This window comes from Rutidosis leptorrhynchoides, chromosome 8, assembly GCF_046630445.1.
Source record: "Rutidosis leptorrhynchoides isolate AG116_Rl617_1_P2 chromosome 8, CSIRO_AGI_Rlap_v1, whole genome shotgun sequence".
Taxonomy (NCBI): Eukaryota; Viridiplantae; Streptophyta; class Magnoliopsida; order Asterales; family Asteraceae; genus Rutidosis; species Rutidosis leptorrhynchoides.
Window position 1 is genome coordinate 28,015,217 of NC_092340.1, and position 72,089 is coordinate 28,087,305.

General features: G+C 34.9%; 6 protein-coding genes and 1 pseudogene across 7 annotated transcripts; 4 read left to right on the plus strand and 3 right to left on the minus strand.

Moving 5' to 3' along the window:
• The first annotated feature begins 14,928 nt into the window (after window positions 1-14,928).
• On the plus strand, window positions 14,929-16,083 carry LOC139863259 (glucan endo-1,3-beta-glucosidase). Its single transcript, XM_071851897.1, has one exon. It carries the CDS (start codon window positions 14,929-14,931, stop codon window positions 16,081-16,083), a length of 1,155 nt encoding a protein of 384 aa, XP_071707998.1.
• A 4,057-nt stretch (window positions 16,084-20,140) lies between these two features.
• On the plus strand, window positions 20,141-22,306 carry LOC139863260 (LIM domain-containing protein WLIM2b). The gene is made up of 5 exons (XM_071851898.1): window positions 20,141-20,304; window positions 20,773-20,872; window positions 21,001-21,035; window positions 21,126-21,215; window positions 22,049-22,306. Exons 1-5 carry the CDS (start codon window positions 20,170-20,172, stop codon window positions 22,304-22,306), a joined length of 618 nt encoding a protein of 205 aa, XP_071707999.1. The 5' UTR covers window positions 20,141-20,169.
• Window positions 22,307-22,785: 479 nt separating this feature from the next.
• On the minus strand, window positions 22,786-24,335 carry LOC139863261 (probable sugar phosphate/phosphate translocator At3g11320; annotated as a pseudogene).
• Window positions 24,336-25,227: 892 nt separating this feature from the next.
• LOC139862914 (large ribosomal subunit protein eL33y-like) lies at window positions 25,228-25,845 on the minus strand. The gene is made up of 4 exons (XM_071851541.1): window positions 25,814-25,845; window positions 25,680-25,715; window positions 25,361-25,589; window positions 25,228-25,269 (listed from the first exon to the last, which is right to left on the minus strand). Exons 1-4 carry the CDS (start codon window positions 25,843-25,845, stop codon window positions 25,228-25,230), a joined length of 339 nt encoding a protein of 112 aa, XP_071707642.1.
• A 1,349-nt stretch (window positions 25,846-27,194) lies between these two features.
• LOC139863262 (O-fucosyltransferase 19-like) lies at window positions 27,195-29,452 on the plus strand. Its single transcript, XM_071851900.1, has 7 exons — window positions 27,195-27,339; window positions 27,431-27,504; window positions 27,590-27,678; window positions 27,782-27,914; window positions 27,994-28,226; window positions 28,674-29,150; window positions 29,257-29,452. The coding sequence occupies exons 1-7, from the start codon at window positions 27,195-27,197 to the stop codon at window positions 29,450-29,452; spliced, it is 1,347 nt and encodes a 448-aa protein (XP_071708001.1).
• Window positions 29,453-30,206: 754 nt separating this feature from the next.
• Window positions 30,207-31,824, plus strand: LOC139862915 (uncharacterized). Of its 2 annotated transcripts, none has more exons than XR_011764319.1 (3): window positions 30,207-30,292; window positions 31,091-31,469; window positions 31,577-31,824. XR_011764319.1 is itself a non-coding variant. In XM_071851542.1 (3 exons), exon 2 carries the CDS (start codon window positions 31,094-31,096, stop codon window positions 31,325-31,327), a length of 234 nt encoding a protein of 77 aa, XP_071707643.1. In that variant the 5' UTR covers window positions 30,207-30,292; window positions 31,091-31,093; the 3' UTR covers window positions 31,328-31,336; window positions 31,577-31,824. The 2 variants fall into 2 exon arrangements, 1 of the variants encoding a protein (XP_071707643.1); XM_071851542.1 differs by having other exon boundaries at window positions 31,091-31,336.
• An 829-nt stretch (window positions 31,825-32,653) lies between these two features.
• On the minus strand, window positions 32,654-33,589 carry LOC139863263 (probable L-type lectin-domain containing receptor kinase S.7). The gene has a single exon (XM_071851901.1). The coding sequence runs from the start codon at window positions 33,587-33,589 to the stop codon at window positions 32,654-32,656; it is 936 nt and encodes a 311-aa protein (XP_071708002.1).
• Window positions 33,590-72,089: the final 38,500 nt, after the last annotated feature.

Below are 72,089 nucleotides of genomic sequence, written 5' to 3' on the forward strand. Positions count from 1 at the left end.
CTGCATGTATTCTCATCCCAAAAATATTAGATTTTAAAAGTGGGACTATAACTCACTTTCACAGATTTTTACTTCGTCGGGAAGTAAAACTTGGCCACTGGTTGATTCACGAACCTATAACAATATATACATATATATCAAAGTATGTTCAAAATATATTTACAACACTTTTAATATATTTTGATGTTTTAAGTTTATTAAGTCAGCTGTCCTCGTTAGTACCCTACAACTAGTTGTCCACAGTTAGATGTACAGAAATAAATCGATAAATATTATCTTGAATCAATCCACGACCCAGTGTATACGTATCTCAGTGTTGATCACAACTCAAACTATATATATTTTGGAATCAACCTCAACCCTGTATAGCTAACTCCAACATTCACATATAGAGTGTCTATGGTTGTTCCGAAATATATATAGATGTGTCGACATGATAGGTCGAAACATTGTATACGTGTCTATGGTATCTCAAGATTACATAATATACAATACAAGTTGATTAAGTTATGGTTGGAATAGATTTGTTACAAATTTTCACGTAGCTAAAATGAGAAAAATTATCCAATCTTGTTTTACCCATAACTTCTTCATTTTAAATCCGTTTTGAGTGAATCAAATTGCTATGGTTTCATATTGAACTCTATTTTATGAATCTAAACAGAAAAAGTATAGGTTTATAGTCGGAAAAATAAGTTACAAGTCGTTTTTGTAAAGGTAGTCATTTCAGTCGAAAGAACGACGTCTAGATGACCATTTTAGAAAACATACTTCCACTTTGAGTTTAACCATAATTTTTGGATATAGTTTCATGTTCATAATAAAAATCATATTCTCAAAATAACAACTTTTAAATCAAAGTTTATCATAGTTTTTAATTAACTAACCCAAAACAGCCCGCGGTGTTACTACGACGGCGTAAATCCGGTTTTACGGTGTTTTTCGTGTTTCCAGGTTTTAAATCATTAAGTTAGCATATCATATAGATATAGAACATGTGTTTAGTTGATTTTAAAAGTCAAGTTAGAAGGGTTAACTTTTGTTTGCGAACAAGTTTAGAATTAACTAAACTATGTTCTAGTGATTACAAGTTTAAACCTTCGAATAAGATAGCTTTATATGTATGAATCGAATGATGTTATGAACATCATTACTACCTTAAGTTCCTTGGATGAACCTACTGGAAAAGAGAAAAATGGATCTAGCTTCAATGGATCCTTGGATGGCTCAAAGTTCTTGAAGCAAAATCATGACACGAAAACAAGTTCAAGTAAGATCATCACTTGAAATAAGATTGTTATAGTTATAGAAATTGAACCAAAGTTTGAATATGATTATTACCTTGTATTAGAATGATAACCTACTGTAAGAAACAAAGATTTCTTGAGGTTGGATGATCACCTTACAAGATTGGAAGTGAGCTAGCAATCTTGAAAGTATTCTTGATTTTATGAAACTAGAACTTTTGGAATTTATGAAGAACACTTAGAACTTGAAGATAGAACTTGAGAGAGATCAATTAGATGAAGAAAATTGAAGAATGAAAGTGTTTGTAGGTGTTTTTGGTCGTTGGTGTATGGATTAGATATAAAGGATATGTAATTTTGTTTTCATGTAAATAAGTCATGAATGATTACTCATATTTTTGTAATTTTATGAGATATTTCATGCTAGTTGCCAAATGATGGTTCCCACATGTGTTAGGTGACTCACATGGGCTGCTAAGAGCTGATCATTGGAGTGTATATACCAATAGTACATACATCTAAAAGCTGTGTATTGTACGAGTACGAATACGGGTGCATACGAGTAGAATTGTTGATGAAAATGAACGAGGATGTAATTGTAAGCATTTTTGTTAAGTAGAAGTATTTTGATAAGTGTCTTGAAGTCTTTAAAAAGTGTATGAATACATATTAAAACACTACATGTATATACATTTTAACTGAGTCGTTAAGTCATCGTTAGTCGTTACATGTAAATGTTGTTTTGAAACCTTTAGGTTAACGATCTTGTTAAATGTTGTTAACCCAATGTTTATAATATCAAAAGAGATTTTAAATTATTATATTATCATGATATTATGATGTACGAATATCTCTTAATATGATATATATACATTAAATGTCGTTACAACGATAATCGTTACATATATGTCTCGTTTCAAAATCATTAAGTTAGTAGTCTTGTTTTTACATATGTAGTTCATTATTAATATACTTAATGATATGTTTACATATCATAATATCATGTTAACTATATATATAACCATATATATGTCATCATATAGTTTTTACAAGTTTTAACGTTCGTGAATCACCGGTCAACTTGGGTGGTCAATTGTCTATATGAAACCTATTTCAATTAATCAAGTCTTAACAAGTTTGATTGCTTAACATGTTGGAAACATTTAATCATGTAAATATCAATCTCAATTAATATATATAAACATGGAAAAGTTCGGGTCACTACACCTTGCGTCTTCACGATGGACGCAAAGTCTAAATTGCGTCCCTGCGTCCACTCGCAAGGTATACCTTGTGTCCTTGCACCTGACGCAAGGTCTACCTTGCGTCCTTGCGTGTCTCGCAAGGTCAACTTTGCGTCCTTCCTTATTGACTACATGTTTCTTTTGTTGCAGATTTTGATTCCAGTACATTTTTCAGATCCTGAACATTTTATACTACTCACTTTGAACTTAGATGAACAGAGAGTATTAGTCTATGATAGTTTAAAGGGTTGTTTGAAAAAAGGTCAACTCGAGGCTGTCTTCAAAAACTTGTCAGACAACTTGCCGATATATTTGAAGGCTATTGATTACTTTAACAAGAAGCAAGACTCACAAATTGTTGACTATTATGAGAACAGAGAAGATGTAGAGTTGATGATTGAGGATGCACCGTATGTGCCAATGCAGAGTGGTGGCCATGGTGATTGTGGTGTTTGGGTCTGCCTTCATATGGAGAGGATAGTTTTTGGTTGGGATCAGATTGACAACATTGGAGACCCTAAAAAGGCTGCTAAGGACTATAGAATTCGAATGGCAAGAACATTCTTCCATGCACGCTTTGATACACAGGAACCACCACCACCAGAGGAGCCAAAGGACCCAAAGGTTGTTAATTAGTTAACTTTTAGATGTAATTATTATACAGTTTTTAGGTAAAACATCTATTTTTTGAATGTAAATAATCTGGGACAGACGCAAGGCTTTTTTTGCGTCCTTGCTTCTGGTTTTTTGTCAGACGCAAGGTGTTTTTTGCGTCCTTGCGTCTCTTTAAATATCATACGCAAGGTTCTGTTTGCGTGCTTGCGTATGTTTGAATACATACGCAAGGTTATGTTTGCGTCCTTGCGTCTTTTTAAAAGACATACGCAAGCTGATGTTTGCGTGCTTGCGTATGTTTCATGACATACGCAAGGTATTGTTCTTGTATGTAGTTGATGACATACGCTAGTTATGGTATGCGTGCTTGCGTGTGGTTGATGACATACGCAAGATTTTTATTGCGTTCTTGCGTCTGTATGTAGGTCTATCCATAACACAAATTTAAACAACAAACTGAGACTGATAAACATAAACAACAAACTGAGACTGATAAACAACAAACTGAGACTGATAAACAAGCAACTAATTCTGGTCCCCTAATTCTGGTCTAAATCGTACGTTTGATAAAATTGAGACTGATAAGCTTGCGAAGGTTCGACTTTCTCTTTCGACTTTGACTTTGATTTTGAGGCTGTTTTTTTAACCCTCTGAGAAGTAGATTCACCGGTTAGGTCATAAGAAGCGCTACATGTTGTTCGGTTATGACCTGCTTGCTTGCAACGAGTACATGTTCTTACTTTCTTTTCAGTTTCTTCACCTTGAGATGGAATCCGATCGGTACTTTTTGGGCGTCCAGGTGCTCTTTTCTTTTGAATTGGGGGCTTTACGATTTTCAAGATCTCGGGCCCTGGATCGGACCATTCGGATCGATGGGGCAAAGGAAGGATGTGTTCGGAATATGTATTTATATAAGTTTGAGACAAGAACCAATGTGATACATAACATGTAACATCTTCCACTCCGAAGAGTCGTGCTGTTGCCAATACATGTCCGCAAGGTATGCCTGATAATTGCCATTGCCCACATGTACATGTTCTATCTTCTAGATTAACGAGGCCATTTTTTCTTCCATCACGCACCTCTATTAGTTTGTTTGTCGATGGAAATGCTTGCCATCTTCTTGATTTGTTCGTTCTCTTACCTAATTTACGTTCAACATATGGAGTAACCGTTGAAGTGAGACTAACTGCTTTGTTGTGATGTTTGAATAACCAATCCTGTTTATTATTTCCCATAATTGGGTACGTGAGCATGTGTGTACATCATGCAATTTCTTTACGATGAAGTTGTCAGTGTGGCGTATTTTGGATGCACTACTGTAAGACCCTAATCAGTTTGTACAGCAGTGTAAATATGTTACATAGAGTGTGGGTGATGTTGTGCTGTTAAACAGAAGTCACTGAGTGAGCTGAGCCTAATGCGCGCCGCGCACACTAAAGGGAGCGCGCCGCGCACCCCTTACTGTAGCCGGGTTCCAGCTTTTTAAATCAGATATTTTGATGGGCATTTTGGTAAATTCACTTATGGACGGGTTAGAGACAGATAGGTCAGTTTGTGGAGCACCATTACTCCATAATCAACAACCTTATCACTTTAACTTTGATTCTAGAGAGAGATTGTGATTTTTGAGAGAGAAAGCTTAAATCCAAGAGGAAGGAGCTTGTTTTGGGTTAAAGTTCAAGCATTAAAGTCGTTCATCTTATCTCTAGCTTCGTTGTGGTGGTTGTGGTATGTTCTAATTTTATTTTCCTTACTTTGATTTAGTGTAAGGGTTAGGGTTTGAGTAAATGATGAACACAAAACCCATTATTGGTGATTTTGGGTGTTCTTGGGTAAAATTGAGTCTTGAATACTAATTGGTGACTAGTCTAGGGTTTCAAAGTATTAAATGATGTTTATGAACTCTAATTGGTGAGTTAATTGCTAACACACCTAGTTATTTAGTAAATGGGTGTTGGTTAGTTAGTGGATGACCCGAAATGGGTGTGTTGTCTTAAAATGGTTATTTGGGTAATAAATTGACCTAGTTTGGAAAGATGGGTATGAATTACCTTAATTATGTATTAGTTGGTGTTGTTGGACCTTAATCACTAGCTTTAAAGTGATTAGTGGTGGTCTTGACTTTAATTATAAATGGGCGATTTAATACATTAAGTCATTAAATGCTCATGTGTAAGTGTTAGTATTGAGTCCACTTAGCTTGTGTGTTGATCAAGTACTTATTATATTAGGTATTTTGCTTTGAAGCTTGTGGAGGTTGAAATCGTCATCTAATTGTTAAGGTGAGTGGAATAATTATATGCGTATGTATATAATGTATCTATTTGTTGTAGCGTGAAAGGTGTAGTGTCGAGGTGTTAAGACACCACGTTTCACGTGAAGAGTGTAGCATCGAGGTGTTAAGATGCCACTCGGGTGTAGCATCGAGGTGTTAAGATGCCACCTAGGAGTGTAGTGTCGAGGTGTTAAGACACCACTCCGTAAAATAACGAGTGAAGCATCGAGGTGTTAAGATGCCACTCGGGGTGAAGTGCCGAGGTGTTAAGGTGCCACCCTAGGGGTTAGTGGTGCGAGGTGTTAAGTGCCCTAACGGATGTTATGAACACCGATGACGTTTTCGCGAGCGCCGTTCCCTTGTACTATTGGTTAACCATGGTTACTTGTGTTGTAAGCATATTATATCATTTCGAGTTATATTATTATGCGGTTGTTGCTAGCTTGTGGTATTGGAGATTATAGCTTGTTAATGTGACGATAAGCTAATTGTGTTGCTAGCATGTTTGCGGTTTGTGTAAGTGCATGCAAGTAGGTATAATTATATATGTATTCGTATAATTATTGCATTCACTAAGCTTTGCTTACCCTCTCGTTGTTTACCATTTTTATAGGTTCGGTTTTGGACAAGGGTAAGGGCATCGTATTGGACTAGAGATCCCGCTTGATGCTAGGGGACGCTTTTGGCTTTAGTAGCTCTTGGAGTTTGACCGGTAGTTGGGTAGTTTAATCCCAAACGCCATGCTCATTGTGTAATTTGGAACTTAAACTTTTTGGTGGTCGAAACTCTAAACTTGTATTAAACTTGTATTTTGGGTCGTGTGGGCCCCGCTTGTAAAACATCATTTTTATGTTTGATTCGTGTGAGTTTTACATATATGAGTTTGTTGTGAAAAGCGTTCGGTCTAAAAGTGTCGGGAAGTCGAAGATCTTTTCTCGAAAAATGGACATTTTGGTCAGAACTGTCTCAGGCCTTGTGCGCGCCGCGCATAGGCAGTGGTGCGCGCCGCGCACCCTCCAGATCAGTTTTAAATTTTTTTTTATTCTGCGTTTTTGGTTGGTTAACGGGTTGGGTCGTTACAAGTGGTATCAGAGCATGGTCTAAGGGATTTAGGTGACTTGAGATAGGCGCCTAGACTTAGACTTTTTGTGTGCGCGTTTATGCGGGACTTGTAGGACTTTGGGTCGGATCGGGATTGGTTTGTGCATAGGTTTATGTAAACTAATCATGTGCTATTTGTTATGTATGTTTAGCGAGCATCGAGCGAGATGGACGTTGTACTAGCAAGTTAATGCGACGTGCTCGCGTAACAATGATTAGCTACCATTGTTACGGGCGCAAATCGTGTCGAACGAGCAATGTACGACGATTGTTGAGCAAGATGGGGTAGTGTGGTGTATATGTATATACTTATGTGTTAAATCCTTTTCGTCTCATTGTTTAATCTATTCCGTCTTATAGAATGAAGATGAGAAACGGGCATGATATCAACGGCGGAGGTACTAGTGAAGAAGTCGAGTTTACGGCCAAGGTTGAGGCCATTTTGAAAAGGCATCATGAAGCTTTTCTCGAGGACGTTAAGAAGATGTTCCTAGATACGATTGACGAGCAATTAGTCAATGTGGTAAAGGAGAAAGTTAAGGCCGTTCTTCGCGAAGATAATGTGGGAAGACGGGACTTTTTCTATAAGAATTTCAAGGACTCTCAACCTCCCTCTTTTGATGGTGAAAGAGATCCTCTTAAGAGCGCCCGTTGGATCTCCGATATGGAGGGGGCCTTCCGTACTTGTGAATGTCCTCTCGATAAGAGGACAAGGTACGGGTATAGTATGTTGAGGGGCGATGCCAAGTTGTGGTGGGACGCAAAGCTCCAAGTTTATGGTGAAGAGCAATGCATGGAATTCACTTGGGATGAATTCAATTCCGAATTTTTCAAGGAATACCGAACTTCGGCCGATCTTACTAGGCTTAAGGACGAGTTACGTTCCTTGAGGCAAGGGTCGATGGATTTGAACACTCTCAAATCCGTGTTTTTGTCCAAGACCCAATTTTGCCCGGAGTACGTCGGGAATGATAAAATGTTGAAGGAAGATTTCTATCGAACCTTGAACGACAACTATCAAGATAAGATTATTGTGAACGTAGTGAAAAGCTTTGATGAGTTGTTTGACATGGCCAAAGGTTTCGAGTCGCTCATCTTAAGAAAGAGTGGTTTTACTTTTGGCAAGAGAAAAAGTGAAGGTTCGAGCTATTCAAACTTTTCGAACAAAAAGAACAAGAAAAGTTCCGAAAGTGTCAATAGCGTGAAGAAGGGCGCTTCCGGTGGTTTTACTTTTACGTGCTATAATTGTGGGCAAGCGGGTCATATGGCTCGTGATTGTCCAAAACCATCTTCCGGAAACAAGCTCACTTGTTTTAATTGCGGTAAAGAAGGGCATAAGAAGCCGGAGTGTCCCGATTTGCCCAACAATAATGTTAAGCGTTTAGAGAAGGCGGCGGGTACGGCTAGGGGTCGCAACTATTTGATGACCAATGATGAGGCCAAGCAATCCAATGAAGTCGTCTCAGGTACTTTCATAGTTAACTCTAATCCGGCACGGATACTTTTTGATAGTGGGGCTAATTTGTCCTTTGTGTCGCCTCGATTTGTGCCTAAGTTAAATAAACCGCTAGTTAAGTTAAGTCATCCGGTAGAAGTTGAAATAGCGGATGGCAAGACGGCGCTAGTGGTTGAGGTGTGTAAGAATTGTAATGTTGTATTTGGTTCCGAAACGTTTAAGATCGATCTTATTCCGATGACTTTGGGTGATTTTGATATTGTTATTGGTATGGATTGGCTCGATCTTAATAGAGCCGATATTGGATGCCATGATAAATTCATTCGGGTGAAGACCCCAAGTGGGGGAGAGTTAATTATTCATGGTGATAAGCGAAGGAGACCGGTGCCGATATGCACTTTTGCACGGGCACGTCGTTTTGTTGTTACCGGTGGCATGGCTTTCCTTGCTCATGTTGTTGATACTCGCAATGAGCCACCACCTATTCGTGAAATTCCGGTTGTTAGTGAATTCGAAGATGTCTTTCCGGACGAATTACCGGGTGTTCCGGCGGAAAGACAAGTTGAGTTTCGTATTGAGTTGGTTCCGGGAGCTACTCCCATTGCTAAAACTCCTTATCGTTTAGCACCAACAGAAATGCAAGAGTTGTTAAATCAAACCCAAGATTTGCTCGAGAAGGGTTTTATTCGACCGAGTGCTTCGCCATGGGGCGCTCCGGTGTTATTTGTGAAGAAGAAAGATGGTAGTATGCGTATGTGCATTGATTACCGTGAGTTGAATAAAGTGACGATCAAGAATCGTTATCCGTTACCTAGGATTGACGATTTGTTTGATCAACTTCAAGGTGCAACGTATTTCTCTAAAATCGACCTACGGTCCGGCTATCACCAAATGCGGGTCCGTGAGGAAGACATCGAGAAAACAGCTTTTCGAACGCGTTATAGGCATTTTGAATTTGTGGTAATGCCTTTTGGTCTTACGAATGCACCGGCGGCATTCATGGATCTTATGAACCGAGTGTGCCAACCTATGTTGGACAAGTCGGTAATAGTGTTCATTGACGACATACTAGTCTACTCGAAAAGTATGAACGAACATGAACATCATTTGCGTGAAGTATTGAAGACGCTACGAAAGGAGAAGTTGTATGCAAAGTTCTCCAAATGTGAATTTTGGCTAAGGGAAGTTCAATTCCTTGGTCATATTGTGAACGAAAACGGTATTCAAGTAGATCCGGGGAAGATCGAAACGGTGAAGAGTTGGGGACGACCGACTACGCCTACGGAAATCCGAAGTTTTCTCGGATTGGCCGGTTATTATCGTCGGTTTATCCAAGATTTTTCTAAGATCGCTTCTTCGTTGACGAAATTGACAAGGAAGAATGCGAGGTTTGTTTGGGAGAACGAGCAAGAAATTGCTTTTCAATTGTTAAAAGAGAAGTTGTGTCAAGCTCCGGTGTTAGTGTTACCGGAAGGTGTTGAAGACATGGTGGTTTATTGTGATGCTTCCTTAAATGGTCTCGGGTGTGTTCTAATGCAAAGAGGTAAAGTCATCGCTTATGCCTCTCGACAATTAAAGGAACATGAAACGAGGTATCCGACTCATGATCTTGAGTTGGCGACGGTTGTGCATGCGTTGAAAATTTGGCGCCATTACTTGTATGGTGTCAAGTGTACGATTTATTCGGATCATAAGAGTTTGAAACATCTCTTTAATCAACGAGATTTGAATTATCGCCAACGTAGGTGGATGGATGTGGTGAAAGACTACGATTGTGAAATACTTTATCATCCGGGCAAGGCGAATGTGGTCGCGGATGCGTTGAGTCGAAAGAGTCAACATCCGGCGATACGAGTTGGATCGTTACGTTTGATTATTACCAACGATTTTCTTGAAAAGCTTGGTGAGATTCAAATAGAGGCTTATGTTCACAACAAGCATACGGAGCGAATCGTGGGCCAATCGGAGTTTATTACTATGGGTCTGCGTGGTTTGTTGTCTTTTCAAGGAAGGGTGTGGGTGCCTAAGATGGGTGATTACCGATGAGTGCTACTTGATGAAGCACATAAGTCAAAATATTCCATTCATCCGGGCGCGACGAAAATGTATCTTGACTTGAAGAAAGATTATTGGTGGCCGGGCATGAAGCGCGATGTTGTGAAGTATGTTGAGCAATGCGTCACGTGTTTGCAAGTAAAAGCCGAACATCAAAAGCCGTATGGTAAATTGCAACCGTTAGAAATCCCGAAATGGAAATGGGAGCACATTACCATGGATTTCATTACAAAGTTACCTAAAACGGCGAGAACCCAATTCGATTCGATTTGGGTTATAGTTGACCGATTGACAAAGAGCGCTTTGTTTCTTCCCATTAAAGAAGCGATATCGTCGGAGACCTTGGCTAAGCTGTTTATCAAGGAAGTGGTCTCGCGACATGGGGTTCCTATATCTATTATTTCGGATCGAGATACCCGTTTTACATCTCGGTTTTGGGAAAAGTTTCACGAAGATATGGGTACGCAATTGAAGTTGAGCACGGCGTATCATCCTCAAACGGACGGTCAAACCGAACGTACGAATCAAACTTTGGAAGATATGCTACGAGCGTGCATTATTGATTTTGGTGGTAGTTGGGACGAGCATTTGCCTTTGGTGGAATTCTCGTACAATAATAGTTATCATACTAGTATCGGGATGCCACCGTATGAGATGCTTTATGGGCGTAGGTGTCGAACTCCCGTTTGTTGGGGAGAAGTGGGTCAAAGAGAGATCGGGAGTACCGATTTGGTTTTAGAGACCAATAGCAAGATCGATTTGATTCGGGAACATTTGAAGAAGGCTCAAGATAGGCAAAAGTCGTATGCCGATAGACGTAGGCGATTGATTGAGTTCCAAGAAGGCGATATGGTGATGCTTAAGGTTTCGCCATGGAAGGGTATTATTCGATTTCGAAAACGGGGAAAGTTAGCTCCTCGGTTTATTGGTCCCTTTAAAGTTTTAGCTCGTGTTGGTGAAGTCGCGTATCGTTTGGAATTACCCGAAGAGCTTGCGGGGATTCATAATACATTTCATGTTTCCCATCTCCGTAAGTGTCTTGCGGATGATTCATCATGGGTGCCGTTAGACGAAATTGAGCTAAACAATAAGTTAGAGTATATTGAGGAGCCAATTGCCATACTCGATGAGAAGGTCAAAAGGTTGAGGCATAAAGAGGTTAGGACTTTTAAAGTTCAATGGCGTCGTAGTAAGGGTTCCGAGTTTACTTGGGAGCCCGAAGAATTCGTGTTGGTTTATCTTCCCTCTTGTCATGCGGCTTGGATTGCGAGGACGCAATCCGAATAAGTGGGGGAGAGTTGTAAGACCCTAATCAGTTTGTACAGCAGTGTAAATATGTTACATAGAGTGTGGGTGATGTTGTGCTGTTAAACAGAAGTCACTGAGTGAGCTGAGCCTAGTGCGCGCCGCGCACACTAAAGGGAGCGCGCCGCGCACCCCTTACTGTAGCCGGGTTCCAGCTTTTTAAAATCAGATATTTTGATGGGCATTTTGGTAAATTCACTTATGGACGGGTTAGAGACAGATAGGTCAGTTTGTGGAGCACCATTACTCCATAATCAACAACCTTATCACTTTAACTTTGATTCTAGAGAGAGATTGTGATTTTTGAGAGAGAAAGCTTAAATCCAAGAGGAAGGAGCTTGTTTTGGGTTAAAGTTCAAGCATTAAAGTCGTTCATCTTATCTCTAGCTTCGTTGTGGTGGTTGTGGTATGTTCTAATTTTATTTTCCTTACTTTGATTTAGTGTAAGGGTTAGGGTTTGAGTAAATGATGAACACAAAACCCATTATTGGTGATTTTGGGTGTTCTTGGGTAAAATTGAGTCTTGAATACTAATTGGTGACTAGTCTAGGGTTTCAAAGTATTAAATGATGTTTATGAACTCTAATTGGTGAGTTAATTGCTAACACACCTAGTTATTTAGTAAATGGGTGTTGGTTAGTTAGTGGATGACCCGAAATGGGTGTGTTGTCTTAAAATGGTTATTTGGGTAATAAATTGACCTAGTTTGGAAAGATGGGTATGAATTACCTTCATTATGTATTAGTTGGTGTTGTTGGACCTTAATCACTAGCTTTAAAGTGATTAGTGGTGGTCTTGACTTTAATTGGGCGGTTTTGGTATAAATGGGCGATTTAATACATTAAGTCATTAAATGCTCATGTGTAAGTGTTAGTATTGAGTCCACTTAGCTTGTGTGTTGATCAAGTACTTATTATATTAGGTATTTTGCTTTGAAGCTTGTGGAGGTTGAAATCGTCATCTAATTGTTAAGGTGAGTGGAATAATTATATGCGTATGTATATAATGTATCTATTTGTTGTAGCGTGAAAGGTGTAGTGTCGAGGTGTTAAGACACCACGTTTCACGTGAAGAGTGTAGCATCGAGGTGTTAAGATGCCACTTGGGTGTAGCATCGAGGTGTTAAGATGCCACCTAGGAGTGTAGTATCGAGGTGTTAAGACACCACTCCGTAAAATAACGAGTGAAGCATCGAGGTGTTAAGATGCCACTCGGGGTGAAGTGCCGAGGTGTTAAGGTGCCACCCTAGGGGTTAGTGGTGCGAGGTGTTAAGTGCCCTAACGGATGTTATGAACACCGATGACGTTTTCGCGAGCGCCGTTCCCTTGTACTATTGGTTAACCATGGTTACTTGTGTTGTAAGCATATTATATCATTTCGAGTTATATTATTATGCGGTTGTTGCTAGCTTGTGGTATTGGAGATTATAGCTTGTTAATGTGACGATAAGCTAATTGTGTTGCTAGCATGTTTGCGGTTTGTGTAAGTGCATGCAAATAGGTATAATTATATATGTATTCGTATAATTATTGCATTCACTAAGCTTTGCTTACCCTCTCGTTGTTTACCATTTTTATAGGTTCGGTTTTGGACAAGGGTAAGGGCATCGTATTGGACTAGAGATCCCGCTTGATGCTAGGGGACGCTTTTGGCTTTAGTAGCTCTTGGAGTTTGACCGGTAGTTGGGTAGTTTAATCCCAAACGCCATGCTCATTGTGTAATTTGGAACTTAAACTTTTTGGTGGTCGAAACTCTAAACTTGTATTAAACTTGTATTTTGGGTCGTGTGGGCCCCGCTTGTAAAACATCATTTTTATGTTTGATTCGTGTGAGTTTTACATATATGAGTTTGTTGTGAAAAGCGTTCGGTCTAAAAGTGTCGGGAAGTCGAAGATCTTTTCGCGAAAAATGGACATTTTGGTCAGAACTGTCTCAGGCCTTGTGCGCGCCGCGCATAGGCAGTGGTGCGCGCCGCGCACCCTCCAGATCAGTTTTAAATTTTTTTTTTATTCCGCGTTTTTGGTTGGTTAACGGGTTGGGTCGTTACAACTACATTTCCACTCACAATTTGGCAACATGCATTTAGCAGTGAATCGAGATTTGTCCGACTTTACAGGCTTAATTTGGAAGTTTTCTTCAAGACATTTTGTGTATAGATGGTTTACAAAATCATCCTTGTTTAAAAAAGTTTGTCGACAATATATCTCATTGAAACAGGAGCATTAGGTGGCAAATTAATTTTTCTAAGAACATTTTTTAACAATATTCTTCGAGTAATTGGTTTTTGGGGAGCAACTGGGAGTTTTAATCGTGTTCTAAAACAATCGAGAGGCAAATACATAGGTAAGTTATTAATAAATTGAAAAGAACCACCACAACATATATGAATAACAAAGGTTTCATTATCACTAAAACTCATTATTTAAAACAAAGAAAGTTACCTTAATGACGCTTGAAATTATATGATTTATGTGGAAATGGTGGAAATTTGGTGAAAATAGAGCTGGTAATGCCTTATATGAATTGAAAAAGTTATCCGTAATAGTACAAAAATCGTACAAAATCTTATCCACGAAATCAAGAAAATCTTATCGGGATAAGACCCAGAGGCGCAAGTCGCAAGACGCAATATGCAAGGACGCAAGTCTCTTTGTTGCGTTTGTCAATAACGCAAGGTCGCAACGTCGCAAGGTCGCAAGGACGCAAGGTGTCTTGCGCCTTGCGAGGGCAAATTGTCAAACTTTTTTTTTTTTGGCTGTCAGTCAACAAGCTTCAAAAAAATGGGTATTTTGGTGATAATCCGAATTGCAGGGACATAAGTCGAGTGACGACGTACGACTTATCGGAACAAAAGTTACAAGTTAACTATGCACGTAAATATGATATAATATATAAATAATTATATACCATATAGTTGTTTACACTTTTTCATCACTGTTATCGAGTGTATGATATCTGCCCAAACATTCCTGAAAAGTTACATGTTTAAAAAAGTTGAAGATATCATCGTATCTTCCATTATAAATATACTCCATATTTCTGAAGATATTTTCATAACTATTCTTATCTGAAATCATTTATCTCTTTTAGATGCCGGAAACAATTGTTTAAGAAATTTTTCAACTAAAACGTCCCATGTATCAATCGCCTCTTCAGGTAACGATTCCAACCAATCTTTGGCTTCTCCCTTTAAAGTCCAGGGAAATAACATGAGATATATCTGTTCATCCGCAGTATCACCAACACCAGTCACATCACCAACCTTAGCACCAACAGTACTAGTACCACCAACAACAACATCTGCATCACCATGTAATCGGGTTTGCATTGTATGTATGGGCTTGTAGAAAATTGCAGCCCAATATGTGTGGGCTTGTAAAAAGTTGCAGACCTACTGTAAATTTCGTGATTAATTTTTATAATTAGTATTCCTTGCTTTTCAAAAAAAATAACTAAACCGGACGAAATATACCCATTTATAAAACCCGGGTAACCCGTTTCTACGACACTATGTGACAATATTCTTTTTGCACATTTCTTAAGGAAGTTTCTAGAAAAACTCCACAAAAATTTGAAGAATTTCCTCCCAAATTCACACACACAACAACAAGCTCTGCAACTGTAACTATGTACCCACTCTCTCACGTCATCATATTTCTCTCTCTATTTTCCGTTACAGTAACCGCCACCACCGTCGGCGTCACATACGTCTCGTCTTCAGATCAACCACCGCCGGAAAAAGTCGTGTCACTTTTCTTATCACGTAAGATCACTGCCGTACGCCTCCTTTTTCCAAGCCCTAACATCATTCGAGCTTTCTCATACACAAACATCACTCTGTTCATCGCAATACCTAACTCACTGATTCCGTCAATCGCCGGAAACCGTTCCGCCGCCAGTTTGTGGTTGCACAATCACGTCATTCCGTACTATCCTCGTGCACATATCACTTCAATTTCAGTCGGTACTCACGTTCTCGCACAAGGTGATGTTACTTCCGCTGATCTAATCGTTCCGGCAATCCGTAACGTTCAACAGTCACTAAATGATATCGGAATCAAACAAATAACCGTTTCCACTACGTTTTCATTTGTTAACATCATGACGACGTCGTTTCCGCCGTCATCGGCTGAGTTTATCGAACCTGCGAGTCGATTCGTTATCAAACCGTTACTCGACTTATTAGCCGAAACGAATTCATCGTTTTTCGTTAGTTTATATCCGTACAATATCTATAAACTGCGACAGGAGATACCGATAGGATTTGCATTGTTTCAGGAAGTCTCTTATAATTTCAGAGAGGATACAGTCACCGGCGTTAAATATCGCAACCTGTTTGATCTAATGGTTGATGCTGTAATCGCAGCTATGGCGGTAGCTGGACACGAGAATATTCCGGTAGTGGTGACTGAAACAGGATGGCCTTGTTATGATGTAACAAATGAAGAAGAAGCGCGTGAGGTTTACGCAGAAATGTACTTGCAAGGTTTGATTAATCACATTCGGTCAGGGAGAGGAACGCCGTTGAGGAAAGAAGGTCCAACGGAGGTTTATATTTACGAGCTATTCGATACAAATGATACAATAACTAAGGGTTTGAGGAGTGATGGAACTGGTCAGAATTGGGGAATTTGCTATCGGAATATGAGTATGAAGTTTAAACTTGATTTCTGTAGTGGTGAATCCACCACCAGGGAAGAATACTTGCCTAACTTCATATTTTTTCTTCCATTGTTTTGTCTTTTTTGGTATCATTTGATTGATGATGATGATGAATGGTGATTTTGAGTAGTTGCATATATAAATTGATGGATAAGGCAGTAGGAGTAATGGTGTTAATTGGACTTTTCCTAAGTTCATATTTCATGCCTGATGCTAAATTAGTTCTTGATTCGCGATTACAGGGGTTTGAAAAAAAATATTTTGTGAGATTAATTGATAATATGTTTTATGATTATAGATTTTTCTATTAAGCATATTTTAGTATTCAGGTATTAAACTTTGTACCATTAGACCACAGATATGGCGCTCACCCAAAGTGAATTAAGAATTTCCTTTTTGTCAATCGTGAAGGTTGTTGAAGTTTTTAGGTAATGTGGTAAAATTTAATTGAAAGTTGGGGTAAAAAGTTATTAAAAGAGGTGAGAAAAAGGTTAAAAATAATTAAATAATAAAAAAACGCTTCAAAATGGGTCGACATTCTATGACAAACGCCCCACAATAACTTGGCCACAAGCGCCCCATTACACGCATTTGTTGGACATTTATGGCGCATGGCACAATGAGTGGGAGAAGCACGAGCGCATTATCCATGTATTGTAAGTTATCAACTATTCATAAATATATATTGTACCAAAAAATATTCATATTAATTGACAATAACAAAATTGGAAACCAATAGCATAAAGCCGTAACATGAACTCTATATATCATTACATTTCTATAATTTCAAACTAGTATACGCTTTAAAACTTGATGTTGACTATCCAAGACCAATATAACATCCATTTCTGCTGACGGGCCCTAACATCTTTATGTCTTTTCGTTGATATATCTTGCAATATCCTTCAGTAGTTTTCATTTATAGCTCGTAAACATATTCAAAGATGACTCGAACAATTTTACATGTACATTGACAAAAATAGTAAATTATAACCACACCTATATATCCACTAATGCCCAATATCAAATTCTTCAAGATCGATGGCGTAGATTATGTATGACGTTAGAAGAATTCAATGATGCCTTAGGCCTAGCAAACCTAGGCAAAAAGTTATACTCTAATGTGATTTATTTTTTCCCTAGTAGTGTGGCTTATGATTTCACTGGAATCAACATAGGGGATGTTGTTTGCACAAATATTAAGTTTTATCTCGAAATGGATTATCTTGATGATCACCGTATTTGCGTTGGTTACCTTCGAAAAAATGTCAAGAAAATATATTACATTATTCACAGCAATCTAATATGTCGTTAACCATCAACTGATGTTTTTAATGATTCTGTTATTGTAATGGAAGCCATACTAATCTTTTGGATAATTAATGGTATCTATGTTTTCGAGTCATTTGTTAGAACTTTCGGTACTTATTTAGATGGAAATTTTACTTGGGTGTATGTTAGAGGGAAAGTTTGGATTCTTGCTAATTTGTGAGGTTTTGTTGATGATTTGATGTTGATGATTTGAAGTTATAGTTGTCATCCGAGCTAATCCGTTGAGCCGAAAGAAAAAAAAAAAATCTAGAATAGTAGCAATCCCCATCTGGGATCTCCAGACATCCCCATCCATGATCACCAGACATCTCCATCAGGGATCTAAGTGATTTTCAGAAAATTTTATCAGAACACAATCCCCATCCAGGATCCCTTGAGATCCCCATCCAGGATAGCATGTTTTATGGAAAAAGGAACAGCAGCTCAGATTCTAATCCGGGACAAAACAGAAAAAATGGAGATCCCTTGATATCCGAGGTCATGTTTTAACCCTAAAATTAAGTTGCAGTTATCACTTTTTATCAATATCTCATTCCAGGCCTCTTCTTGGGGAATTTTTAGAGTTCTGAAGCGTTTCTTCATCAATTTCAAAGGATTTAAACATCGAGATTGACTATTGGATTAATCATTGTGAGTGGTACTCTTGTTTCATTGATTCTATTGATTTTTTTCATGAATTCTTGTGTATCCATTTGTTTTGTTGATTCTCTCATAAACATGTTAGGCTAAAACCCTTAGTGTTTGCTCAGATGTGATACTTTTAAGCGTTAGATTGTTCTATATTTTGGATTATAATGTTTGGTTGATTAAAATTGTTGAGTTTGATCATAAGAACCATTATTGTGTTTATCTAATGCTTGAATTTAATTAGATGACTTGTTGACTAGTTAATGTTAACTGATTAGTGATACACAGGTTGTGCTTCAACATTTTAAGTGGTCTAGATGATTGAGTTAAGTGTCTAATCGGTAATTGAATGGTAATGTGGTAACACAGTCGTGTGACTGCTTTGAATGATCATTATAATTAGTATTTTACATGATTTTAATCCAGATTAAATTTCAACAATTTAATCAAAACATAGTTTGATATTTTGAATGAGATTAATGTGAGTTAATCCAGTTTAATTGACTGAGTTAGACATCTATCGGACATTTAATATGTTGATTTGTTAACCAGTACAATAAGACCTGGACTAAGGCCAGGCCCATATGATCAGCCCATTTGTATCGACTTAAGCATTTATCTCATCTACGATTAATCTCTCGTTGGTTCTGACTTGTTTGTATTTTAAACAACCATTTACACCTGTGACGGAGCAATAATGTGCAATCAATCATCAATCTACTTATTTATGTCCTGGAAAAGCACGTTCTATCCTACGCTTTTTACATACATTGACCCATCTTTTTTTATCTATGTTCAAGATTGGAACAAATCTGCCGTCGTATTATAATAATTATATTTAAAAGTTTGAGTAGACAAAAATATATTATCAAACGTGTTTATATAACTTAGCCTTTAATCGAACATTCACATAAAATCTTTTCATGATTCTGTATACCTAGAGTCAAACCAAATTATTATCAAAAACCCATTACAAAAATATCAACTGAAAAATGTGAGTATCAAATCCAATTTGTGGCTATAAAAAAGGAAATATATATACATAGAGAGAGGTTATGACGTGCTGAGCATAAAGATCCTGTTGTGGGTTTAGTTGTTTTGTGCAATACGACCGATCAAAATCTCCTTGTAGTTATATGGCTTTCTGTTTTTTTATACATAATGTTGAATGTTGATGTGCTTCTAAAAAAAACATAATGTTAAAGTTTTAAATTCCTTTAAAATGCTCATCATAATTCATAAACTTGTAAACCTTCTAAACATGTAGATACAACGATTATTTGATCTAAGAATTATACAACTAAATCTTGAAACTTTTTCTGATAATGATAGTTTCAAATGTTGTCGTTTACGTTCATAAAAGTATTGTAACACGGTCACTTTTATGTTAATATGTAACTGCTAGTTACAATATCTTTTGTATGTTAAGGACACCTTGTAGTAAAAGATTTTTTTTTTTTTTTTTCAATTTCTTTTTTTATATTAGACTGAAAAAAAGTGTGGTTAGAGTAACGTTGGATAGTCAATGCATTTGTTAATTGACAGAGGACTAGTTATGTAAATAATAAAAGAATATTTCACTTATTCCATTATCATCCCCTTCGCCCCATCCACTACGCTGCAAAAAGCACATCTTTTCACCAGCATTGCTTCGTATATAAATATAAAAATATAAATATCTTTATCCATTTCCCCCTAAAACCCCACTTTTTTCCACAGCATTTAACCCCCTCAAACATTCCATTCAGTTTGACCATTGTGATTTCTGCAAATCAGAAAAACTTTGACTTTTCCATCAACAAATTTAACTCAAGTTCTATCAGAGGTATGTTAGCAGCTTGATCTAATAATTCTTTATATTACATGATTTTTAACCAATTAATGTTTATCTTGATATTGAAATTGATGATACCAAACAAACCCAACTCATGCCTGGAACAGAAATATTCTTTAATTAAGATGGGGTTTCAAAAAAATAAAATCTTTCTGTACAAATTGGAGATTTCAAGAAACCCTACTTTATTTTTGTAACAAAAGGCAAATATGATTGAGCAATCTATGTTCATTTCTGTGTCAGATCGGGTTGGTAAGTATGGAAACTTTTAGGATTTATATTTTCCAGGTGTTGTTTGAGTTTTAACTGAAAAGGGTGTAAAGATTTCACTTTTGATGTTTTTTTGTTGAAAACAGGGTGGTAGGGTTTTTTTAGATCAGATCAGATAAGATCCAAAGGGGAAAAGGGTAAATATGTCTTTTACTGGAACCCAACAGAAATGCAAGGCTTGTGGGAAGACGGTTTACCCTGTGGAGCTTTTGTCTGCTGATGGTATTGATTATCACAAATCTTGCTTCAAATGTAGCCATTGCAAAGGTACCCTTAAGGTATGATCATGTTGATTTTGTCTTTTATAATGTTTATTTCATTTGATTTGATCTACTATAATTAGTAGCTGAATTAAGGTGGATCCAAGATGTTTGTTGAGTGTTTGATATTGTAACCCAAATTTCTTGCTAAATTAACCCATATTTGTTCCATTAGTAATTTAGGATAATTAAATGGACACAACTATATTACATGTTACATTTACATAATGTTACATTTACATAATTTTATGACTAACATTAGTTATAGTTTGTAAGAATTGACACGTCTATACGAGTGTAGATGCAATAAGAAACAACTTTTTTGTCAATTTTTGCTCAAATGTTTCAATTCTTGCTTTCTTTTGGTATTTATGTAAATACCCAGTAGAAAACCAAGGACAATAGTTCTAATAGTCATTCGTTCTTATTTGTAAAAGTGCATTTCACATTATAACACCTTTTTACCATTATAAACTTACGTTTCAGCTGAGCAATTACTCATCAATGGAAGGTGTGCTTTACTGCAAGCCTCACTTCGAGCAGCTCTTCAAGGAGAGTGGCAATTTCAACAAAAACTTTCAATCACGTATGTTTTTTTTTCTCATTCGTTGTTTTTTTTAAACTATATTTATTATTATTACTTTTGTTTTCCTTGTGCTGAAACGATCACTTTGTATAAAAATCTGACGGGTCATTATTAATTATTATTGATAGCTGCAAAGTCGGCTGAGAAGCTATCTCCTATGCTGGTAAATTTGTAGCTTTTATAATACAAATTTTTTATTTTATTAGATTACATATGTTAAGTAGCATCTTAAATCTGTTTTTATGTATAATAGACAAAGTCACCTAGCAAAGCTGCTGGCATGTTTTCGGGAACACAAGAGAAATGTGCTACTTGTGGCAAAACTGCTTATCCTCTTGAAAAGGTACATATCAATTTTACAAAGCATATTCATAACATAAAACTGGAAGTAGCAAAACAGTGAGTTGGGTTACAGGTGAAATTCGGGCTGGGTCGGGTCAAAATGGGTAATTTGGTAATTCCCCACTTTTAGACCATACTTGTCCACATAATTAGTAACTATATTCTTGAAATATTCAACCTTTATACCATTTTGATTTTGAACAGGCAACTCATACCACAATCTCTTCAAATAAATAACCCATAAATTCCACCAAGAATCCTAGCTATCATTAATCTTTATATAGTCACTAATAACAATATTATTCTCTGTAAGTACCAATTATTTTGTAGAATCCAATGTTGATTACCAGCATTATTACCAATACTAACCAATTTTGAAGCCTTACAGTCCATTTACTATCTAAAATCATCCAGAAGAAATAATCACACATACCATATTTCTCACAAAAATTAAAACCAATGTTTGAATTTGCAGTTTGACACCAGAAAGTCAATCCTCTAGCCAACCACAAATCTGTAAAATAACCAGCAGGTCGAAAAACATTGTTTTCAAAAGACGGTGGTACATGCCGTGTTGGGTAAACCTAAACGAGTTGATTAAACCATTTAGCGTGTCTATGATGACTACCGAAGTTATAATACTATAAATATTTCAATAAAATGGGTTTTATGCTGTAAAATACACTTTGGGTGACTTTTGACCCTTTCAACCCATTTCATGTCAAGCTGTTTCTTTTTTTCCTTTTTCTTGTCTCCCACCCTTTGGGAAGAAAAGATGACCAAAATCAACCATTTCAAACCTGTATCTAATTATCTAAATTGAACCGAATTCAGGTAACAGTTGAGAATCAAGCATACCATAAGTCGTGTTTCAAATGCTCCCATGGAGGTTGTTCTTTATCTCCATCAAATTATGCAGCTTTGGAAGGAATCTTGTACTGCAAGCATCATTTCTCACAGCTATTCAAAGAAAAGGGCAGCTACAATCATTTGATCAAGTCTGCATCCATTAAACGCACCGCAGAAGCAACGGCGGCAGCCGCCGCTGCCGCAGTGGCGGCGACAGAAACTGTCGCTTCTATTCCAGAATGAACAAGAAAACACTTGATCATATCGTCTTTATGAAGGAACGAAATTTTTTGGTTTGTATTGGTTGTGTTTGTTTTCATTGGTTTTATTGTTGATGTTTGTTCCCATGCAAGAGAATGGATTGAGATTTGAGACGGCCTACTTTTGTTTGATTAATGAATTCCCTGGGTGCCTACCATGGCACCCATATTATTTATTAAAATACAATTATTTAAGTAAACAGTTTATTTTGCTATGTTTTGCAACTAAAGAATCAGTATAAGACATAATGTGTTTTTGTGGGATTAATGTTTTTTTTTACTTTTTAGTTGCCTTTCATGCCCCCATTGACTCAACTCGCAATGCATGCTGACTAATCTTAGACTCGACAACTAGCTCAAATAATCAATACAACTACTGAAATAATCAATGTCAAACCAACCAAGATGAAAAAGTTTCTCCATATGAACTTTCTAAATTCTAAACAGGGGAGTAATCTCATCTCATTTAGAACTGCGATTCTTAACTTCGCCATAAAAGATAACTCCAATGACCGTAAGCGTGTAGCCTACCATACAAGTACCAGAAACTGGATTCCTATATATTAGTATCGAGACAACAACTGCACCTTTTGCGTTACCAAGAATCTAAAGCATGCGGTATCATTAGGTACTTGCTAACATGTATTAGGTACTTGTACTGTACCAACATGTTAAGAATGATTTACCTGAAGCGTAAGAGCACTTGTGTGCTTTGTGAGCAAAAAGTTGGTCAGATTCACAAAATAAGCAAGGGAATAGTTGAAAATCAACAACCAAACAATTCCAAAATTTTGTCTTGCGAGTGCTACGGTTATACTGACGACATTCTCTTCCATGTGGTAAAAGAAGTATAACGATGAAGAAGATTCATTGAGTTCAGCTTCTCACTTGAACAAATTAATGGAGAGTTAATTGTCACTAACACGCTTAACAAATTAATCAACAGTTATTTATGTCGACTGTTTCATGAAAAAATGTAATTAAAAGTTGTTTATTTACCCTTCAGACGAAAGTAATAAAAGTAAAAAAAAAAAAAAAAAAAAGAGTTAAAAAAAAGCATCATACCCCACTGGATATAACAACAGGAATGAGAGCGATATAGCCAAGCCTCCTTATAAACACTGCTTTGAAAAAAAGGCGTTGTAGGACCAATCGCTTGATTAAACGAAACAGGCAAATACGAAAGGGATATATTACCACATACATCCGAGGCACAAAAGATTAGACTCAAAGCGGATATATTAATAAAGTGAATATGAGAGAGGATGGTTGGTAAAGGGACAATTTTGAACCATGCAATGGCGACGTAACTGAGCAATGCACATGAAGACTTGCGACACATTGTAAGAAAAATGGGGTATTTGAATCCGTAATTGGTTTATAAGTATTTGTTGACCAATAACACACAATGTTTGATGAGTACCATGATGATACAAGCTATATTGTGAACAACGTGCTTGACGTTGAGCCCTTTATCGCTGACAAAAAAATTTGTAAACACTTGATTACCAACTTCTGTTAAGAAATAATGAAGAAAAAATTGTTTATGATAACTAATTAAAAAGTGCTAGCAAATTGCAGTGTTTAGCTGATAAAACCTTTGTAATCTTTCAATAGCAATTGTACTTGCTAAAACATCAATAAACGCTAGTATAAACTTAATAAAGAGAGCATAATTTCATCATTGTTTCTCATATATTGCAGCGAAGGACTTGTAAATGACAGTAAAAATATTTCTTTTTATATTACAGCTGGAGTTTTTCAAAAACAAAGAAAAAAAACTTAACAAAATGATGATTATAAATGTAAAGATCAGATTTACCAAGGTTGTAACATAACAGATAGAAAAAAAATTCATCCAAAAAAGTGATTTTGCATTCATAAAGGTAGACGATAGTTTAATGCACTACTGATGTTCCATATAAGAAATAAACATCTTCCATTACAAAAATGTCATAAAGAACTACTACAAGAACACATAAATAACTAGCAGCAGCAGCAGCAATCTCCATACTTAGCGCCGATAAAACTGCACTTAAAAACAATTAAAACAGATTACAATCAGTAAAACAATAAAAGTAAACATAGCATCAGAAAGAATTTAACAGCTTTTCACGAAAAAAAATTGTAGAAAATTTAAATTCCATGGCATAATGACAAGTTGCAACCCCCAGGTCTAAAGCAGTAAAGACTAGTTATCGAATGTAAAATGATAATGTGAATTATTACTATAGCCTAAAGCAGAGATATATAATTTAATATATCAGTCTCTATAAGCAAAAAAGGCACAAACTCTGAAACTCTTGTTATTATCATTGGGAGTTTATATTTTGAGTAGTTATTTCCTAATCATTTAAATGCAGTACGAATTTGTTCACGTACATACAGGCAAAAAATGGGACATACTGAACAAGCTGATTTGGCTACAAATTGGGTCCAATTTATAATGTGTTTAACACTGATCAATAATCAAAACATCTCCACAATATAAGCAAACTGATCATTATTCAACCTACTTTTAAACCTTGTTCAATAACAAAAGAATCAACTACAGATTTATGATGAGCACAAATAATTCATATATACAATTTCTTAAAAGTCAATAGATTATTGTTCCTCTGAATCATAATAAGATTTAAAGACAAAATAAATATCACTTTCATGATACGCTTTGACACTTCAAGAAGGTGTTTGGGCATGCATCATCAAAAAAGGTGTCATTTTACTTTAAAAAACGAAAAAACAAGCATTACATAACCATTTCAAAAAGGCTTATTCCGTTTATAAAAAACCCTAAAAACATACATCCCTTAAAATATCTTAATCAATAACAATACATATTGCAGCATATTCAACTTCAAATTCAAAAAACAACAATAAAAAAATATATATATAAGTATCACCTTAAATGTTGCTTGGGTACATGAACACTCTGACCCTAGACCCCTGCAAAATAAAATATAAGCAAACTCATTTACTGACATCGCACAAAAGAAACCTGATTCACAATCTGTAAATATATACAAATGAAAAATACCATGGATTTAGGAGGAAGATTGGTCTTGAACTTAGCACGAACAATACCAGTGTTACCATGAGGCCTAGTTACTTTCCCCCAAATACACCGATAATGTGATCCATTTTTCTTCACTTTTGCCTTGTAAATATACGCCAAACGATTCCCTTCATACCATCCCACTTCTTCTTTTGTTCCCACACCTTCAATTTGAACCAGCGACGTATTCGGATACTGGTTCGATTTTGACCTAATCATTTCAAGAATAAAATAAAAAATCAACAAATTTTAACCTTTATTAACGGAAGCTGATTGCATCATAATATCTGATTTAATTTACCTCTTGTATCCGAGTATCGTTCCTCTGGTGTAGAGTCTGAAATTGAAGATATCAAGTGATAACAGATTAGATATTGCACTTTTAATAAATGTGTGAAATTAGGGTTTATGTATACATGAAAGATTGAATAATACCTGACGCGTTCTCCTTGACGTCCCTTAACCATTTTGCTTTGAGAAGAAACTTACAGACTGCAACCGCCGATGAAGAAACAATAAACCCTAGATCCGATACATAATGATTTATAGTGGTGGTTTATATTGGGTCACATGGGTGGGCTTGGGATATGCCTTTATGGGCTTCCAGTTGGTCGATCTATAACAAAGCCCAATTGACCAATCCTTATAGAACTAGGGACTAGTAAAATTTAATGTGGTAACCCTCGACTTATTAAAAATAACGGTTCAGCTCGAGCTTAACGAGATCGACTCATTAAAGGATCGAATTTGGGTCAATCTTAAATGAGCTGGAACTCGTGATTGAACATATATTGAAGCTCGAAACGAGCTCAAGCTTCTTACATCGAGCTAAAACAAGCTCGTGAGTCTACGAATCTATTATATTTATTAATTCTATGGCAAATATTTGGACTTTAGATGTTTCATTATGGACTTCAAGTTGTTTGCGTAATAACTAAGCCCAAATGACTAATGCTTTTTAAATAAAACAATACCTAAATTTACGTAAGTGAGAAGATATGATGGAGGTAAAATGTGACAGTAGTTCATTTACCATATAATAAAAAGAGGCTGGCTGTTTTAGGAGTTCTTTGTGTTTTGGGCCTTGGGTACTGGTATTGTAATATGGTTGAGTTATAATAAAATTTACTTTTTGCCAAAAAAAAAAAAGAGGCTGGCATCACATATTGTCATAAGAGGTCTCTGGTTCGACAATTACTAGTACCACATTATGAGGTGGTTAAACCCGTAAATAGTCACGAAATAATCCTACTAAGTCACGTACATCTGAATAATACTGACCCGTCTCGAGTAACCTAAATAAAGAAAGGTTATCCGTTCTGTATACTAGTAAATTTTTTGTTTCAATATTAGATAATGTTGTGTGAATTTATGTGCATGAAGTGTGTGTTTGAGCTTATAACTCGCACCAATTTTTCTTTTCCTTAAGAAACATTAAGAAAAATTAGATTAGCCAATTATTCAAAGGTAAAAAAAAGTTGTCAATTGTGTCCATCTTCTTTATCACATTTTCATCTTCATGAAAACAAAACTTTTGGGTTTCAAGATTTAATTTTGATATCATGTAATGATGTCATCTAGCAGGGTGATGGCCAAGGGTAATAATACCTTGCCCATATCAACAAGAATTAACAAGACAACTGATTCAGCAAGATTATCACAACAAATTGGTTGGCCTACATCAAAGTTACAACATTTATTGACATTTTTGAAACCGCGAACTAATAAGATTAATTGCATTCTCACCGTTTTCATGTTAATAATGGTTACCATCATGTTGATGAAGTATTTACATGTAATTAGGTTTAATGCCAAAATGATCAATGAAGAAGAACCTCTAGTCATTAAGCCTCAAATTTCGGATGAAACGATACTTGGCAATATACAAACTTCAAACATTCAGAAACAACCTACAATTGATAACTACCATGGTTGTATTGCTCGCCTCGCAGGAGAAACAAGTATGGAAACTAATCTCGTATCGCATGTTTTTTCAAAGTATATAAATCTATTAACTCACTAGCAAATTTTCAAGTTTTGCGTTCTCATCAGGAAATCGAAATGCTCCAACGAATGGTTACATCCTGTTTCAAGCAAATGGTGGGTTGAACCAAATGACCATGGGGGTTAGCATTGTTCCAAACACACAATACTAATGGTAAATTTTTAGGATGTCAAATGGATTTGATTAATCATATTGTTATGTTATAGATAAGTGACATGGTTGCTATAGCAAAACTCATGGATGCTACATTGGTCCTTCCATCTTTAGATCACAAGTCATTTTGGACAGATCCAAGGTAGGATAATAAACAAAATTTATATCACAATTCAAACACAATAAACATCATCACAAAAATTTGGTACTTTTTTTTTTCTTTTCTGAAACTGATATGTGTTCAGTGATTTTAAAGATATATTTGACGTAAAGCAATTCAAGATGACTCTCCAAGATGATATCGATATAGTTGACTCGCTTCCATCGCATATGTCTGTAGTGATACAGCACGAAAAGGATCCAATTTCTTGGTCAAAGGCATGTATGTAAATAAATTGTTGAAATCTTGAAAACTTATTTGTTTTTCAGGATCAATATATTTACTGTTATCATGCAGCCAAGTTATTACCAAGGTGAGATCCTTTCATTGCTGAAGAAACATAAAGTTGTTAAGTTCCTTCACACTGATTCGAGGCTGGCTAACAATGGCATCCCAGATGCCATCCAAAAGCTCAGATGTCGAACCATGTATGAGGCCCTACGTTACACAAAGGCGATCAATGATCTAGCAAATGTACTTATTTACAAACTAAAACACAACAATGAACATTATCTTGCTCTCCATCTGAGGTATCTAAATATGTAATTAAGTGTGCGTTTGATTAGTTCTTAACTGAATGATTCAGCGTTGAATGTTGACTCATTTAACATTTAGCGCATTTGTTTCTGACTTTTAAATGACATATGGTGTTGAACCATATAGAGTTGAAATACTCTCTTAATCATTAAACACGTAAATTTTATCTAATATCCTCTTTAAATTATATCAATAACACTTACTAAACAACTATATTATTTTTTATTAATATGAAATGTTAATAAGTTAATTTTACATCATTCACATTGTTTATTAAAAATGATTATCAAACAGGTTATTATTGTCATTCAGAAGCAACTTCATTTAGAACCAACTTCATTCATTCATTCAACGCTTAATCATTCAGTTTTACCAAACGCACCCTAAATCAATTATTGTCTCATACATATTTTGATCTTTACTATTTCAAAATACCGTAGATTCGAAAAGGATATGCTAGCTTTTACTGGCTGCACTCATGGACTATCACAAAAGGAGGCGAATGAGATTGAAGCGTTCAGGTACAGTGTAAAGCGTTGGAAAGTTAAAAGAATCAAAAGCAAGAAAACTCGGCAAAAGGGGAACTGCCCTTTAACGCCTCGTGAAGCAGCTATATTTCTCCAAGCAATGGGCTTTCCATCAAGTACGACGGTTTATATAGTTGCAGGTGAGATATACGGACAAAATGGACTCGATGAATTTAAAGAAAAGTATCCGAATGTATTCACTCACACGAGTTTGGCAAATGAGGATGAACTTAAATCTTTTAAAAACTTGCATAATCAACTTGCTGCATTGGATTACACAATAGCACTTGCGAGCGATGTTTTTGTGTACACGTACGATGGGAACATGGCTAAAGCTATTCGTGGTCATCGCATGTTTACAGGGTTTCAGAAAACAATTTATCCTGATAAGTAAGTTTCAACCAATTTATGTGTAAAAAACAAAATTTAATGTTGTTGTTACGATTACTTTATCAAGAAAGTGATTCTTGACATATAAATCTTGTACTCGGCGCAGGAAAAAGTTTGTGAAGTTAATTGATGAACTAGATAAGGGTCATTTGAGTTTGGATAAGTTCTCGTCACACATTAAGAAACTACATGCGAATAGAACAAGTAGACCGAAGCGAAGAGTTGCTGGAGTGAATCCGAAACATGAGGAAAGTTTCTATGCGAACCCGTTTCCTGGTTGCATATGTGAGAGTAAATCATAGATTAATTAACAGAAACAAACAGAAACTGCAAAGCAGAACATATACTCATATACTATTAAAAGGTTTATTTGTAATGTCTAGGAGCCAAGTGTAGTATAGATGCCAAGTTTCATTAGGATATTAAAATAGAGAAAATGAAACATATTTTTCTAGGTTTTAGCATCAAAAATATGTTTGATTCGGAGGCTTAAAAGTGTTATTGTATTGCATGTGACCCAAAACTCAACTTGTGAAAAAATAGTTGTATAAGAATATACTTGCAACAATATTTGATCATTTCGACACAAGTAAATTTCAGAAACGTTTAATGTACTGAATATGAATGGATTTACACTTCTCTAAAGGCTAAAAGATGATATACTTAGCATTTGTAAAGGAACGTACGGATGACTTTTTTATTATCATCTTACATGGAGAGAGTAAAACAACTAAACATTTATACTCAGATGTACGTGACCTAATTAAGTTATTTCGTGACTGTTTTTTTTTTACCACCAAAGATGTTCGGTTAGTGAAATTTAAGCTTGAGACATATTTTGAAGATATTAAGACACCAACCAAAGTGTTCCCTCAAAGTGTTATTGATTTATTTAGCATTTGTTTCAGAATAAAATTGTGAAAGTTTATTCAAACCGAAAATGAAAAATGTTACAAAATATTAGGAGGCAGAGTACAAAATTTTAAATATAGAGGACTAAAAATGAAAATAATCATAAATAAACTAAGCACACGGCATCTTTTTAACAATTGCAACAATCTTTTTAACGATTCGTTTTTAGAAATCGATCTCCGTTCAACTCTCCGATCCAACTCTTCTGATCTTCCGATTCACTAAATCAGGTAACTTTTTGTCATTATAGATTTCCAATACACTTATATTTTTGGTTTTAGGGTTTATATATTTCCTCATGCCATAGCTCACATTTTTATTGAAATTTGAATTAGGGTTTATAATTATGACAGCAATAAATCAATATTTGTATGAAATATTCTGGTATAAATTCATATTTTTCATGTACTATTGGACACTAATCATCAATTGGTCATAGGATAATTTTGGCTACTCAATTAACCTATTACTTTATATTGTTTAAGACATTTAGCAACGAAATTGTGGCTTGATAATTTGCTGTATGCAGTACGGAGTATAAATTTATTTTAAATTAATATTATTTCCAAATGTTTAGAGATCTAAGTGAAATAAGTAATACTCATTTTTTAAGGTGTGATATTAAATTTTATGTTTTTATGTTTATATCATATACCATATTACAGAATGCCACAAAAGGATAAATCTTTAGCCTCAAAATTCTCATTTTTCCTGCTTAGCAGGGCGTAAATGTACGTTAGACTCTCGAAACTTGGGTCAAGTAAAAATAATAATATAGATGTTCTGACTTTACTAGTTGAAGTTTGTACATTTTCTGTAATGGGGTTGAATCGTTGTATGGTTGGTAAAGAATATAGTCATTCACACACTCATGTAAAATGCCATGATGTGTCGTAAAATTAGTTTGAAGGTGTTAGTATTATGATTCATGTTTGGAAACATGAAATTATAATCACTTAGAGATATGATTTGGGTCATCAAAGAATATAAAGCCAACTTACGTATGATGATGATATACAATATCACAGGATATGGGTCTTTGGACACTACTGGAGGGGTGTTTACTTATTGCGAATGCACTAGCAATATTGAATGAGGACCGTTTTCTTGCACCTAGAGGATGGAGCTTTCAAGAGTATTCAGGGGTTAAGAGAAATTCCCTCAAAGGACAGATAATTGGTCTTATTTATGCAACACAATACTTGAGAGTTCTGTTGATAATGTTGAACTCCCTTTCAATCGTTATAAAGCTGGTTTCTGGATAACTATTCGATGTAAGTTGTTTTGCAACGCATTGTGTAACTTATCACAGTTTCTATAATCATATATCATTCAACTTGCTTGACCTTTCATAGTCTTTTCTTCTTGATTAATTTGCATTGTGGACCCCTCGAATCGTTTGAAGAGGTGCAGTTTGATTGAAAAATCTTACCCTTTGAAATGAACAAATATTGGTGCTATATTTTTGACATATTTTCTTTCTCATGTCATTTTGAATAATGTTTTGTTATCAGATTAAGAAATCATGGCTCATGGATGAAGATTCCGCAGTAAAATAAACTTGTGATATTTAGTGGTTCTGAATTTGTTTAATATAAGAATGTTGGCTTCGTGTTACACTTTTAGGTAGTCGTTTGAGTTTCTTTGTGTAGATCTGTCTAGTTTTGTAATGTTATTTCATCATATTGTTGGCACACAGTTCAAAGATGTTGTATTATTCATTGTTTGTTTCAGTTGAAATTATAAACAAATCTGGATTGAATTGAAATTATAAACAAATATAGATAGTTAACTAATGAATCCACTTAAACCTGCAAAGGATATTATAGCTACATATCTGCAAAATGTGATATGTTTTGGAGTGTATAGTAATAGTAATATGCCTCAAAGCATCAATTGCTGCTGCAACAGACATAAGACTATGCCATGAATTCTGGAATATACGTAGGTTGCGTTTGATAAAATAGAGGTTGTATCTATACTTACTTTCTTTGTGATAAAGGTTCAACCAAATGGTTCTTCTGCATCAATCATTAGTCACAAACAAATGAAACAATATATTGTATTCATCCAATAACTGAGAGTATATATTCAAACATTTGTTAACATATATAAAACGTTTTCGCCATAACGGTTGATACTAAACTGATGTCATATCATCCGTGCCATACAAATCCTTACAAGCTCAAAAATTACTAGAAACATGTTCCTAGATTCCAGATGAGAAAAACACGATACATAGCACATGATAGCTAATTTAAAGTTTGAATCACAGATTCAAGAATTACATTGACAAAACGTTAAACGTGGGTTAACTTACCATACAGTCTCTAATAACTGTGAGATGATACATTCAAAGTTTTGTTTACATTAAAAAGACGTGTTCACCATAACACTTGATACTAAACTGATGCACATATCACAGTGCCATACAAATCCGTACAAACTCAAAAACAACTAGAAACATGTTTGTGGATTCCCAGATGAGAAAAACACGATACACAGCACATGAAAACTAAAACTTTGAATCACAGATTCAAGATTTACATTGACAAAACGTTAAACGTGGGTTAACTTACCATACAGTCTCTCTACTTCATACCAGTTTTCGAATTCTTCACATAAGGAACACCAATCTTTTCGTATTGGAAATCAACCGGGCTCACATAATTCTTCCCTTGAACTTTCATCCTATCTGCAACATAAAACGACACAAACAACACAACCAAACCTGCTAATGCTCCACAACACATAACAATCACGAACCACGAAAGAAAACAGCTTTCTTTCTTGTTACTTTTCACGTAATCTTCTGGAATAATCGGAATCGAATGCAACCATTTTGGAACTCCTTTAATCTCAGTATTCCATGAATACACAGTGGTAATTTTACCCCGCTGATTTTTATCATCATTACTTGATAACAAACCAAATAAAACCTCTTCTGATTTCAACATTTTCCCTAAATTAATTTGATACGAAATCAACGGCTTAGCTCGTTTTGGATCACCTAATTTACTTAACCTAACCTCTAACCGTTGTGAAGACGCACGGTAATCAATCCACGATGTTAACTTCACTCCTTCACTGATCACATTACTAATTTTCGAAACATTGCTAACCCTAACCCTAGAAAATGAATTTTTATACACATTGGCATCAAACTCCACAGATAATAATCGATTTTTATCCAATATCTCAAATGAAGTATTTCTAACGAAATTAGAAGGAAAATCAGAAGCAACAATTACCAGAGCAACGCCATTACCGATCTCGAATGTGAAGTTTGATGAAAACGACGTCGCAGAAGTGAAATTGACAGGCGTATTGCGTAAGATGATGCCGAAGCTTGAAGGCGTGTCCCGGCGAAGGAGAACGGAATGACCGCCTCCGGCGAGGTGAGCGTCGGCTAAGAGTGAAGTTCCGGCGAAGTTGTGATCAGGAAATTGGATTGAAATTGAGGATGTGAGTTTTGTAGACAGAGATAGAATTACAAGAGTGACAATTGAAGCTGAAAACAGATTCATCATCAATTTAATGGCGATTTAGGGAAGAAATGGTTGTTTTGTTTTCCTCTTGAAAGAGTAAAGTGCAAGAACAAATTACTTTAAGTTATTTATCATATCATGGAGAAAAAGTTGTCTTGAGCTGTCGTACTCTTTGCATCAATAAGTGTACCGCCTGTAGTGTTCGTTATCTGTGCTTTTTGGAAACTTAATTCAATTGATTTTTCATTTTAGTTTGGTTAAAATTTTCACAAAACTACACTTTTGGTCCCTGTAGTTTGTACCAAATTGCAAAGGTGTTCTTTTTGGTTAATTTTTTTTTTTTATGAAATTTCGCCTCCAATTGAATAATGAATAATCTCACTTTCCCTGTTCATATTGATCCTCCATTTATCATGGGTTGCATACTTGAATATGTGATATTTATAATGTTTAAAACAAGCGAAGGATGAATCCAAAGAGATAACATGATCCTAACTTCATACATACTATACATATACATGTATACTACACACATGTGAGATATTGGGATCAATGCGATCCCTTTGGATGCTTTCTTCGGCCGTTGTCTTGATCTTCATGCACATAAGCACGTATAAAAAGAGTTAGGGAGAAAACAGGAAGAATAAGGAGGAGGAGGAGGAGGAGGAGGAGGAGGAGGAGGAAGAGGAAGGATTGAGTAATTGAAATAATGAAGAAGAAAGAAAGATTTGAGAAAATGGAAGAAGAGAGGCTCAATATAAGAGTTTGGCAATGGGCTATATATAAAAGACAACTTTTTATTTATTTATTTACATTTTGGTGCTACTTGTGTATCTTAAAAACTTGCAATCAAGACAATAACTGACTTGTCTAACACATTGAAATTTCGATATAGGCCTTTTTTTATCCACGGGCAATTGTAAAAGGTAATATAATTTGTTTTGTTAATCCAAATGATTGTGAATGTTAGTATTATATGTGGAAAAAAGGACATTTCATAATTGAGTAGGCCCCATTTTCATTATACAACCGAGTAAAGTAAATGTTACGGAGTAGATCATTTGCAATGGTATGGGAGAGTTGTGGTTACATGTTAAATATCCTGCAAAGTTGTAGAATGATTGTGGAGTTCGGTTCATTAAAATGTATACATTTATTGTGTTCTATGAATTAGTAAACTCGTTAAAGAAAAAACAATATTACAATTCCTTTTTTTGTTCTCATTCCCATCATTACAACAGGGATAGAACATTAGAACCACCATATGGGCTGATGCCGCTTCTGATAATCGATTAGTTATATAGCTATATTTGTTTTTTAGTGTGATTAAATGTCAAGTTGCTAACTAATCTTCTATGTTATTGCAGAATTTACTCTGTCCAAAAATATTTCTCAATACGTCTATATGTTTAGAATTGCGTATAAAACTTTCCCCACAATTTAAGTTCTCACCATATTAGTGGGACACACTTTTCATCAATAATAAGCATCCATCATTTTGGGGTGGAATATTAAGGTAAATTATAATTATAATTACAAATTATTACTAGTATTAGAATTTACCTAACGACAACCTCTAAAGTTGTCGTTAACATGATTTATAAATATGTAAATTTTGATACATGATTTATAAATATGTAAATTTTGATAACTGCCATAATAAAATTGACTAATAACCGCTATATATAATGACTTAATGCATATTAACGATAACTCTTAATGTTATTGTTAGCAAAATGTATAGTATATATTCAATGGATGTGGCTCATCCATGTTCATGTTTTTAGGGATGATGAATTTATATATTGAATTTAAATTGTACATGTGAACTAAATTATAAGTTAATTAAAGTTATTGAATTATGCTTGTGATGAATGATGCGCCGATGCGGTATAAAGTTAATATGTGAATTATAACTTTAGCTAAAAAATGAACATGAAATATGCTTATTTTGGAAGCAAACGTGAACCTTTTATTTGTTCACCATGAGTGTGTAGCATGTGGGTGTTTTTAATTAGTAAAAATGATTAATCATTTGATATTAATTATTATAATTATGTAATCCAACAAAATCAGTCCAGAAATATATTCAGATCTTCATGGTCAAAGATACGTGATTTAAGGTGCTCTTCTTGGGCACATGTCTTCACTAGGCCAGCACAAATAACCATTACTGTATTAGTTGTAAAATTTGTTTGTTTATATGTTTTTTTCATCATATCATCATATTGGCTATAAGTTAAAAATCTTATCATTGTGTACTTAGAACATTTGTAATGGTGACGGGGTGATTGGGCGTGATAGAGTGTTTTTGTGGAGTATAGTGCTGATTTGGCAAAGGTGATGTCGTGATGGCATGATGGAGTTTGTAATGGTATGGGGTGATGGTTGTGTGATGGAGTTATTTTATTATTTTTATTGATTTAATTAAATTTTTTTTTTTTTGAAAGGCAAGGTAATTTCATTAATAACACAAAGATGGGCCGAAATTGCCCATCAAACACTAAAACAAATACATGATAGGAGGATGCAGAGATTGCACCTCAAACGACTATACAAATATTACAAGTAGACATCCGGATTGGATAGCCAAATATTCCAATCTAGCTTTTTGGCTTTGATTTTACACAAAAACCAGTCAAACGATACCGCTTGGATTTCGCAAAGAGCCGCCGGGGCACTCCATCCCTTATCTTGGAAAACCTTAATATTACGGTATTTCTAAATAAAGTAAGAGGCAACCCAAACAACCCCTTGCCAAACCAAACTCGAGGAGGCGCTATCACGAAGGAGTTCATTTAAGGAAAAACTTGAGAAGAGACCACGATTCCACCATTTGAAGACTCGGGACCATAGATCTTGAGCACACGAACAAAAGATGAGAATATGATCAATTGACTCGAGGCCATCATCGCAAAGAGGGCATCTAACACTATGCAAATCAATGCCTCTCCTATCGAGTTCGAGCCTAACCGGGAGACGCTTTTTCAGAGCACGCCAAACGAATAGCTCCACTTTTTTAGGAACCAAATAAGTGTGACAAGTTTCTGTGACGACCCGGAAATTTCCGACCAAATTTAAACTTAATTTCATATGATCTCGACACGATAAGCAAAGTCTGTAATATTGAAGTCTCAAAAACTTTGAACTGTGTTCATGTAATCATTTGACCTTTGACTATGCCCGATGATTCACGAACAATTGTTTGTAAATAAATATGTATATAAATATAAATGTAAATGTATATAATAATTTGAAATAATAAACTACACTTTAACCAATTAAGAATTTAAAAATGCAAATTAATATTTAGAATTATTATATATATATATATATATATATATATATATATATATATATATATATATATATGTATGTATGTATGTATGTATGTAAAATTCATGTTTGTGTATTAAATATTTAGTGTAAATATATATATACTACATAATCAATAATATGTAATAATAATATTTAATATAATAAGTTTAATTATAATTAAATTATAGTTATTATAGTAATATTAATATTACTTTCATTTTTACTATTAATATTAATATCAATATTCAATATCAGTATTAAAAAGTTATGATTATTAAGTTAAAGATATTAAAAAGAAAAATTATTATAAGAATGATTAACGATAAAACTTTAATTATTGTTATGATTATTCATTATTATTATTACGAAAACTCATCATTTTTATTAGTATTAATATTAATATATTAATAATTATCATTTATTATTACTAATTCCTTTATCAATAATATTATTATTAATAATATTATTATTAGTATTATTATTATCATTATTATTATTATTATTATTATTAGTAGTATTATTATTATATTTATCAAATTATAAATCATATGGAAACAAATTAGGTAGAATTCGTTGTCATATAGGTAGTACGAATCTGTTAAAATTTCAACATCTGCTTTATTTTTTTGTTCCTTTCTGTTTACTTGATTGTGAATATGTCGACCTATTTCTACTCTTCAATAAACAATCCATGAATCAATTCCTGGTTTCTACTTCCATTATTTAAATAATACAAGCATCATCACCTGCACTCTGTAAATCGTTGCCATTACCCGAAAATCCAACCAGAGAAAGAAAAGAAACAGACCCAGTTATTTTCGCGATACCTTTCAAACCTTAACTCAATTCAGAAACAATTAACGAAATCTAAAAATACAGAGGAGTTAGGAATCATCCAATTGTTCTATCTGCAAATTTCCAGCCTCTAATTTCATCAATCTATTATGAAATTCGGAGTCAAAGATTCAAATTTAAAAAGTCAACAAATCTTCTGTGATCGAATTCGAGTTCGTGTTTGTGGTTTAAGTTCAATTGACAGTTCAAATAGTTTCTAGATGTGATTTGCAAACTATTTCATGAAGGAATCGGGGCTTGAAACAAACTTAAAATCAAAAGTGGGTTTTATTTTTTTCTTCTTTTTGCGACAGCAGCGAGGCTGCTCCATTTTTTTTTTTTCGGTTGCTATTAATCAAGAACACCACTTCATTAAAAAAAAAAAATTGTTTGATTCAAGTAAACACAAAAATCATGGCTTTGATTAATGGAGTCCCCTGGTTGATTTTAAAATCATGAAGAAGATGGAAAAGGAAACTGAGATAATCACGGGTTAAATTTAATTAAGTTTCATAGGATATCAGAAAAACATGGACGGTAGAATGGTTAAGAGTGTTGACGGGTGTTTGAGAGGTCGGGGGTTCGAACCTTGGCATGCTCACTATATTTCTTTTTGGCCGATTTTTGAGGTAGTTCCTTAGTATTATTTATTATTTATTATTATTATTATTATTACTTTTAACTTTATTATTGTTATTATTATTGTTAATACAAATTGTTATTATTATTATTGTTATTGTTAATTTTGGTATTGTTATTATCATTATTGTTATTATTAGTGATAAGAATTTTTAATATTATTATTATATGTATAAGTAGTATAATTATTATTATTATTATTATTATTATTATTATTATTATTATTATTATTATTATCATTATTAGTGTTATTATTATTATTAACATAAATATCATTCTTAACAATGTCATTATTATTATTATTAGTATTATTATGATGAATATGTTTAATATTATTATTATTATGAAAATAATATAGATTATTATTATTTTCATAGATATTAGTATTAATATCTTTTTATGAAAAAAATTAACATAAGTAATATTAGATATATTATCACAAGTATTATTATTATGTAATTACTAAAATCAGTATCATGACTTTCATTAACAAGTAAAATTAATATTTTTACAAGTATTATTATTAATATCATATTATTATCATTAATAGAGTTATTATTAACATTATTACCTTTATTAGTAATATAAAGTATTAATACTATTATTATTGTAGCCATTACTAATATTATGGAAGTATTATTATAATTACTATTTTTAACAAATACATAATATATATATATATATATATATATATATATATATATATATATATATATATATATATATATATATATATATATATATATATATATATATAAGAATATAGTTATTACATATAACATAGCAAAACTTAATATTTTTATATATAATGAATATAGGTTATTACCATAAAAGTTATATTACTAATAATAATATATATAATTGTTTGACTACAAGTACATGATTTAATATATATATATATATATATATATATATATATATATATATATATATATATATATATATATATATATATATATATATATATATATATATAATATAGGTTCGTGAATCCGAGGCCAACCCTACACTTGTTCAATATTGTCATATGTATTTTTACTACAAAATACATTAGGTGAGTTCATTTGATTCCCTTTTACTCTTTACATTTTTGGGACTAAGAATACATGCGCTGTTTTTACAACTGCTTTATTAAATGCTTTTGAAATATGTTTTGAACTGCGAATACTTGAAATGCTTTATTAAATGTTTGACGAGATAGACACAAGCAAAACATTCCTCGAATGAATTATTATGCAGACAGAAGTTCTGTGGATTATTATTGAATTATGTGGACTTGATAATTGTCACTAATTATTATGAATATTTTTCCCCTGATTATTATTGCTTAGTAACCTAAGAATTAGGAAACATCACTAATTTTGAGAATTAGTGCACGCCTAATTCACGCGAATCCTAAAGGTAGCTACCGGGTTTAACACCCCCACCTAGAATGTTCACTAGATGGAAGAGCTAGTAGGCGTGGTGTTTAGTACTTCGAAGTTTATATGATTATTATACAGACGAGATGTTCTGTTTTGGGGATAATATTATGCGCATTATATGTTAAGGTCGGTTACCAAGCCAAGCTATGAAAGCAATGAAAAGTGAATGTTATGTATCGAGAGAATGATTTTATACGCATGTTATGTGTATGTTATTTTTGTGCACAAGATATGTGTACGGTTACTAAGATTTATGAAAGATGATTTCGTACACGAGAAAGGTGTACTGTATTTAAAAGATATCGCATGTACATTACAGGTGGGTATAGGATTCGGGCCCATTTGTACCATGCAGGATTTAAATCTTGTGGTCTATCAAAATGATGAATTTTATTGTTTTATGATAAACCTATGAACTCACCAACCTTTTGGTTGACACTTGAAAGCATGTTTATTCTCAGGTATGAAAGAAATCTTCTGCTGTGCATTTGATCATATTACATGGAGTCGTTCATGGCATATAGAGGTCAGAACCTCGCAATGGGACCAACTGTTGAAGACTTCGTCCAGATGGATTAGGACGGGGCATTAAAGTTTCATCTCCGATTTGAGAGTTATGACCAAATAAATGTTCATCAATAATTGAAGATAGATTCTTTACTGTAAACAAACCGCTTGAATCAAGACTCCATTTCCACCTATCTTTTTTCCCCCGAATCAGAACCACCTCGCGAATTAATTCTTCCAGCCTATTCAGTTCACTAAGGGTGCGGCCAGCAGGTGGTCTGACCCAGACCCAACATACGGCTGTAGCAAAAGAAGACGAATTAACAGCAGCAGCCGGCGCTTCATCAGCATCTCCCGCAGCAGCATCCGAAATTACCAGCGGGTTGGAGACATTCGTGATTAAACGATCCTTTACCGATACATTTTGGTGAGCCTCCAACCTAAACAACCTAGGAAAAATATCACAAAAACGGATTGGACCGAACCAGCAGTCATTCCAAAAAGATATGGATTCGCCTTCACCGATAACCTTCAGGAAAGAGTCTTTGAAGCTAACTTGCAAATCTTCTATACAATTACCTGCACGCACAATATTTGCCCAAACACCTAGCTTCGGGGAATGAGAAAACTCACCCACCGACGCTAGATTACCATCAGAACCATGTATACTACGAATGACAGAGACCCACAAAGAATCGGTTTTGGTTTTGAACCTCCACCACCATTTCCCCAATAATGACAAGTTTTTACTTTTGAGACTCCCGATATTGAGACCCCCCGCCCCATAAGGAGAAATCACCTTATCCCATTTTACCCAAGATAGTTTTTTACCCGAAAGTTCCCCGCCCCAAAAAACGCAAGTCTCACACTCTCAAGTAATTTGATGACACAAGGTGGGGCACAGAAGAGCGAGAAGAAATACAATGGAAGACTGCTCAAAACTGATTTAATGAGGACCAAACGACCACCAAAAGACAGTGCACGCATTTTCCAATCTGAAATACGGTTTTTAAATTTATCGATCACCGGTTTCCATACCACAATACTATTCATTCTCGTACCGATTGGAAGACCCAGATATACAAAGGGGAGTTTCCCTGCCTTGCATCCCATTATCCGCTCCATAAGATCTACTTCAGAAGGTGAAACGCCTACGCCATACAAGCAACTCTTATGGAAATTTACTTTGAGGCCTGATGAAAGCTCAAAACATTTTAGGATGTTTACAAGGTTGAGAGCGTTTGGTCTACACCAATTCCCGAAGATGTGATGACCCGGAAATTTCTGACCAAATTTAAACTTAATCTTTAACGTTTCCGACACGATAAGCAAAGTCTATGAAGTTGAATCCTAAAATTCTTGAACTATTCAAATACCCTTCGATTGTTCTCAACGATTCGCGAACAAATATATGTAAATAGATACATATATATACTATAACTTGAAAACATAACAAAGTGTTATGAAAACGATAATGTGCATTAACCTTATTGGTTTGATTATCTGATTGATATATTTAACTACGAAGTCAAAAGATTATGCCAAACGATTGAATTAAAAGATATTTATTGAGTCCCTTAAAGATTATGATATTATTACGAGTCTCTGTTGTGAGGTCCAAGTTGATTTGGGAAATCGTTCATTTTTAACGATATTCGAAATAAATGGTAAAGTGTTTGTTTAAATAACGTAATTTTGAGACATACAATAATAAGGAATATTAACTGTTGGAATTAGATATATGAATAACTTGTGATATGTATTTTAAAACGTATATATTAATATTGAAAATATATAAAATATAATATTAAACTGGTCATAAAACGAATTGTTATTATATATATATTAACAAATAGCGAGACAATGATTTATAGAAGTAAATGACCAAAACACTCGAAAGTTTAATATATACTTTGAGTAGTATAGTTTAGGGATAATTTAAGGCTATATTTTGACAAAGGTACGTGACACGAAATGTAAAATGCAAGTTTTCTAAGCGTACGAAAATGCGTTCGAGAAACCGGAACCGAGACATGAGTCGAGTGATGACGTACGACTTATCGGAACAAAAGTTACAAGTCAACTATGCACGTGAATTTAATATAATATATAATTAATTATTTAAATTAAATATATTATATATATTATATAAAAATATGTCGACAAGCTAAAAGTTAAAAAAATTGTGAGCTGGATTTTGGGACCATGCGATCGCATGAGAAATAGGCATAAAACCCATGCGATCGTATAGGGTTCAGTTTCAGCAAATGTACTATAAATTCTCCAGTTTTCTGCGAATGTTTTACACACTTATCTATATCCATCTCTACTCTCTCTATATTTATATATATTATAATTATATTATTATTTATTATTATTATTATTATTATTATTATTATTATTATTAAGATTAATATTATTATTATTAATCTTATTATTATTAGTAGTATATATACATAAAATACTACGACGAGGTCATGAGCGTATCACTTTCAAAACGAGTTTTGAACGGGTTAAAGCTAAGGAAATTATGGGTTATAGCTATGGAGGTTATGGGTATTGTTCGAGAGTATTGCTTCTAAGTCAAACCTAGTGTTTATCTTCTCCGTTGCGTCTACGTACTTCCCTGCAATATTGAATCACAATATTGATACGTGAGCATTCATATCATATCTTTTATATATTAATTTTGTATCCATGTCTAGTGCTCGAGTATATATATTTATGCATGCTTGTATGCTAATTTTCGTCGTTAAACAGTTTATAATGAATCACGAATTAAATACATATATTACTGGTAAAAGGTATATGATATACATGTTTTTGAAAAGCTGGCGAAAAATCAATAACTTTTCATTTAGATATCAAATAGTTTCGATGAACGGATTAAAAGATATGATCAACTGAATTATGATTGACGTTAATTGAAATTGCTTTTGAATTTGCAATTAAGATTTAAACAACTTGTTTACAAGATTGATAAAATGGATTTTTAAATATTACCAGCCGAGTAAATGAATTCTTATATAAAGCACGTCTCATTTTGTTGAACTATTGTCAAAATTGACTTTTTGAAACAACTTTGGATAACTTTTGTATGTCGATCTCGAGCATTAGGATTATGATACACTATGACCAGACCTAGCTTGGTAGATATTTATTGACCAACATATGCTCTCTAGGTTGAGATCTACGGTTATTTTGTATTCCGAGTTTCGATCACATTTCGGTGAACAACTTTATGTACTGCTAAGGTGAGTTTCATTTGCTCCCTTTTTAATTGCTTTTGCAATCTATATTTTTGGGCTGAGAATACATGCACTTTATTTTAAACGCAATGGACACAAATACATACTAAATTCTACACCGAGTTTGAACCTAAAATCCCTTAGCTTTGGTAACTAGTAACTGCCAGTTAAAAGAACTGGTGGGCGCGAGTAGTTGTATATGGATCCATAGGGCTTGACATCCCCGTCTGTTCCAGGTATAGAAACCTGTAACGACCCGGAAATTTCCGACCAAATTTAAACCCTAATCTTTATATGTTTCCGACACGATAAGCAAAAATCTGAAATGTTAGGTCTAGAAAGTTTGAAATCTATATTCGGCTAAGCAGTTACCCTTTGACCAAACCTGACGGTTCACGAACCGTTGCTTGTAAATATATGTGGATACATATATATATATGCTGTTATATACAAATATATTTATTAGGAAATTAGTATTATTATTTATTATTATTATTATTATTATTATTATTATTATTATTATTATTATTATTATTATTATTATTATATTTATTTAACATTAAAAATATAAGTAAATACAGATATATATAGATATAGATATATGATTATAGGAATAAGACATTTATATTAATATACTCAGCTAAATTGTTTACTAATGGAGTTTGTATCAATCGCCATCTTTCTGTTTAATTTTTGTCTATTTGATTGAAAGATATCTAAATCAAATCACAAGAGTATCTAAGAATTTCCTAGACTTTATTTATTTTGTCTCTATTGTCTGTTTTATTTCCCCTTCGTGATTCCCTCTGTCGACTACCCTGGTTATAAAGCAATCATATATTATGTGTATATATTATACATACACAATATACATTCACATACATCTCTATTTTGATAAACTTCAAGGCACCACCACTTGCCACCCCACGGCAACCATACATCACTACCGAGACTTTATCCTCGCCATCTCTACTCTACACAACCGCCGCCTACTACCACTCTATAACCACCACAATCGAACATACGAGAACCACTTCTAACAATCACTCGCTCGAACTCTGTTGTTGTTATGCTTTTATTTCAATCGTAAACCACACCATCAAAACCATCTTCAAACACCCATTTAACCACCACCCAACCATAGATCATTTTTCGTTTCATTTAACCGAGAACCACGATTACAAACCCACCACCTTCATTATTCAAACCACCACTTACAATCACCCATGTAAACCATCAACCATGAACATCTTCCATCCACCACCTGGTGCTTCCATCACCGGAACCCGTCTTGCTACTGCGTTACTTTCTTTTTCGTGAACCCATCACAACATCCTACCTTCGCTACTTAAAACCATCATCAAGTCGTCGTTTCTGCTGCTATCTTTATGCTTCTGTTACAATCGGCTACAACTCATGACAGCCCACAAGAAAACTCTGTACAACTATCACCTTTCATCACCTAAATCGCTAAACTACCTTCTTTCTTTTCTTTTTTTGTTCGATCTCAGCCAACCGGCTGCTATGTTTGTACCTTCTGTTTCGCTGCAGCTAGCCACCAGGAGCAGGCATATTCGTTTTGTTTACTAAAGGGATAACCGATTGATAATGATGCGTTTAAAATAAACAATGTTTATGGTTGTGGTGTGTGAAGTCGATGAATTGAGTATTACATGTACACAGTTTAAAAGTTCCAAATTGAATGTGATAAGGTTCTTTATAAAATACTTTATAAAAGTCAAGACATGTGGTGATTGTAGGACAATATTGGCCGACATATTGGAACATGCAATTTTTTTTTATGAGATCAATAATAGTGGTGACTTTTATAAACAAAAATGGTAATGGTGTGACCCTACAATTAAGATAGAGATAGTGATGAATGTGTTGATGGCCATGATATAAAAATAAAAACGAATGGTGATGATATGATCATAATGAATCATGTATAATGACCAATATAAGGTTCATGATGAGCCTTTGGTCGATTAAGTTTGTGGAAGAATAAGAATACTGCATAAATGGGTTATATAGATTAATTCGTGAATAAAATCAAACAGCATCAGATAGAGGAATGGTTTAGTGGTTAGGCGTGTTGGGTTAGCAAGAGGTCTTGGGTTCGAGCTCCATCTTGGGCATATTCTTTTTAGAAAACTTATAAGGTAGTTTCCATTTATTTTTATTATTATTATTACTATTATTATTATTATTATCATTATTATTATTATTAGTATTATTATTATTATTATTATTATCATTATTAACATTATTAACAATGTTAGTATTATTTTTATCATTATATTATTAAGAGTAAGTTATTACTTCTATTAAAAACTACTATTTTTATTAAAATTAACATTAGTGTTAAAGTTGTATCTTTATTAAAAGTATCATTATTAAAAATTAACATTATTATTATTATCAACATTATTACTATCATTATTATTATTGTCAATATCCGTATTATTACAAATAGATATGTTAATAAAAATACATTACAATAATATTTATATATTACTATATTTTAAAATAATATTACTTAAACTATATATAGAATATATATCAATTAAATATATTAAAATAACGTATAATATAACAAGTATATTGTTAATAAAAATATATATAACTTATTCGATTATTATTATATGTTATAATATTATTTGATATATATACTTGATATAGGTTCGTGAATCCGAGGCCAACCATGTACTTGTTCAATGATGTTATATGTATTTTTACTACAAAATACATTAGGTGAGTATATAGATCCCTTTTAAACTCTAAATATTTTTGGGCTGAGAATACATGTGCTGTTTTTATAAATGATTTACGTTATGGACACAAGTGATCAAAAATAAATCTTACGTTGAGTTGTACCATGGCATATCTCTTTATACTTGGTAGCTAATATTTACGTGAGGAGCGTAAACGCGAATCCTGTTGATAGATCTATCGGGCCTGACAACCCCAACCGGACTGGACGACCAGTTTTTAACGGTTGCACAGTACTTCGTTTCGTTACTACACTTGGTACGGTGTAGGGTTTATTTAAGAATATGCTGCTGTGATTTAAATGTTAAGTATGGTTACCAAGTGCTCAACGACTTTTCCATACACGAGGAGTGTATTATGTATAAACATGAAATCTTGTGGTCCATAGTTATTACGCTGCTAACATCAAACCTATATATCTCACCAACTTTATGTTGACTTTTTAAAGCATGTTTATTCTCAGGTACGAATTAAGTCTTCCGCTGTGCATTAGTTCATACTAAGGACCTTACTTGGAGTCGATCATCGCAATGGAACCAAATGTTGAAGACTTCGTCCGGGAGGATAAGGTCGAGGTCCTCACAGGTGGTATCAGAGCATTGGTCTTAGCGAACCAGGTCTCCCATTAGTGTGTCTAACTGGTAGTTGTTAGGATACATTAGTGAGTCTGGACTTTGACCGTGCCTACATGTCAAAAAGTTTTGCTTATCACTTCTAGTCGGAAACCATCTGCTTATCATCCTTAGGGAATTGCCTGCTAATCATTCATAAGTCTAGACACGTCTTACTGCATTTACTGCATTGATAGTGTATAGACAAAATTCATATCTTAGCGTAACTGTTACTATAGAATTGCCTGACACATGTCGTAAATTCCTCCATAGTCTACGGAATCTTTAGTACTATATATATACCTAGATATTCTATGAAGTTAGAATATCATCCTATATTCGAAAATCGTTTCACCTCAAAGATCCTTTTCATTCACCAAATTGCCCTCTTGGCGATGAACTTGAAGCACTTACCGGCGAACCTGTTAGAGAAACCATTTTCTCTCTCATTTCCAGAGTGTCTCGTCATGATTATATACTATCCCATATTTCGAATTTTATTTATCCGCTCGCTCCAACCGCCAATCATCTCGGTGTACTAGCAAAAGTTAACGAACTTCGTGCTCACGTGACGGCTTTGGAGAACATGGTGAGAAGGTTGCAAACACCAACAGCAGCACCAGCAGCATAATTCGTATCACCATCATTAACGCCGACCGTACCCTTATCACTCCCAATCACAATCACGTTGTAAACCTCAACATCACAACCGGTACCTCGGATATCAACATCACACGCCTCCATATCACCATCTGTAATTCGAATATGATCTTCGTTCTACATATCGTTCTACATCGATTATCTTCGCGTTACGAATCATTCTACCCCATTTATCTTCACTCGACATGGCAATTATGTAATTTCTAAAGTTTTAGAGATTATATAATTTAGCATTAACGATAAATTAAATGAGTTTAATATCTTATTGACTCATTAAATTCATAATTACATCCGAAGAAAATATATATGCAAGTATATTTTCATAAAGATTGTAATTAAAAATCCTTTCGTACAAACTATTAATGATGAAAATATTTTAACGGGTAGGTAGTACCCGAGAAATATTTAGATTTCACATTAATAAGTTACACTGTACATTCTTCGAATCTGATTCAACAGTCAATTACTATCCCATCTGCAACCACCGATATACGAATCCGTTCACCACAGAATAACCATTTTCATTCAATTTCATATTTGCATTTTTATCTATCAAAATCTAACAAGTGGCATAATGAAGAAAACATTGGATATAATAAAATTTGTTAGAAACAAACAAATTAACTAATTGAAATTCTGTTAAGATTCCACGCTAACTGTGACGCCCCGTACAAAACCATCGTGTACGGACCATCAACAACAGGATCATTACAAGGTTAAGTACTATATGCGTTATCAAAACAGAGTTTACATTCATAAATAAAAGTGACGTCATAACATACGTCAATTGTTTTACAAATCAAAAGTATGCTTCGCTAAGTAGAAGCATTTAATAAGTGTGCGTGACCATAATGGTCGTTACATAACATAAGTTCATAAGTAAAAAGTTTGAATGCAACAAAAGTAGTCATGCGATAACAACTCTAGGCAGCGGGTTCTACAGCACGACTAGTAAGATAGCGGAAGCGACTTCAAACACCTGAGAAAATACATGCTTAAAAAGGTCAACACAAAGGTTGGTGAGCTATAGTTTAAGTATAACAGTAATGTAAGTAGGCCACGAGATTTCAGTGCTACAACGAGCGTTTCAAAAGTATGTAAAAGTATATGCTTAACCGTGGGCACCCGGTAACTAACTTAACGTTTAATGTACCCCCTTAAAGTGCACTTGGCAAGTGCGTATAACCTCGAAGTATTAAACACTCGTTAAATGCTAGCGCTACTAGCCCGAGTGGGGATGTCAAACCCTATGGATCCATATCTAAGATTCGCGTTCACGGTTCAAAAACCAATGATTAAACGTTACCGAGCTAAAGGGAATGTTTCTGCCGTTATATAACCCACACATATATAAAGTTTAAGTACTCGTGCCTAGTATGTAAAACATAAAATCCGCATGCATTCTCAGTTCCCAAAATAAGTTAAAGTAAAAAGGGAATGCTATAACTCACAATGATTAGTAGTAATGGTAAGGTAGTAGTCGGAAAGTGGTGTGCAAGTAACGGTCCAAACGTCCTCAACCTAAGTCAAATAGCACTAAGTCAATAAGTCGTCTCAAAAGGTTTACAAGTACGTAATTAAGGTCATAAGGGTCATCATCAATCATTATTAAACAAAAGGTAACAAGTAAGACTCGTTTATGAAAGTCGTTTAAAACAAAGGCTGACTTCGGTCAGTCACCACGGTCTCTACCCTTACTGAATTAAGGTGAGACCAGTGGTCATGGCTCCGTCTATGAGTCCCTTAAGTGTGGTAAAATTTACAGAAGCAAACTCGTCTTGGTTTGACCGTGGCGACGGTCTAAGTGCGAGTAGGTCAGAAATTTCTGCACAACGTTAAAGGACATGGTAACGATCGGAGGGCCATAAATCCTAAACCGTAACTCGGATTAAGACGAGTCCTATATGAAAAGTTATCTACTCGAAAAGTTCTATCTAAAAATCAAGGTTAGAACAGCCCAGGTCTACTGGTCTGTTCCAGAAGCATCAGGTCAGTAGGTTTTGGACAGAACAGTGGGTTTTGGAGAGTTCCGGTTGTCTCGGTGCTTGATGTTCATCACGGTTCTCATCCTTGATGCGTATAGCTTCAAGTGTACAACTCGTTGATGTGTTAACATCATTTTGACCAAGGTTTGTCCATCATAACTCAAGTGCAAGTGTTGTAAGTGTTTGATGAACCAAGGTTACATGTAAGTTTATGAACAAGTTCATGAGCACTAAGAAAGATCACAACCAAGTGTTGGATCCATGATACTTGCACCAAAGTGTAAGCTCTTGTTGGTTTCATGTCCTTGTTCAAATGTGTAGTAAGCAACTAACAATAAGAAATAAAGAAAATGAATGATAAACCTAAACCAACCATGAAGGTGGTATTCTAGTAACATACAACAAACAAGAACACAAGTAACAATTATAAAGATTATAAACTTTAATTCTTTTGAAACAAAATAAAGTAGAAAACTAACTAAATAAGAAAGTGGTTCATAGTTGCTCATACTTTTAAAGATTCAACCCAAGTTGATCTTTAAGTGAAGTAACTTTAAAGTTACTTCAAGAACTACAAGTAATGAGTTTATACAACTATGAACTTTAATCTTTTGAAACAAAATATGTAGAACATAACTAGATAGATTATGTTCTTGATGTTCTTGTTATACAAGATAAAGATGAAGAATCAAAACTAGAAAGTTTGATCTTGTAACTTAGTAAATAAAGACAAGTAAGTAAGTAAATAATAACTAGTAACTTACAAGTAATCAACCTTAAACAAGAACAAGTAACAATTTAACAACAAAGAATGATGATGAAGATGGATTGGAAATCGGTTTTGGTTGAAGAAAAAGAAGAGAAATAAAGTTCATACACTTACAAGAACTAGAGAAAGTTTGAGAGAAAAATGAAGCAAGTTTGTGTGTGTGAATTTGAGAGGGAAATGCAAGTAAATTGTGAATGAAAAATGGAAACCAAAGCACCCCATATGGGCACACTAGGCCACGGCCAGCAGGTGGTCAAGAGGGAGGGTTTGGTTTGTTGGATAATTGCATGTAAAGAGGCTTAAAGTTGGTTAAAAGGATAGGTTGCATGGGGATAGTGAGCCAACTATATTCCAAAAGCCTTTAACTAGCTAGTTCATGTTTAAACTAATACTTACATGTTGAAAGAGTTGGGCTAAATGTCCATTAGCATAAGTAGGGTGGGCTTACACAAATCCATCATCACTTAAAAGGCCCAAGTTGCAAGTAGTTAGCAAGTAATCCAATAAAAGTCCAAGTTAAGCCCAAGTAACTAACTAATAGCTTTAGTTAATTAAAATGATCAATAAAATTAATCATGAATGTAAATAATATCTTAAAATATTATTCGTGCAAGTTCCGGGTGTCACAAAGACGTTTCGGGCATTTAAAATTCAAGTACGGGCAATTAAAGCAACATGTAAATGTAATAACATACATTCGTTTAATCAAGCGTATTAATAATAATAATTATTAATAAATAACGTAGGAAAAACCAGGGTCGTTACATTACCCACCTGTTAAAGAAAATTTCGTCCCGAAATTTAAGCTGAAGTAGATGGAGGAGTCGGGAAAAGATGAGGATATTTCCGCATCATTTGATCCTCTCGTTCCCAAGTAAACTCAGGTCCTCGTTTGGCATTCCATCGTACTCGTACAATCGGAATCTTGTTGCGTTTCAAAGTTTTGATCTCACGATCCATAATTTCAACAGGTTCCTCCACAAAGTGGAGTTTGTCATCGATAGTAAGTTCTTCCAATGGTATGATGAGTTCGGGTGCAGCAAGACACTTCTTCAAGTTTGACACATGGAAGGTAGGATGAACTGAGCTCAATTGTGCTGGTAGATCCAAACGGTAAGCAACTGGTCCAACACGTTCCAAGATTTCGAAAGGACCAATGTATCGTGGGTTCAACTTTCCACGTTTTCCAAAACGGATCACACCTTTCCAAGGTGCAACCTTCAACATTACACGATCACCAACATTAAATTCAAAGTCTTTCCGTTTAAGATCGGCATAGCTCTTTTGGCGATCACGGGCAGTCTTAAGTCTAGCTTGGATCTGAGCAATCTTCTCCGTGGTTTCGTGAACTACCTCGGGTCCGGTGATTTGCTTTTCGCCTACTTCGGCCCAACAAATAGGAGATCGGCACTTACGACCATACAATGCTTCAAAAGGTGCAGTATTAATGCTTGAGTGATAACTGTTGTTGTACGAGAATTCAGCGAGTGGCAAATGCCTTTCCCAGGCCTTTCCAAAATCAATGACACATGCACGCAGCATGTCCTCCAAGGTCTGAATCGTTCGTTCACTTTGCCCGTCAGTCTGAGGATGATAAGCAGTACTCATGTCAAGACGAGTTCCCATGGCTTCTTGCAAAGAACGCCAAAATCTGGAAGCAAAACGGGGATCGCGATCGGAGATGATTGATAAAGGTACACCATGACGAGATACAACCTCCTTGATGTACAGCTGAGCAAGTCTTTCCATTGTATCAGTTTCCTTCATCGCTAGGAAGTGTGCAGATTTGGTGAGGCGGTCAACAATAACCCAAATAGTATCGCATCCGCCCACCGTCTTCGGCAGCTTAGTAATGAAATCCATTGTGATCCTTTCCCACTTCCATTGTGGGATTTCCGGCTGTTGAAGTAACCCAGAAGGTCTCTGATGTTCGGCCTTAACTTTCGAACAAGTCAAACACTTCCCAACATAAGTTGCAACGTCCTTCTTAAGATTCGGCCACCAATACTGTTCTTTAAGGTCGTGGTACATTTTACCTGCACCGGGGTGAATCGAATATCTCGATTTGTGTGCTTCATCAAGTATCAGGCTTCGTAGATCTCCATAGTAAGGTACCCAAATTCTTCCGGCATAACATCGGAGTCCAGACTCTCTAACCTCGAATCGAGAGACAAGTATGTTCAAATGCTCGTGAGATATGTTCTCCTCCTTGAGAGCCTCAACTTGGGCTACTCTGATCTGGTTGTTGAGGTTCGAATGGATGGTGATGTTCAGAGCCCTAACACGGAGAGGTGCCGTCCTCTCCTTTCGGCTTAAAGCGTCAGCTACAACATTGGCCTTGCCAGGGTGATAACGGAGTTCACAATCGTAGTCGTTGAGCGTCTCGATCCATCGACGCTGTCTCATATTCAATTGCTTCTGATCGAAGATGTGCTGGAGACTCTTGTGATCGGTGAAGATAGTGCTCTTAGTTCCATACAAATAATGTCTCCACAATTTGAGTGCAAAGACAACGGCTCCAAGTTCAAGATCATGTGTAGTGTAGTTCCGCTCGTGAATCTTCAATTGGCGGGAGGCATAGGCAATAACCTTTGATCGTTGCATCAATACACAACCAAAACCACTCTTCGATGCATCGCAATAAACAACAAAGTCGTCACTGCCTTCAGGAAGTGATAGGATAGGTGCGGAGGTTAACTTCTTCTTCAAAATTTGGAATGCTGATTCGTGTGTGGGTTCCCAAATGAACTTCTTGCCCTTGTGAGTCAGTGCGGTCAAAGGACGCGCAATCAGAGAAAATCCTTCGATAAACCTTCGATAATAACCGGCGAGACCTAGAAATTGGCGAATATGCGTTGGAGTAGTGGGGGTCTCCCACTTGCTGATGGCTTCAATCTTGGCGGGATCAACTTTGATACCCTGGTCGCTCACAACATGACCCAAAAACTGTACTTCCTTCAACCAAAATTCGCACTTGGAGAATTTGGCGTAAAGTTGCTCTTGTCTTAAGAGTTCAAGCACTAGCCGAAGGTGTTGCTCATGTTCTTCTTCGCTCTTAGAGTAGATGAGGATATCATCTATGAAGACGATAACAAACTTATCCAAGTAAGGCTTGCAGACACGATTCATGAGATCCATGAACACGGCAGGTGCATTTGTCAAACCGAATGGCATCACGAGGAACTCATAATGACCATAACGTGTCCTGAATGCAGTTTTCATCACGTCACTTTCCTTCACCCTCAGCTGGTGATATCCGGATCGCAAATCGATCTTTGAATAAACGCTCGATCCTTGTAGTTGATCAAAAAGATCATCAATTCGTGGGAGAGGATATCGATTCTTGATAGTCAATTTGTTGAGTTCACGGTAGTCGATACACATACGGAAGGATCCATCCTTCTTCTTTACAAACAACACAGGTGCGCCCCAAGGCGAGAAGCTTGGTTGGATAAACCCTCGATCTAATAGCTCTTGTAGTTGACTCTGTAATTCTTGCATCTCGGAAGGTGCGAGTCTATAAGGTGCGCGAGCTACAGGTGCAGCTCCTGGCACTAAGTCAATCTGAAACTCTACTGCTCTCTGCGGCGGTAATCCAGGCAATTCCTCTGGGAAGACATCAGAAAATTCGTTCACAATTCGAACGTCGTTCACGTTCTTCATCTCAGTTTCTACCGCTTTCACATGTGCTAGGACAGCAAAGCGTCCCTTCTTCATAATCTTTTGCACTTTCACGTAACTAATGAGGTTCAACTTCGAGGTACATCTCTCTCCATAGATAACCAGTGGTTCGCCATCTCCTTGTGGTATGCGAAGTGCTTTATCTCCACAGATAACATCGGCCTTTATCTTGCTCAACCAATCCATACCGACGATCACGTCAAAACTTCCCAGTTTGATAGGTATCAAATCAATTTCGAAATCTGCACCAGCTATGTTGATAATAGCTCCACGACTAATATGGTCAACCTTTTCAAGTTTTCCATTGGCGACCTCGACAAGCATACTTTCCTTCAAAGGAACTAACGACCAATCTAACTTATCACAAAAATGTCTACACACATAGCTCCTATCGGCACCAGTATCGAATAGGACAGAAGCTAAAAGATTGTTGATTTTGAATATACCTGTTACCAAGTCGGGGTTGTCGCGAGCGTCTCTTGCATTAACATTGAAGGCTCTAGCACGTGGTGGTCCGCCATCCTTACGCTTGTTAGGACACTCGTTTCTGAAATGGCCCGTCTTTCCACATTCATAACACTTCTTAGGCCCATTGTTGTTGTGGTTGTTGTCCCATTTCCTCTTTTCACCACTAACAGTTTCAAACTTAGCCTTCTCCGGCTCGTCAAGGATGATTTGATTCAAGAGAGTATGCGCCATGCGCATTGCTTCGGGAACACTTGGTGGCTTGGATGAGGTAACATTACCCTTGATGGACTTAGGAAGTCCCGAGAAGTATTTCTCCAAACGCTTAAATTCGGGGGTGACCATGGTTGGACACATAAGAGCCAATTCCAAAAACCTACGGTTGTAGCTGTTAAGGTCGTTCCCTACGGTCTTCAATTGCATAAATTCGATTTCCATCTTTTGAATCTCGGTTCTCGGACAGTATTCCTCGATCATAGCACATTTAAATTCTTCCCAAGGCGTAGCATACGCCTCATCAATTCCTTTCGCTTGGGCCATGGTATTCCACCATGTGAGCGCGCCATCAGACAACGTGCAAGATGCAAATTTCGTTTTGTTAGCCTCAGAACAATTGCTAACCCTGAATACCGATTCCAACTTTTCAAACCATCTGGTGAGACCGACGGGTCCCTCAGTGCCACTGAAGTAGTGTGGCTTGCAGTTTTGGAATTCCTTGTAAGTACACCCATCTCGGACGACAGGTGGATTGACAGGCGGTGGTGGTGGAACTTGGGGTTGTCTTTCAGCTAGTGCAGCAGCGACTCGCTCGTTAATCATTTCCTCAATTTGTGCCGCGGTGGGGATAGATCTCCCGTTGGCCATGATGTTCTATACAAACATTTTGACTCAAGTCAAAATCCATTATGCAAATAATAATAATATAGTATATAACAACCAACATGAAAACAGCACAACACATGTTGATTAAGTAATGCAAGCATATATAAGTACCACAAAACCATGATATGATAATGTAAATAGAACACTTGCGCACAAAGTAACAACACAAATTCCATTCATTAATGATAATAAGTTCATACATTACAATAAGTTCGTGCATTACATAAGTAAAATATGAAATTACAAAAGAGATTACAATACAGAATCTAGTACAAAGTCCTACGGCGATGGTGGGTACAAGATGTCCAAAACATGAGCCATCTGCTCCTCGAGCTCAGTAACTCGAGTCTGGAGAATCTCAATCTCCCGCCTCATTTCCTCATTAGAGGAAGATGCTGGGGCAGGTGGTGCTGGCGGTGCAAGTGGAGCCGGTGGTGCTGAAGTGGATGGTCCGGCTCTGGGTGGAGACGGTAATATCAGTGGGTCGGCGGGGTACGGCACCAGCCGTTTACGAGCAGTGATCCTACGACGCCGACCATAAGCGTCAGTGACAGTACGACCAGGAATTATGCCAGCGAAGCGATACCGCTTCTTCGGCGGGGTAGAAGGTGCCTGAATCGGTCGGTCAGCGGGATCCTCCTCATCACTGGAGTCGTCAGATGAGGTGTCGTCTGAAGAAGCATCGGTGGAAGAACCGTCGTCTGAATCATGCGGTGGTGGCGCGGGTGGCTCAACATATCCGAAAGCGGCCAACATCTGTCGGTGTCGGCCTGGCGTAATCACGGCTAAGCGGCCGTCGGCAGTGCGTCGGCAAGGTGTGCGCCAGTGATTACGGAAGGGACCTTCCCCGAACTCCGCGGGGATCTCCATGCCACCAATGCGAGCCAGTTGCCTCAGGGGTCTGGAAGAAGACGCCGGGATAGGCACACTAGAGCTAGCTCCAGAACTAGAGGCGCCGGGGTCGCCAGTGGGTATCGGGGCCGGAATGTCAGTAGCAGCAGCAGCAGCAACAGGTGCAGCAGTGGGAGGAACAACGGGGCCTGAGCCGCTCGGGATGTCAGTAGGTGGAACGTCCGACATCTGAACAAGGAAAAATAAATTTTCCATGTCAGTATGTCATAAAGCAAGCAAATAATAGGCCAACAGTTTAAATCATGTATAACAATAAGTAGCATGGCAATATCAGTAATCGTACGAAACTAGCATGCAATAGTGAAATCACGTAGTAGCATACGGCATATAGCAGTAACAGTGAGCAGCAGCATGCAGTAAGTTCAGCGGAAACAAGTAAACTAACAAGTTGTAGATTAGCCCTATTAGTGAATCCTACTCGGGTCGGTCTTAGACTCACTAATGCATCCTAATTCCCTACAACCAATGCTCTGATACCAAATGTGACGCCCCGTACAAAACCATCGTGTACGGACCATCAACAACAGGATCATTACAAGGTTAAGTACTATATGCGTTATCAAAACAGAGTTTACATTCATAAATAAAAGTGACGTCATAACATACGTCAATTGTTTTACAAATCAAAAGTATGCTTCGCTAAGTAGAAGCATTTAATAAGTGTGCGTGACCATAATGGTCGTTACATAACATAAGTTCATAAGTAAAAAGTTTGAATGCAACAAAAGTAGTCATGCGATAACAACTCTAGGCAGCGGGTTCTACAGCACGACTAGTAAGATAGCGGAAGCGACTTCAAACACCTGAGAAAATACATGCTTAAAAAGGTCAACACAAAGGTTGGTGAGCTATAGTTTAAGTATAACAGTAATGTAAGTAGGCCACGAGATTTCAGTGCTACAACGAGCGTTTCAAAAGTATGTAAAAGTATATGCTTAACCGTGGGCACCCGGTAACTAACTTAACGTTTAATGTACCCCCTTAAAGTGCACTTGGCAAGTGCGTATAACCTCGAAGTATTAAACACTCGTTAAATGCTAGCGCTACTAGCCCGAGTGGGGATGTCAAACCCTATGGATCCATATCTAAGATTCGCGTTCACGGTTCAAAAACCAATGATTAAACGTTACCGAGCTAAAGGGAATGTTTCTGCAGTTATATAACCCACACATATATAAAGTTTAAGTACTCGTGCCTAGTATGTAAAACATAAAATCCGCATGCATTCTCAGTTCCCAAAATAAGTTAAAGTAAAAAGGGAATGCTATAACTCACAATGATTAGTAGTAATGGTAAGGTAGTAGTCGGAAAGTGGTGTGCAAGTAACGGTCCAAACGTCCTCAACCTAAGTCAAATAGCACTAAGTCAATAAGTCGTCTCAAAAGGTTTACAAGTACGTAATTAAGGTCATAAGGGTCATCATCAATCATCATTAAACAAAAGGTAACAAGTAAGACTCGTTTATGAAAGTCGTTTAAAACAAAGGCTGACTTCGGTCAGTCACCACGGCCTCTACCCTTACTGAATTAAGGTGAGACCAGTGGTCATGGCTCCGTCTATGAGTCCCTTAAGTGTGGTAAAATTTACAGAAGCAAACTCGTCTTGGTTTGACCGTGGCGACGGTCTAAGTGCGAGTAGGTCAGAAATTTCTGCACAACGTTAAAGGACATGGTAACGATCGGAGGGCCATAAATCCTAAACCGTAACTCGGATTAAGACGAGTCCTATATGAAAAGTTATCTACTCGAAAAGTTCTATCTAAAAATCAAGGTTAGAACAGCCCAGGTCTACTGGTCTGTTCCAGAAGCATCAGGTCAGTAGGTTTTGGACAGAACAGTGGGTTTTGGAGAGTTCCGGTTGTCTCGGTGCTTGATGTTCATCACGGTTCTCATCCTTGATGCGTATAGCTTCAAGTGTACAACTCGTTGATGTGTTAACATCATTTTGACCAAGGTTTGTCCATCATAACTCAAGTGCAAGTGTTGTAAGTGTTTGATGAACCAAGGTTACATGTAAGTTTATGAACAAGTTCATGAGCACTAAGAAAGATCACAACCAAGTGTTGGATCCATGATACTTGCACCAAAGTGTAAGCTCTTGTTGGTTTCATGTCCTTGTTCAAATGTGTAGTAAGTAACTAACAATAAGAAATAAAGAAAATGAATGATAAACCTAAACCAACCATGAAGGTGGTATTCTAGTAACATACAACAAACAAGAACACAAGTAACAATTATAAAGATTATAAACTTTAATTCTTTTGAAACAAAATAAAGTAGAAAACTAACTAAATAAGAAAGTGGTTCATAGTTGCTCATACTTTTAAAGATTCAACCCAAGTTGATCTTTAAGTGAAGTAACTTTAAAGTTACTTCAAGAACTACAAGTAATGAGTTTATAAAACTATGAACTTTAATCTTTTGAAACAAAATATGTAGAACATAACTAGATAGATTATGTTCTTGATGTTCTTGTTATACAAGATAAAGATGAAGAATCAAAACTAGAAAGTTTGATCTTGTAACTTAGTAAATAAAGACAAGTAAGTAAGTAAATAATAACTAGTAACTTACAAGTAATCAACCTTAAACAAGAACAAGTAACAATTTAACAACAAAGAATGATGATGAAGATGGATTGGAAATCGGTTTTGGTTGAAGAAAAAGAAGAGAAATAAAGTTCATACACTTACAAGAACTAGAGAAAGTTTGAGAGAAAAATGAAGCAAGTTTGTGTGTGTGAATTTGAGAGGGAAATGCAAGTAAATTGTGAATGAAAAATGGAAACCAAAGCACCCCATATGGGCACACTAGGCCACGGCCAGCAGGTGGTCAAGAGGGAGGGTTTGGTTTGTTGGATAATTGCATGTAAAGAGGCTTAAAGTTGGTTAAAAGGATAGGTTGCATGGGGATAGTGAGCCAACTATATTCCAAAAGCCTTTAACTAGCTAGTTCATGTTTAAACTAATACTTACATGTTGAAAGAGTTGGGCTAAATGTCCATTAGCATAAGTAGGGTGGGCTTACACAAATCCATCATCACTTAAAAGGCCCAAGTTGCAAGTAGTTAGCAAGTAATCCAATAAAAGTCCAAGTTAAGCCCAAGTAACTAACTAATAGCTTTAGTTAATTAAAATGATCAATAAAATTAATCATGAATGTAAATAATATCTTAAAATATTATTCGTGCAAGTTCCGGGTGTCACAAAGACGTTTCGGGCATTTAAAATTCAAGTACGGGCAATTAAAGCAACATGTAAATGTAATAACATACATTCGTTTAATCAAGCGTATTAATAATAATAATTATTAATAAATAACGTAGGAAAAACCAGGGTCGTTACACTAACTGTTCCTAGCTAACTGTTCCCAGCTAACTGACTAACATTTAATTTATCGCAATTTACATTCTCGCAATTTTATTTATTGTCATTTAATTTCTGCACTTTACATACCGTCGGGACACATGTACAACAATACGTCGGATTAATTTTGAGACAACACGTTGTATAATGGGTCATGATATATATTTATTTATTTTACGCACTATAAATAACGGGACACGTATACAAGGTTTCGACCTATCATATCGACCCATCTATATATATATTTCGAAACGACCATAGACACTCTATAGTTGACTATACAGGGTTGAGGTGGATTCCAAAATATATATATGGTTTGAGTTGTGATCAATACTGAGACCGGTGCACGGGTCACGATACGTATTATTTAATTCGAATATTATATATTTAATTTATATATGAAAGTATTGGACCATTGGATAATCGGACTATTGGACTGCTAACTTTGGACAATTAAAAATGAATTAAAATATTGATTATAACATATAAAACTAAACAATTCTTCAAGTTTGCCACTTGATTTCATTCTAAACCTCATTTGTACCTTGACAATTACAATTCGCGTTCAAACCTTTCATAATTCTTGAAAACATTTCGATCGAGAGAATGAACCAACCGCACTTCATATCTGGAAGAAAAGATTCTTGCATATAGTTATGCACTCGAAAACTCTCGGAGACTGAGTCAACGTTTAACACGCCGCAGTGTTAATTTCTTTAGTGTTATTATTACCCAAAATAACTTTGTAGTCCCTTTCCAAATTAGCCAATTTTATCACAGCTCCAGCAAGTTAACCTCGACTTCTCAGAAAGGTTAGTCTCGATATATATATATATATATATATATATATATATATATATATATATATATATATATATATATATATATATATATATATATATATATATATATATATATATATATATATATATATATATATATATATATATATATATACGTTATTCTTTCGCCGTCGTTACCATCAACGTTTAATCATCTAAAAACACAATTCTCCCGAAACCACCTCGGTTTGATAACCAACGACCCAGATCTGTTAACTTTGAGAATGCTGACGCAGCAGCATGTGGTAGATGGTCTTAATGGTCAAGAGTTGATGATAAAGAATGGAGTATTGGAAAAACTCAATAGAAAATTTAGTACTGAAAAGCGGATTATGCGAAATTATGAAGGAAGCCGTAGGCAAAGCACAAAGAATAAGTTTGACTTTAAAGAATCTAAGTGATTCAGTGACTGCTGAAACCGTTAGTAAGAACCCTACTCTTTATTCTAAACCTTTCCAGATGATATTCATCATCATCATCTTATCTTAGATATTATAAGATATCTTCATATCTTCCGTTATACATATTCTCCATATTTCTGGAGATATTTTCACAATTATTCCTATCTGAGATCATTTGTCACTCCGTAACATCTGTGTTATAACATAAAAGAAACTGTGTTAGTTTCTAAACTCTACAACCTTCGAATTTAAAATATGAATGTTTTGAAGTAGTGTTGGGAACTGATGCATGAATTAGTATAATATAATGACACTTGATCAACGTCATTATATTACAGTAAGTCATGTTAAGTTTCTAATGGAATGTGATGATTCACAGTACCATCATCATGTACCATGTTACACGGCTCTTACATTCTATTCAAAATTCTAAAAATATCAAGAAAATATTTCTTGATGATTCGGTCTTTTCCAGGATATTCTGGTAATTTGACAAATCAAAATTGTTCTATTACCATTTCTATCTTAGAGCATTAACAATTTTCACTCCAAAATCCATATGTGTGAATTACGGACCATTACAAGAGATGCTTGGTTGAAGAGGAGGAAAAGAAAAAGAATGAAGCTTCGAAATAAAAATAGTAGTAAAAAAATCGTAGGAAATAGAAAAGAGCATTAACTGTGAATGACAATGATTATAGAAGACAGAAGCAGGAACAATGAAGCATATTAAGGAATGAGTAGAAAGGGAAAGAATAGAAGGTGTGGAGAATAAGAAAAACGAAGGGGTAGATTTATAGTAAAATATCTGACAAAGAAATCGAAACAGATTGTCGCATTAAATCAAAGAAGATCCCGATCGCCGAAAAATCAAATCTTATTCCGTAAGATTTTCCCCAAATCCCTTGAATTCCGGAAATCAATCATAACTACGTCATCGGTTAAAACAAATATATTTATTTACTCATTTCACTCTTTTGTGATAACTTCACTTGTACGCTTCACATGATCGAATCGTTTTATCTATATCTCTCAATGATGATAAAACTCCATTTATCAACTCATATTCGTCATGAAAACATTCTTATAGTTAGCCATGACGACCTCTATCAAATTTCGGGGACGAAATTTCTTTAACGGGTGGGTACTGTAACGACCCGGAAATTTCCGACCAAATTTAAACCCTAATCTTTATATGTTTCCGACACGATAAGCAAAAATCTGTAATGTTAGGTCTAGAAAGTTTGAAATCTATATTCGGCTAAGCAGTTACCCTTTGACCAAACCTGACGATTCACGAACCATTGCTTGTAAATATATGTGGATACATATATATATATATGCTGTTATATACAAATATATTTATTAGGAAATTAGTATTATTTATTATTATTATTATTATTATTATTATTATTATTATTATATTTATTTAACATTAAAAATATAAGTAAATACAGATATATATAGATATAGATATATGATTATAGGAATAAGACATTTATATTAATATACTCAGCTAAATTGTTTACTAATGGAGTTTGTATCAATCGCCATCTTTCTGTTTAATTTTTGTCTATTTGATTGAAAGATATCTAAATCAAATCACAAGAGTATCCAAGAATTTCCTAGACTTTATTTATTTTGTCTCTATTGTCTGTTTTATTTCCCCTTCGTGATTCCCTCTGTCGACAACCCTGGTTATAAAGCAATCATATATTATGTGTATATATTATACATACACAATATACATTCACATACATCTCTATTTTGATAAACTTCAAGGCACCACCACTTGCCACCCCACGGCAACCATACATCACTACCGAGACTTTATCCTCGCCATCTCTACTCTACACAACCGCCGCCTACTACCACTCTATAACCACCACAATCGAACATACGAGAACCACTTCTAACAATCACTCGCTCGAACTCTGTTGTTGTTATGCTTTTATTTCAATCGTAAACCACACCATCAAAACCATCTTCAAACACCCATTTAACCACCACCCAACCATAGATCATTTTTCGTTTCATTTAACCGAGAACCACGATTACAAACCCACCACCTTCATTATTCAAACCACCACTTACAATCACCCATGTAAACCATCAACCATGAACATCTTCCATCCACCACCTGGTGCTTCCATCACCGGAACCCGTCTTGCTACTGTGTTACTTTCTTTTTCGTGAACCCATCACAACATCCTACCTTCGCTACTTAAAACCATCATCAAGTCGTCATTTCTGCTGCTATCTTTATGCTTCTGTTACAATCGGCTACAACTCATGACAGCCCACAAGAAAACTCTGTACAACTATCACCTTTCATCACCTAAATCGCTAAACTACCTTCTTTCTTTTCTTTTTCTGTTCGATCTCAGCCAACCGGCTGCTATGTTTGTACCTTCTGTTTCGCTGCAGCTAGCCACCAGGAGCAGGCATATTCGTTTTGTTTACTAAAGGGATAACCGATTGATAATGATGCGTTTAAAATAAACAATGTTTATGGTTGTGGTGTGTGAAGTCGATGAATTGAGTATTACATGTACACAGTTTAAAAGTTCCAAATTGAATGTGATAAGGTTCTTTATAAAATACTTTATAAAAGTCAAGACATGTGGTGATTGTAGGACAATATTGGCCGACATATTGGAACATGCAATTTTTTTTTATGAGATCAATAATAGTGGTGACTTTTATAAACAAAAATGGTAATGGTGTGACCCTACAATTAAGATAGAGATAGTGATGAATGTGTTGATGGCCATGATATAAAAATAAAAACGAATGGTGATGATATGATCATAATGAATCATGTATAATGACCAATATAAGGTTCATGATGAGCCTTTGGTCGATTAAGTTTGTGGAAGAATAAGAATACTGCATAAATGGGTTATATAGATTAATTCGTGAATAAAATCAAACAGCATCGGATAGAGGAATGGTTTAGTGGTTAGGCGTGTTGGGTTAGCAAGAGGTCTTGGGTTCGAGCTCCATCTTGGGCATATTCTTTTTAGAAAACTTATAAGGTAGTTTCCATTTATTTTTATTATTATTATTACTATTATTATTATTATTATCATTATTTTTATTATTAGTATTATTATTATTATTATTATCATTATTAACAATGTTAGTATTATTTTTATCATTATATTATTAAGAGTAAGTTATTACTTCTATTAAAAACTACTATTTTTATTAAAATTAACATTAGTGTTAAAGTTGTATCTTTATTAAAAGTATCATTATTAAAAATTAACATTATTATTATTATCAACATTATTACTATCATTATTATTATTGTCAATATCCGTATTATTACAAATAGATATGTTAATAAAAATACATTACAATAATATTTATATATTACTATATTTTAAAATAATATTACTTAAACTATATATAGAATATATATCAATTAAATATATTAAAATAACGTATAATATAACAAGTATATTGTTAATAAAAATATATATAACTTATTCGATTATTATTATATGTTATAATATTATTTGATATATATACTTGATATAGGTTCGTGAATCCGAGGCCAACCATGTACTTGTTCAATGATGTTATATGTATTTTTACTACAAAATACATTAGGTGAGTATATAGATCCCTTTTAAACTCTAAATATTTTTGGGCTGAGAATACATGCGCTGTTTTTATAAATGATTTACGTTATGGACACAAGTGATCAAAAATAAATCTTACGTTGAGTTGTACCATGGCATATCTCTTTATACTTGGTAGCTAATATTTACGTGAGGAGCGTAAACGCGAATCCTGTTGATAGATCTATCGGGCCCGACAACCCCAACCGGACTGGACGACCAGTATTTAACGGTTGTACAGTACTTCGTTTCGTTACTACACTTGGTACGGTGTAGGGTTTATTTAAGAATATGCTGCTGTGATTTAAATGTTAAGTATGGTTACCAAGTGCTCAACGACTTTTCCATACACGAGGAGTGTATTATGTATAAACATGAAATCTTGTGGTCCATAGTTATTACGCTGCTAGCATCAAACCTATATATCTCACCAACTTTATGTTGACTTTTTAAAGCATGTTTATTCTCAGGTACGAATTAAGTCTTCCGCTGTGCATTAGTTCATACTAAGGACCTTACTTGGAGTCGATCATCGCAATGGAACCAAATGTTGAAGACTTCGTCCGGGAGGATAAGGTCGAGGTCCTCACAAAACCCTAGCCTGAACTATAAAACAGACGTATGCTATTTGAGTTTAGTACACGTTGGTTTGCGTGTATTGTACATGTTGGTTGCATGTATGTTAAAACAGGGGTACTTATTATAACGTTAAAGCTTAGTTACCAGGGTGCTCAATCTTGTAGAATATTTTGATAAACGTTTCTGGATGAAACAACTGAAATCTTATGATCCACCTTTATGTACAGATTATGCAAAACATTAAAACTATGAACTCACCAACCTTTGTGTTGACACTTGTTAGCATGTTTATTCTCAGGTTCCCTAGAAGTCTTTCGCTGTTTGCTTATATGTTAGACAAGCTATGTGCATGGAGTCTTACATGGCATATTTTTCAAGGAAACGTTGCATTCACCAAATCATTACCATGTATCTTATTTTGACTGCATTGTCAACGGAAGTACTATTGTAAACTATTATTTACGGTGATTGTCTATATGTAGAAATCATCAGCTGTCGAAAACCTTTGATTTAAATATTCATTTATGGTGTGCCTTTTCAAAAAAATGCAATGTTTACAAAACGTATCATATAGAGGTCAAATACCTCGCAATGAAATCGATGAATGACGTGTTCGTTCATATGGATTTGGAGCGATTATCACAGTTGGTATCAGAGTGTTGGTTCTAGCGAACCAGGTCTTGCATGAGTGTGTCTCACTGATAGTTGTTAAGATGCATTAGTAAGTCTGGACTTCGACCATGTCTGCATGTTAAAAGTTTTGCTTATCATTTCTTATCGGAAATTATATGCTTATCATTCTTAAGTCTAGACACTGCATTTATTGCATAAATAGTATATAGACAAAATTCATATCTTAGCATATCTGTTACTGTAAACTTTTCCTGACATCTTCCAAAAAATTCTCCGTAATTTACGGGATTTTGGTATTATATATACATATGGAAATTATGTGTTGAAGAGTACCAATCTAAATTCTATAATCTATTTCATATCAAAAATCATCCCTCTAATTATACAAGATGAATCACGTATCAAGTTCAAATTCCTTAAACTCCGACAGCTATTCTGATATGGATATTCACCTGAATTCCGAAGACATTGTAATCGGAATGGATCAACCAATTAGCCATCATCTATTCTGGATGAATTGGGGATGGGTTCGTAGCCTACTTAATTATTGGAGACAAGAAGAAGGCGAGCCCTTTCATCCACCACATTGCCCTCTTGGCGAAGAACCTGAAGCACTTACCGGCGAACCTGTTCGAGACACCATTTTCTCTCTCATTTCTAGAGTATCTCGTCACGATAATATACTATCTCAAATTTTGGATCTTATTCATCCACTCGTCCGAACCGCCAATCATCCCGGTGTAGTAGAAGAAGTCAACGAGCTTCGCGCTCGGGTAGTGGCTTTGGAGAATATGGTGCAAAGGTTACAAGCACCAGCAGCATCACCGGCATCAACAGTACCACCGACAACAACACCAATAGTACCATTACCACCACCAACAATATTCGCATCGTAAATCTCAACTTCACAATCTGTTCAACGAGCATCAACGTCATACGCACCGTAGTTACCAAGAAATACCAGCAACAATAACCGATGAAGTATTAACTCATTTCCCCTGAAGAAATTTTATGTATATTTAATATATATGAATTTTGAAATCAAAATAAATCTTTTCGTACTAAGCTATTACGTGTGAATCTTAACTGGTAGGTATTACTCGGTTAGTTCATATTACTAATATGCAATGATGTACATCTTTCCTTAACAACTTAACCACTGTTAACTACAATCTCTGTTTCAACTTAATGAATTCCATTTCATAATAAACCAAGTGTGTTATTCAATTACATAATTGATTTTACATTTTCATTTTTGATATACTCGAAACTTTCCAGAAAACATCATCTGTGCCTTGTAAGATTCACAAAAATTCCACGAGCATCAACACCCTTCACCAAGGAATATCAATAAGAATAAAATAATGAAGTATTGATTTCATTAGCGAAATACTCAAGATTATGTAATCTTTAATATTTTAAAGATTAATCATTTCTAAGTCAAGTCGAAAATCAAATGAGCTTAATATGATATTAACTCATTAAATCTGTATTACATCTTAAGAAAATATACATACATATATTTTCATAAAGACGGTAATAAAAATTCTTTTGTACAAAATATTACTTGTGAAATCTTTAACGGGTAGGTAATACCCGGGAAATATATAAGTTCACAATTAATATGTTACACTGTACATTCTTCAACTTTGATTCAAAAATTATTAACAATGCTCACAACGATATACAATCGTTTTCATACAAATTCAATTACATATTCTGATATTGACGGATCAGAATCCAAGTCATAACTCTGAACCGGTGACATCATTCTTAGATCTCTACATCTTTCAAAGCTATACTTTGACTTTAAATCTGTGCAAGATCCATTAGCATTGTTTTTACCTAAAATAACCTTGCAATTCCTTTTCAAAGTATCCAGTATTATCTACCGTTCAAACAGTCAACGACGACCTTTCAGACTTGTAACTTTGGCATATACGTTTTTGTTACTGGAGAACCTTTCATGTTCCACCACATTAACAGTAAATATACCAGCAAATTCATTAATCTGTGACTTAAAGTCTTTCCGAAAAACTATTATAATTGTTCATTGAAACCCTATCATGTACTCATCCACATCTTGTAACGGTAATTGCCATACCAACTACCGGGAATTAGCAATCAGTATTTCGAATTTCGCAGCAATTCTACGCCAACAGTTATATATATACATATAATGTCTATCTCCTAGACTTATTTACTTCGAAGGTGAAGTTTCTGAAAAACACCCAAACTGCGAAACTAGTTCTCCGAAGTTTTTGAAAAATTCAGATGAAGCAGCAAAAACTGTAAATGACTTTAACAGTCAAAAGTTTGATGATAAAGAGTAGTGTGTTGGAAAAGCACAGAAAAAGAGAAAATTTGGTACTGGAAAACGAATTGAGCAAACCATGAAGGAGGCTGTGGACAAATCACAAAGACTAAACCTGCATTCAAAGAATATAAATGATTCAGTATCTGCTGAAGTCATTAACGAATACCTTGCTCTTGACTCAAAATCCGTTACGAACAAATCTTCATCATCCTTCGATATTAGAAATTCTAAGATATCATTATATCTTTCATTATAAATATCTTCGATATTTCTGAAGATATCTTCATAACTATTATTATCCGAAATTATTTATCTCTTCGCACCATCTGTATTATAAAAGGAACTATTTTAGTTTCTAAATTCTGAAACCTTCAAGTTTAAAATATGAATGTTTTTGAAGTAATGTTGGGAACTGAAACATGAGTTAGTATAATATAATGACATTTGATCAACGTGATTATATTACAGTAAGTCATGTTGAGTTTCTAATGGAATGTGACAAAGGTTCACAGATCACACCCTCATCATAAACAATGTTACATAACTCTTTCATTCTATATAATCTCTAAATATATCAAGAAAATATATTTCTTGATGATTCGGTCTTTTCCGGATATTCCGGTAATTTGACAAATCAAGATCGTGCCATTACCGTTTCTTTCTTAGAATATTAATTATGTTCATTCTGAAATTCATACCTGCGAATTCTGGACCATAATTCGCTTGACTTAAAGTCGGGAAGAGAAAACTAAAGCATGAAGCTCCGAAATATAATGGAAAATATAAAGCCCGAAAACAACCCCGAAATTACAAACCATGTATATCAATGCGTATAGCAATATAAAGACACGGGAGAATGAAAAACAATATAACCCCGAGGTAATAGTAGAAGAAAATAACCTCCTCTGGTGGCAGATGAAAAAGAAGAATGAATGATATGATAGCCAAGAAAATATCAAGAATCAGAACTGGATGAAGCATTTTCACAAATCTTTTGTAAGTATGAAATAAGGAAGAATATTATAGGAGTGGTGAAAATAAATGAAACGGGAGAGGTCAATTTATAGCAAAATATCAGACATAGCAATCGAGGCAGATTACGCATTTAATCAAAGGAAATCATAATTTCCTTAAATTCCGAAGAATCAAATCTTATTTAAATTATGAAGATTTTCTATTCCTTAAATTCCGGAAATCAATCGTTACTACGTCAAGAGATAAGACGAATCTCTATTCTCCATTTCACTCTATTACGATAACTTCCCTCATACGCTTCGAGTAATTAGATTTTTTTTTATCCATATTATTCAACGGTGATAAAAATTCTATTTATCAACACATATTCGTCATGAAAACATTTTTATTGTTAGCGATGACGACCTCACTCAAATTTCGGGACGAAATTTCTTTAACGGGGAGGTACTGTGATGACCCGAAAATTTCTGACCAAATTTAAACTTAATCTTTAACGTTTCCGATACGATAAGCAAAGTCTATGAAGTTGAATCCTAAAATTCTTGAACTATTCAAATACCCTTCGATTGTTCTCAACGATTCGCGAACAAATATATGTAAATAGATACATATATATACTATAACTTGAAAACATAACAAAGTGTTATGAAAACGATAATGTGCATTAACCTTATTGGTTTGATTATCTGATTGATATATTTAACTACGGAGTTAAAAGATTATGCCAAACGATTGAATTAAAAGATATTTATTGAGTCCCTTAAAGATTATGATATTATTACGAGTCTCTGTTGTGAGGTCCAAGTTGATTTGGGAAATCGTTCATTTTTAACGATATTCGAAATAAATGGTAAAGTGTTTGTTTAAATAACGTAATTTGGAGACATACAATAATAAGGAATATTAACTGTTGGAATTAGATATATGAATAACTTGTGATATGTATTTTAAAACGTATATATTAATATTGAAAATATATAAAATATAATATTAAACTGGTCATAAAACGAATTGTTATTATATATATATTAACAAATAGCGAGACAATGATTTATAGAAGTAAATGACCAAAACACTCGAAAGTTTAATATATACTTTGAGTAGTATAGTTTAGGGATAATTTAAGGCTATATTTTGACAAAGGTACGTGACACGAAATGTAAAATGCAAGTTTTCTAAGCGTACGAAAATGCGTTCGAGAAACCAGAACCGGGACATGAGTCGAGTGATGACGTACGACTTATCGGAACAAAAATTACAAGTCAACTATGCACGTGAATTTAATATAATACATAATTAATTATTTAAATTAAATATATTATATATATTATATAAAAATATGTCGACAAGCTAAAAGTTAAAAAAATTGTGAGCTGGATTTTGGGGCCATGCGATCGCATGAGAAATAGGCATAAAACCCATGCGATCGCATAGGGTTCAGTTTCAGCAAATGTATTATAAATTCTCCAGTTTTCTGCGAATGTTTTACACACTTATCTATATCCATCTCTACTCTCTCTATATTTATATATATTATTATTATTTATTATTATTATTATTATTATTATTATTATTATTATTAAGATTAATAATATTATTATTAATCTTATTATTATTAGTAGTATATATACATAAAATACTACGACGAGGTCATGAGCGTATCACTTTCAAAACGAGTTTTGAACGGGTTAAAGCTAAGGAAATTATGGGTTATAGCTATGGAGGTTATGGGTATTGTTCGAGAGTATTGCTTCTAAGTCAAACCTAGTGTTTATCTTCTCCGTTGCGTCTACGTACTTCCCTGCAATATTGAATCACAATATTGATACGTGAGCATTCATATCATATCTTTTATATATTAATTTTGTATCCATGTCTAGTGCTCGAGTATATATATTTATGCATGCTTGTATGCTAATTTTCGTCGTTAAACAATTTATAATGAATCACGAATTAAATACATATATTACTGGTAAAAGGTATATGATATACATGTTTTTGAAAAGCTGGCGAAAAATCAATAACTTTTCATTTAGATATCGAATAGTTTCGATGAACGGATTAAAAGATATGATCAACTGAATTATGATTGACGTTAATTGAAATTGCTTTTGAATTTGCAATTAAGATTTAAACAACTTGTTTACAAGATTGATAAAATGGATTTTTAAATATTACCAGCCGAGTAAATGAATTCTTATATAAAGCACGTCTCATTTTGTTGAACTATTGTCAAAATTGACTTTTTGAAACAACTTTGGATAACTTTTGTATGTCGATCTCGAGCATTAGGATTATGATACACTATGACCAGACCTAGCTTGGTAGACATTTATTGACCAACATATGCTCTCTAGGTTGAGATCTACGGTTATTTTGTATTCCGAGTTTCGATCACATTTCGGTGAACAACTTTATGTACTGCTAAGGTGAGTTTCATTTGCTCCCTTTTTAATTGCTTTTACAATCTATATTTTTGGGCTGAGAATACATGCATTTATTTTAAACGCAATGGACACAAGTACATACTAAATTCTACACCGAGTTTGAACCTAAAATCCCTTAGCTTTGGTAACTAGTAACTGCCAGTTAAAAGAACTGGTGGGCGCGAGTAGTTGTATATGGATCCATAGGGCTTGACATCCTCGTCTGTTCCAGGTATAGAAACCCTAGCCTGAACTATAAAACAGACGTATGCTATTTGAGTTTAGTACACGTTGGTTTGCGTGTATTGTACATGTTGGTTGCATGTATGTTAAAACAGGGGTATTTATTATAACGTTAAAGCTTAGTTACCAGGGTGCTCAATCTTGTAGAATATTTTGATAAACGTTTCTGGATGAAACAACTAAAATCTTATGATCCACCTTTATGTACAGATTATGCAAAATATTAAAACTATGAACTCACCAACCTTTGTGTTGACACTTGTTAGCATGTTTATTCTCAGGTTCCCTAGAAGTCTTCCACTGTTTGCTTATATTTTAGACAAGCTATGTGCATGGAGTCTTACATGGCATATTTTTCAAGGAAACGTTGCATTCACCAAATCATCACCATGTATCTTATTTTGACTGCATTATCAACGGAAG

Bases quoted from the DNA above. Each gene is read 5' to 3' on its own strand.
- LOC139862914 (XM_071851541.1), bottom strand. From the start codon at position 25,845: ATGGTTAAGGGACGTCAAGGAGAACGCGTCAG. The intron at 25,590-25,679 runs GTAAATTAAATC...TGAAATGATTAG, and splicing joins ACGATACTCGGATACAAGAG to GTCAAAATCGAACCAGTATC. The intron at 25,270-25,360 runs GTATTTTTCATT...TTTATTTTGCAG, and splicing joins ATCTTCCTCCTAAATCCATG to GGGTCTAGGGTCAGAGTGTT.
- LOC139862915 (XM_071851542.1), top strand. From the start codon at position 31,094: ATGGGTCTTTGGACACTACTGGAGGGGTGTTTACTTATTGCGAATGCA.
- LOC139863260 (XM_071851898.1), top strand. From the start codon at position 20,170: ATGTCTTTTACTGGAACCCAACAGAAATGCAAGGCTTGTGGGAAGACG. The intron at 21,036-21,125 runs GTAAATTTGTAG...TATGTATAATAG, and splicing joins AGAAGCTATCTCCTATGCTG to ACAAAGTCACCTAGCAAAGC. The intron at 21,216-22,048 runs GTACATATCAAT...AACCGAATTCAG, and splicing joins CTGCTTATCCTCTTGAAAAG to GTAACAGTTGAGAATCAAGC.
- LOC139863263 (XM_071851901.1), bottom strand. From the start codon at position 33,589: ATGAATCTGTTTTCAGCTTCAATTGTCACTCTTGTAATTCTATCTCTG.
- LOC139863259 (XM_071851897.1), top strand. From the start codon at position 14,929: ATGTACCCACTCTCTCACGTCATCATATTTCTCTCTCTATTTTCCGTT.
- LOC139863262 (XM_071851900.1), top strand. From the start codon at position 27,195: ATGATCAATGAAGAAGAACCTCTAGTCATTAAGCCTCAAATTTCGGAT. The intron at 27,340-27,430 runs GTATGGAAACTA...CGTTCTCATCAG, and splicing joins TCGCCTCGCAGGAGAAACAA to GAAATCGAAATGCTCCAACG. The intron at 27,505-27,589 runs GTTAGCATTGTT...GTTATGTTATAG, and splicing joins TGAACCAAATGACCATGGGG to ATAAGTGACATGGTTGCTAT.